Below are 72,089 nucleotides of genomic sequence, written 5' to 3'. Positions count from 1 at the left end.
CCTGTAGTGTGTCTAGCAGTGTTTGTCTTGGAAATTGTCCATATGTATGACTCCATGGGCCATGTCAGGTTGAACGGGCATGGCATTTGTATATGGGGCACCCACACTTTTGTCTGTTTCTTTACTCTGTGTGTCCCATGCAGGTCAGCGCCCATCAGAAAAGGGGACTTTGGCAAGCCATCACCAAGGAAGTGTGGATCCTGTGGGTCTAAAACCGGTGGAGCACCCACTGCAGGAAGCAGTGGGAGGACCTGAGGCGCTGGACCAGGAAGACTGGAGAGGCCCAGCAGGAGAGGCCTCCCAACTAGGAAGGAGTGCCCGTCGGACACTGACCCCCAATGTCCCGCATTCTAGTGGTGACTATCCAGATTTGGATGGGTGCTTGAAGGCAGCACAGCAGCCACAAGGGGGTGATTACCAACACTGTTGTGATACTGCTTTGATGAATGATTGTTGGTGCTGTGGTATGTCTGTATTCACAGTGTATCAGGTCCATGTTTTCTCTGGGTAATGTGGTCTATTCTGGGATAATGGCCAATAGTCTGGGGCACAGTCATGACTAATGTTGTAGGGGCTGCGTGTGGGTGTGTGACCTGGATGGGAGTGTGTGTGGGCCAGAGATGTACATATATTCAGTTTTTGACAAAGTTCTCCCTTTGTTTTGTCTCTCCACCCATGTGCTCTTGTGTCCTTTGAGTACATCAGCAACCTCTGTTGCAGTGACACCGCAGTGAGGGAGCAGTGGCACCGGTGAGTGGGGATGCAGCAGCCCACCGTTTTTAAGGAGGCAGAGTCGAGTGACGCCAAGGCGACCAATGGGTTAAAGGGGAGTACCACGGGGAGGCAACTACCACTGCAGGTAGTGACTCTGATACCTCCTCCGATTGGAGCTCCCTGGTGGTAGCAGACCCTACATGGGACACCATTTCTATGCCATCTTCCGCCACCGCCATGCCATCACCGCCCTTCCAGTTTTTCCCCACCCAGTTTCCCGTGCCCGCTCATCCAGGAGGGTAGACATATTCTTCATCCCAGGCACCTCATCCCCTGCCCCAGTCAGCCCTGAAGCCCTGCTGCCCTCATGGAGGAGGCTATTGACCTCCTGAGGACCATCTCTGTAGGGCCGACAACTATCGTGATTGCCATCCAGGGGCTAGCATCTCATATGTAGCAATGCAATGCATACCTGGAAGGCATTTACAGTGCCATGTCTGGCCTACAGAGATCTTTTCAGGCTCTGGCCTCCTCTTTGACGCCAGCCAGTGTCCCTGGTCTTTCCGTCCCCCTCCCACTACCTCTACCCCTTCCAGCACCCCACTTCCTTCACCATCCCAAGCACAAGTACAGACAGCCATGCACACAGATCAACACACAAGAAGCACACAGAGAAACACAAGCACTACACTTTCCACCGCAGACATGCACACACCCAACATACCAAAGCACACACAACAACATCCACTTCCTCCAGTGTGGCAACCTCCCCGCCACCCTTTCTGTCACCTCACCATGCACTCCCACACGCACTGCACCCTCAGTCACTGTTGCTGCCCCCATTCATGCAGTCACCAAAACATCTGACATTCAGACATGCATCCTAGACACCACATGTGCACTCACCACAACTACATTTACAGACACTTGCAGCACACTCACCAGACCTGCAGACACCCAGACAACATACATCTACACTGATAGCCTGTCTTCTCCCACTGTGTCCAACCCCCTCCTCCAAAAACACTCAAACATTCGCAGACATCCACACCATACACATCCACCACACATCGGCATACTTTACCTCATACAGGCACTCCCTCAAACTCCACTTCCAGACCTGCCTCCAAATCCCCTCCAACTGCCCCTAAGAAGCTTTTCATTTCCTGTATTGACCTGTTCGAACCCACGGGCCCACCCTGTCTCATCCCTACACGTGCCCATCTCCTTGCCCAGTACACCCCTTCCACGTCAAAGTCCATTGCAGTCCATCCTTCCCATTTCCATGCCCCTTCCCCAGGGAAGAAGAAGCCCCGTGTTGCCCCAGGTCCCTCTGCCACCCTCTCCTGTCCAAGCCCACTCTCCCTTCTTCTGAGGGCCAGCCCAAACCCCGTCTACCTCCAAAGCCTAAGCCCAAGCCCCCCTTCCAGACCAAAGCACCCACCCCGCCACCTACTGCCCCAGTTCTCTGAGGTGCCTATCTGCCCCATTGATGCCCCCTTCAAGTGGAGTACCCTTTGCACATGTGGGAGTCAAGTTTGGCTTATTTTGGCCCTTCAGGGTCTTTCAAATGGACTGGCCAATGGCCTTATTCAGACAATTCTTTTTTTCATCAGAATAAAAATTCAGTGCCTAGTAGTGCTGTTGGCACAAAATAGTGACGTTGTTCAGCGTTTAACTGTGGGGGTGTGGTGTGCACATGTGTGTGTGTACTTTGGTGCAGGTCTTTGTTGCCTTGTGTCTGGTAAGTACATCTTGTTTTGGTATGTATGGCTTGGGATGTTGGAGGGGTTCAGAGTGCATTGCAGGGGGTGTTGGTGTGTAACTGTGCCCTTTCTTCCCATGTGTATTGAGTTGCTGTACTTACTGTCGTCATCTTCATCATCGGTCACGGTCCTGGGGGTATATGGCAGGGAGCAGCACTGGCATTATTTCTAACTCTCACTCCATGTCTGTGTCGGTGTGTTGTGTGTGCCTCCGGTGAGTGTTTCCTTTTATATTGCTCGTTTCTGCCACACTTTACATGGCGGTGGTTCCCGTCCCGGAACTGATGGCGGTCTGGTGTTTCATTATTTGGTGGGCAGGTAGGACCTTTCTACCGGCCTGTGGGCGGCCTCCTCTACCCTCATCGGGACTACAAAGATGGCGGTGTGTGGATGGCCCGCTACTTGTTTCTCTTGTTCTTCATTATATGGTGGTCCGGACCAACAGCATGTTGGCAGTAGTTACCGCCACCACCGGTGGGGCGGTGTTTACCGCCATGTTCATAATGAGTACCATATTTAGGTAAAGTTGGTTTTCAAATTGCAGGTCTGAAAATGCCACTTTTAGAAAGTTGGCATTTCTTACTTCATCCATTCTGTGCCTTAGCCTGTCTCTGAATACATGTCTGGGTTTAGGTGACAGCTACACTTGTGCATTCTCCCTAGATGGCCACAACACAGGAAGGGCTGAGTGTGACAGGGGATACATCTGTATTTACCTGCATACCAATAGTCTTCCTGGGTTGGGAGTTTACACTTACATCTGAGTAGTTTATGTCCAACCTTCACAAAAGGGCTGATTTACCCCCTACTGATAGTCTGAATCCAGGGTTGGGTTGAAAGGGATCCTTGTGCACTTTAGAGAGATCCTTTGAAGTCACCCCTACATCAAAGGCTTTTTTGAGTGTAAGTATTGGACCTCTGACACCAAATACTCATAACACACAAGCACTGAGGATATTCTGCCAGAAAGAAGGACTGCTCTGATGCACGGAGGGACTGCCACTTTGCTGTGTTGGCCTGCTGTTTGCTGCTTCTTGCCTGTGAGTGAGAGTACTGGACTAATGGCCTGATTTAGATATTGGTGGATGAGTTACTCCGTCACAATGGTGATGGGTAGCCTGTCTGCACCTATCTAAAACCCTTAGGATATAATCGTATTTAGATATTGGTGGATTGGATATCCATCACCATTGTGAAGGAGTAACTGGTCCACCAATATCTAAATCAGGCCCTTAATTTTCTACATCCTGCAATCTACATTTTCTCCAAGAGCCTGACTAAGTGTGCCTCCTGTTTCGGAAATCTCAGGTAGATCACAGCCTTCACCTGCATCCTGCTACCAGCACCTGGACTCCTCTGCTGTGAGTCTTTCTCTGCCAAGTGGTGCAAATCCAGTCCTGGGCACTTGAAAATTTGTGTGGTGCTGCAACCCAAGAAACCAACGCATTGACACTGGTGTTCAATTAGAACTGATGCATCAAACCTGGTGCGTAGATCGGAACTGGCGCATCCTGCTGCAGAAATGACACCTCACTGCTGCCTGCACTGAAGCCTCAGACACAGCTCACTGACTGTACATGGCAACAACACCAATTTACAACGCAGCCCAAGTTGGCCGATGCAGCACCAATGCATTAGAACTGGTACACATCGCTTCATGAAATTGACACATCAACGGCATTGCCAGCTCAGGAAATGATGCATAACCGGCAATAGTGATGCATCTTCTCCTTTGGATCAGTGCTTCATCCCCGACTATGGTACTGTCAGAGGGTCTGTGTGACTCCTGTACCCCACCCACGTTCCATCGCAGTCGGGCTGAACTTTTGGATTTGCCCCGGTTCAATGCGACCAGACAGTCAGGTTGGATCTATTGTCTTCTAAGCACTGCATTTGGATTTAATCTTTAAAAATTCAAACCTTGACTAATGAATGTTGTATTTTTGTCATTTTGGTCTTGAGTGACTCAGATAAATACTGGCTTTTTTTTCAAATAGTGTGGCGTCCTTTTGTTGTGTTTTCACTGAGTTACTGTGTGTCTGCACAAATACTTTACACATTGCCTCTTTAGTTTAGCCTGACTGTTCTGTGCCAAGCTACCAGAGGGTGAGCAGAGGTAAACTTTCAGGTCCCGATTTATACTTTTTTAGGGCCGCATTTGCGTCATTTTTTTACGCAAAAGCAGTGCAAACTTACAAAATATAATTGTATTTTGTAAGTTTGTGCCACTTTTGCGTCACAAAATGATGCAAATGCGGTGCTAAAAAAGTATAAATATGGCCCTCAGTGTGTATCTTACTGGCCCTGGCAAGGATTGTGCTTCCTACTTGGACAAGGTGCAAACCTCTGACAACTAGAGACCCTATTTCGAACACCATAGTTAATTGAAAGACAGAGGGCAACAAGGTAGGTTTATTACTCACTACTCTCTCCTCCTCCAGGAGCAGGATAGGGGGCTTGCATTTGTGTGGTGGCAGTCAACCAACAGTACCTGGAATGCCTGCTTGTAGCAAGGCAACCCTGTGTTTTCCCTGTAACAGCTGCACCTTCCTAGAAGTGTGAAAGCCTAGCAACACCTAGGTGGTTGAGAATGTGACATTCTAGGGCCTCCATGTAATTGGCAAGAGTTGCTGCTTAATTGCCATGAACTGCACATATAAACTAGAGATTCTCTTGTTGAAGAGCAACACCATCATACCTGCATGGGCAGTGCTGAAATGAATCTTAAGCATGGATCTGCAAGTTGTCCATTTAGTTTAACTTCGAAGCAAACACACTAAAAACCCTGGCCCTCATTACAACCCTGGCGGTCGGTGTTAAAGCAGCGGTAATACCGCCAACAGGCCGGCGATAAAAAAAATGGGATTACGACCGTGGCGGAAACCACCAACATAGACAGCCATTTTAACACTCTGACCGCCACGGTGGTACAAACAAACAGCGCAGTGACACCGCCAACAGACAGGCAGAAGACAATCTACCGCCCATCCTATCACAACACGGTTATCCACCACCTTTTCCGGGGCGGAACCAACGCGAATAAAAACACGGCGGAAACAGTACACAGAAGGGAAAACACTGACCTCTCCACACCCCACGAGGAACCAGGATGCCATGGAGCCCGAACTGCAGATACTGCCGGTGATGGTCTTCCTGCTCCTCTATCAGGAGCTCCAACGATGGCGGCGACAACCATGGTGAGTACTGCACCTACAACACAGGGGAGGGAAAAGAGAGTGACACACACATGCAACACCCCCACCCCTACCCTCACCCACAACACCATACACAGAAATACATGCTGCAATATTAAATATACGCCCCCCTTCATCCCCCTTGAATAAAGCAAGGACAAAAGGAAATTATTTGAACGATTGTAATCAGTAAAAATCCATTAGTCAATACTCAAAATCCAGTATATACAATTATGTACACCAACTACACAAGTCCGGATAGTGCACCAATCATTGTCCGTGGACTACTGGGCCCAAAATGCATGGGCGAGGCCCACACTAGATAGCTGACTCCAAACGGAGAGAACACTGGAGGGGCATCACATAGAAAATATACAGGCACCTCGGGGGGACACCTCAGCCTGATGAACGCACGACGCCACTGCTCCACAAGGGGGCTCCATGCCCATTGATGTATCCTGGGGAGTGCAAAGCCACAGTCTCTCAAGTCTCTCAAGTGGGTGGTTTGCCCACTGATTTATCCTGGGGAGTGCAAAGCCACAGTCTCTCAAGTGGATAACAGTCTCCACTGGTTCTGGAGGCGGCATTGTGCCCAGAGTGCTTCATCCTGCCGAGGACTGAGGTAGTGGATGTGAATCTCCACTGGTTCTGGAGGGGGCATTGTGCCCAGAGTGCTTCATCCTACCAATGACTGAGGTAGTGGATGTGAATCTCCACTGGTTCTGGAGGGAGCTTTGTGCCCAGAGTGCTCCACGTGCATTGTGGCCACAACAATACACTTGCCTGGATGTGTGTGCCACGAGATTGCCGAGGTACAGGTAGGTTGATACGCCGTGGAGGCAGAGACATACCCCACACTGCTGCGGCTTCGCATTCCATATGCAGGTGACAACTGTGATGACAGTGATGCTTCATGGAAGCTGGCTAGGGTCCTGGAACTCACAACCAGCCTCGGACGACTGACCACTGGGGATGGCACCCATGTCTGCGGTGATGCCACTGCCTCAGGATGTCGCAGGGACGCTGGCGGTGCTTGCGCCGGTGTCAGTCGTGACGGTGCTTGCAGCGGGCTCTGTGCCAGCGGTGCTTGCGGCGGGCTCTGTGGCAGCGGTGCTTGCGGCGGGCTCTGTGGCAGCAGTGCTTGCCGTGGGCCCTGTGGCAGCAGTGCTGGCGGCGGGCTCTGTGGCGGAGGAGGTGGTTGCGGGTTCAGTGGCAGCGGTGCTGGGTGCTGGTTGCGAGCTCTGTGGCGACGGTGCTGTTTGTGGCTCTGTGACAGCGGTGCTGGTTGCGGGCTCTGTGAGAGCGGTGCTGGCGGCGTGCTCTATGGTAGCGGTGCTGGTGGCGGGGTCTGTGGCGGCGGTGCTGGCGGTGGGGTCTGTGGCGGTGCAGGTGGCGGTGCAGGTGGTGGGCTTCTCCGCCGTACAGGTTGGCGTCGACGTGGACAGAAGGTGTGACACTGGTCCCTCAGTCGGTGCCACCATGCCCCCTCCTGACCTGCCATTCAGTTTCTGGCCCTTCCCCACCTTTGATGGTGGCGCTGCTGTCTGGCCACTATCCCCTTTCGTTTTCCCTGGCCCCATTGGTGGCAGGTGTTTTCGGCTTCTCCCTCTGGGATGTGGGCACCTTTTTCACCTTAGCAGGTGGCAGAATGTCCTTGCCCTCGCTCCGTGGCACACTGGCAGCCATGATGGTTGGAGCACTCCATGACCCCGCAGTTGCTGGCACCACTGTGCCTGGGGTTGTGGTGGCTGAGGTGCTGGGCTGGGACCTGGAAAGCCTGTCCCTAGGGGAAGGACAGGGGGTGGGGGGTTGAGGGAAGAGGTCAATATTAGCGAGGAAATGTCTTTTAGACACACTGGGACGGGTAGATGGAGGGGGTTTGGGAGTGGAGGTAGAGGTAGTGGTTTCAGGAGGTGTACGTCTGCTGAATTTGGGTGAAGGTTCATGGGCTGGAGGCTGTTGTGAGGTGGATGGCTGTTGGGTGGGTGTGTGCCTGCGTTTGGGTAGTTTGGGAGGAGGGCTCACTGACACACTGGGAGAGGACACTGGGGATGTGTGAATGGTAGAGGGGTGGTGAGTGCACATCAGTGGTGTGTGGTGATGGGCGTGCTGGTGATGGAGGTAGTGGCGAGACTGGGAGGGAGGAGGGACACGTGGAGGAAGGGGACACAGTGGAGGCAGTGAATGTTGGTTTGTGTGCATGGGTATGATGCTTGTGTGAGTGCCTGTGGGATGTGTGGGGCTTATGTTTGCCTGAGCCACTCTTGTGTGTTGATGTGTGTGCATGCTGGTCTGATGGTGTGCTTGGGATAGGCTGAGGTACAGGGGATTGGGTCTGGGTGAAGAAAGTTAGAGGGGGGAGGCTGGACACAAGGACAATGGCTGCCATCAGTGCTGAGGCCAGATCCTGAAATGCTCTTTGTTGGGCTGCCTGGCCAGAATGAATGCCCTCCAGGTATGCATTTGTTTGTTGCAAACGCCTCTCAACACCCTGGATGGCATTCAGAATGGTAGACTGCCCAACAGTGAGGGATCTTTGGAGGTCAATAGCCTTCTCACTGAGGGCAGCAGGGCTGACCGGGGCAGGGCCTGAGGTGCCTGGGGCAAAGGAGATGCCCACCCTCCTGTGTGAGCGGGCACGGGACACACGCTGAGGGGCTGCTGGGAGGGCGGTGCTGGTAGGGGGGTGGTGGCTGTACCTGTTGATGCGGGGGGCACAGAGGGGCCGGCCATCGCAAGGGAGCTCCCATCGGAGGAGGAGTCGCTGTCACTGGTGTCTGCTCCTGTACCTGTTGATGCGGGGGGCACAGAGGGGTCGGCCACCGCAAGGGAGCTCCCATCAGAGGAGGAGTCGCTGTCACTGGTATCTGCTCCTGTACCCGCCGTAGAGCTCCCCTCGCCCTCTGTCACACTGGTGGCCTCAGACTCCGAAGTTTTGCCCTCCAGGGCCAAGTGGGATGCAGCTCCCTCCTGCTCTGGTGCCACTGCTCCTCCGCCAGATGATGCTATTGCACACAAGAACAGGGAGACCACAAAAAGGGGGGAAGACAGAAGAAAGACATGTTCAGTGCATGCAACACCACTACCGTTGGCGGACACAACAGACACAGCAGCCCTCTGCACTACGCCATGCACTTATTTTTCCTAGATTTCATACATGCCCATGGGGTACAAGGCCTAAGCCCGATTGCTGCACACCTGGAAGTCACAGGAGCCTGACTATGTGTAGATGGCACTAACCAATAGTGGGGCTGGGGTGCCACACAGCCTGCCTCCCAAGGGACCTTGCCTACAAAGCTCGCCCTGGCCTAGGGGAACCCAATGCCCACCTCCCCCTCCCAGAAACCTTGTAATGCTTGCAAAGTCATCTGAATGAGAGTGTACTCACCCCGTTGTGGCTGCTGTGATGCCCTCAAGTGCCCATCCAACTCTGGATACGCCATTGCCAGGATCTGAAACATCAGGGGGTCATGGTGCCTGCCACGTTGGGAGGCCATCCCCAGCTGGCCTCCCAGTGTTGTCTGCCCTGCTGAAACACATGCGCAGCTACATCGTGTTCCCTCAGGTGGAGGATTTGCCCACAGTGAAAGGTGACTTCTATGCCCTGAGACATATCCGCAACATCATAGGTGCCATTGATGGGACACATGTGGCCTTGTACCGACCCGCAGGAGTGAACAGGTGTACAGAAACTGGAAGAGCTACCATTCGATGAATGTGCAAATGGTGTGTTTGGCCGACCAGTACATCTCCCATGTGAATGCCAAATTTCCTGGCTCAGTGCATGACGCTTACATTCTGAGGAATAGCAGCATCCCTTATGTGATGGGGAAACTCCAGAGGCACCGTGTGTGGCTAATAGGTGAGGACAAGGACCCTATACAGTGTGAATAGTTGTCTGGGTATTGGTTTGTCCCTATGGGTTAGTGTGTGTCTAACAGTTGTCCCCTGACATTTGCAGGTGACTCTGGGCACCCCAACCTGTCATGGCTACTGACCCCAGTGAGAAATCCCAGGACAAGGGAAGAGGAAGGATACAATGAGGCACATGGGCGAACTAGGAGGGTGATTGAACGGACTTTGAGCCTCGTGAAGGCCATGTTCCGGTGCCTCCATATGACAGGTGGTTCTCTCTACCACTCACCAAAGAAGGAGTGCCAGATCATCGTGGCCTGCTGTATGCTGCACAACCTGGCTTTGCGACGACAGGTGTATTTTCTGCAGGAGGATGGTCCAGCTGGAGATCTTGTGGCAGCTGTGGAACGAGTGGAAAGTGAAGAAGAGGAGGCAGAAGAAGAGGATATCGACAACATAAAGTACGTTATCCAGCAATACTTCCAGTGAGACACAGGTAAGAAGATGTCACTGCCTCCCACATCTCATACTATTGTTTGAGCTATCATAAGTCTGTCATTTTCACTCAGTATATGGACCCTGACTTGTCAATTTGCCTTTCCATTTAACAAATGTGGGTCCCACTTTGTGACCTCTGCTATATTTCTTCCAGCCCTACAACTATGTTTCATCGGTATGTGAACAATTAAATTGACATTGCTATATTCCATAGTTATTGCAATTACACATTTGTGAAAGCACAGACTGACTCCAGATTGTTTTGTGATTGAAGTGTGTTTATTTCTGTGCAAATAAGTTGAGGGGGTTGTAAAATGGGCAGGGGTGATGGTGGAGGAATGTCCATGGCAGAGTCCAGTCTATTTGTTTCACAGGTGCATTGTTCAAAGGGGCATAGGAAGTGGAGTAAGGGCAGTTGAAGGATGGACAGGGTGACAAAGTGGGACAGAAGGGTGACATTCTGGGGGGTCTCATTTCCTGGCGGGGGTCTTGGCAATGTTCTCTGTCTTGTTCCTGCATCTCAGGGACCGTTTGTAGGGTGCTGGTGTCGTGTTCCTGTGGCGGTGCCTCCTATCCACTCGCGCCGGTGGAGATGGAGGGCTGTTCATCATCCAGGCTAGTGTCAGGGGCCCCTTGTTGTGCCACAGTGTCCCTCCTGGTGTTGACAAGGTCTTTCAGCACACCTACAATGGTGACCAGGGTGGTGTTAATGGACTTCAGTTCCTCCCTGATCCCCAGATAGTGTTTCTCCTCCAGCTGCTGGGTCTCCTGAAACTTGGCCTGTACCGTTGCTATCGTCTCCTGGGAATGATGGTACGCTCCCATGATGTGGGAGAAGGCCTCGTGCAGAGTGGGTTGCTTGAGCCTGTCCTCCCCCTGTCACGCAGCAGTCCTCACAGTTCCCCTGTTTTCCTGTTCCTCTGTCCCCCGAACCATGTGCCCACTGCCACTGCCCCGTGGGCTTGCCTGGGTTCCCTGTAGTGGTGGACACACTGCTGATTGACGTGTCCTGGGGACAGAGGGATGGGCCCAGCTGGGTGGGTGCTGTGCTGGTGTTTCCTGAGGGGGAGGCTCTGTGGTGGCTTGTGCCAGTGTCAGGGGAGCCGACTGTCCCGAGGTCCCAGATGGGCCGGGCTGGTCATCTTGATCCAGTTGTGCAGAGCTGCTGTCATCACTGTGGGTCTCTTGTGTGGGGGTACTGGATATGTCTGGTACCTCCTGTCCGGTGACGTTGGGTAGCGGTCCTACAGGGGTGTAAAGGCATGTTTATTGCATCTGTGTGTGCCATCGTGTGCAATGGGTGTGTGACCCTGTACTCAAGTGCTTGAATTCTTGTCTAGGTCCTTGTGTGATAGTTGGTTTGGGGTCTGTGTGGGTATCTGTAGTGGACATGCTATGGTGATGGGTGTCCATGCTTTGGTGTTGCATGCATGGCTTGGTGTTGGGATGGGTGGGTTGTGATAGTGGGACATATGTGAGGTGTTGGAGTGATGGGGGTGAGGGTGAGGGTGGGAGTATGTGATGGCATGCAGGTAGGGTGGGGGATATAATAGTTGAGTTGACTTACCAGAGTCCATTCCTCCTGCTACTCCTGCAAGGCCCTCAGGATGCAGTATTGCTAAGAGTATTGGGGGTCCACCGCCAGTCGTCTGTACAGCAATCTGGTGTCTGGAGACCTCTGAACACACCTTCCCCCCTAGGTCGTTCCACCTCTTCCGGATGTCATCCCTAGTTCTTGGATGCTGTCCCACTGCGTTGACCCTGTCGACTATTCTGCGCCATAGCTCCATCTTCCTAGCAATGGAGGTGTGCTGCACCTGTGATCCGAATAGCTGCGAATAGCTGTGGCTCTACCCGGACGATTTCCTCCACCATGACCCTGAGCTCCTCCTCAGAGAACCTGAGGTGTCGTTGAGGTGCCATGATGTGGTGTGGGTGATGTGTGAGGTGGTGAGTGTTGTGATGTGCGAGGGGATGTGTTGTGTGTTGTTTGAGGTGGGTGGATGTTGTGTAAGTGATGGTGTTGTGTGTCTGTGGATGCTGGTGTTGTTTATGGTGGTGTCTCTCTCTGGCCTTCTTCGAAAAAATTGGTAGTAAGGGCTTGAGGATGATGTGGGTTTGTGTTTTATATTGGATTGGGTGTGTGGGAGTCATGTGTGTATGTGTATCAGGTGTTTGTATTTCGAATTGTCCAATGTGGTTGTGTTTTGTAAATGTTTGTGTATTTTGAGCGCGGCAGTGTGTACCGCCAATGGAATACCACGGTTGAAAGACCGCCGTGTGCATTCGTGTGTCGTGATAGTCTGGGCGTATTCCTGTTGGTCTGACGGTGTCGGTTTTGTTATCACCAGTTTATCACTGACCTTTGGTGTGGAGGACTTGTGTGGTTGTCTGGATTATGGCGGATTCCAAGCTGTGGGTCGTAATAGCTGTAGCAGTGTGTTGGCGGTCTTCTGCACGTCGGTAAGCAGGATTTACTGCCAGGGTTGTAATGAGGGCCCCTTTCTAGCATGTTGGCCTCCCTTGCTGATGTTGAAGCCACAAACTGCAAAAAGTCTGGAGGAAGATGATCAATGCTTATCAGAGCTTTCACCCTCTTATAAGAGACCTATTAGATTTTTTAGCTTGTCCCCCATCTCCTGGAAGGTCCCCATGGGACCTGGAGGACCACCAGTGGCCAGTAGGGAGAGGGAAAAGTCTGTTGCCAGTGCCACCACTGGCATGAATCCCTGATAATTTTTCCTGAAACATAATATATAAATGACACACCTCCACTAGGCAGGACAAGGCTGGGAGGAGGAACTCCCCTGGCTCATGGTACCACCATCAAAACCTAAGCCCATGGCTCTCAGTAGTGCACTGACCTCAGTCATAGAAAGCAGTGAGTCTGAAATAAAATTTTCCAAGCAGTCACCTGAATCTCCACAGGAAAGTCAACAACAGGAACCAGACCATGGATCACGTGATTTTCCAGAAGTAGAAGCAGAGGCGTTGAGCCAGTTGCAGAGGAGAAAATTGTGCCTGCTCTTCCACTGGACACATCAGCATCAGAAGCTCAGGCAAGGAAAAGTGAAAGCACTTCCTCATCTTCTTCAATCTGGATATGAACTGGAACTCTAAAGAGACCAGCCATGAGAGATGAGGGAAAGAAAGGTTCTAGAAAGCTTTAGAAGTCAGGAAGGTGATGATAAGCCTATGATTGTTAGTGTGGAGTTTAGCACAGAATGGAACAGATCACCTGTATTCAACTTGCCCTTAGTTGTTCAGTTCCACCAACACTGCATACTTGCATCTTTTGAAGACCCCAAATACCTGCAGCAATCACAATCCCTACAGCAATCACAGTTCACCCAGAGAAAAGCCACCGCAATCACCTAGGTCCAACTCTTTAAATTCATGAGAAAGCTCTTCTCCCCAATTTGGAGCTTCCTTGCACTATGGCCAAATGAAAAGAATATAGTAGAAGGCTCAATTTGCAAATCAAAAGTTTGTGGTGATATGCCAGTTGACAATAGTTTACCAGATACCAAATGACTCATCTGAAAAGTCAACATTCAGTTGTGTGTCAGAGCACTTCAAAACATAGCTGCCAATGGTGAGAGAGAAGAAGAAACAGGGCCAGACTAGGAACCCAAAGCATCCCTGGCAAACTTTGTCAGACAAACCCCCATACTCTAGCGAGCATTCATCATTGAACGAGCCTGACTACTGCAAGGGAGGATTCGGGGGATCTTTCTCGAAACAATGTGGAAATAATGGCAAAACTGCTACATGCTACATCACTTTTTTCATATATTTAAATGTATTAACTTTTAAAGCACAATAAATGATGGCACCAGGTCATTCAGTCATACCCACAGCCATTCACACAGAAAAATAAGATGTACCGTATGGGAGGCACACACTTTAGAACAATTTGGTAATTTTATTCCATTTCCGAGTGCCTTGCCTGCTCATGACCACAAACAATAGTGATAGCTCCCAAGCCAACCAGTATTCTAGTGAATCAGTAATCAACCATTGATTTGGCTATAAAATGTTCACATCTTCCCCTTATAAATTACGTAATGTAGGTCAGACATTTTCAATATGGACGTGTTCGTGTTTGCTTTATGGAGATTGGTAGGCTTAACATGAACAGTTGTGACCACCTGAGTTATAAGAAATAGTTTTATTGAGGCATGACTTTATCTGAACCCCAACTTTTTTTGACAACTGAAGTGCAATAGTGTGACGGCCGAATCCTGTTCGCCCGTACTCGGACTTCACTTGTGCTGACACTGCCACTGGTGGGCCCAGGCAGCCCAGTTTACCGTCCCGTGATTGGCTGGACGTTTGCAAGCGGCGGGACGTCAGGAAGTTAAAATCGCCGCTACCGGAGTTCTCAGGGTCCGGGGTTTGTAAGGAAGGAGTTGGAGGCGATCAAGGACCAGTGGAATCATATCAAGGCAAGGAGACGGACGACAACCATACAGACATCGGGAGCAGAGGACGGAGCCAAAGAACTACACGGAGTCAGTTGGAGCACTCGTATCTTGGCGGTGACGGCTGGGGACGAACATCGGACATCCTGAAACCCAGAGACTGGGAGGACGAGCTGCTGCAGCCCGCCACGCTTCCGGAGAAGCGTGGCAATACAGGTGCGTGGGATCACGAGCCTGAACCTGAGTAACAGGGGAGAGAGAGAGTCGAACGAGGGCACAAACGAGCACTATAAGGGGGGGGGAGAAAAGGAGTAGAAGGAAGGGGGTGGGGAAAGGCCGGAAACTTCACTTACCACTAACCGTAGAATAATAGGAGTCAAAATCACCGAGGCCATCACGCACAGGGTCACGAGCTTTATAGAGAACAAAACCATATTAAGAAAGAATGTTAAATATAAAAGAAACACTGGAATGACTAGTAACAGGAATAGAAAATAAGGATAAAAGGATAAGGAACTTAATGCTTACCATATGACAGGAATACCTAGTCCACTTACCACTTCTGTTCTCTTCTTTCTGCATGTACCTCCCGGGGAAGCCTACGGAAGTGGAATAGAGAAGAGGAGAGTGAAAACCTGACTACAGACCAACCCTCACCACCTCCTACCCAGCAATTAATGATAAGAAAACACGTACCTGCGCTTGCTTCATCCATATTGTTATAATAAAACCTCTTTGTGTTTACACTTGGAAGTCTGTCGGAGTGATTCCTTCCCTACCATCCGGTCACAAGTGGTGTCAGAAGTGGGATTTGAAGGAAACCGCCACCATGGAGGAGAAAACGACAATAGCTGATGTTATCGCCCAATTGGCTGAAGGGCAACGACATCTCCAAATGATATGGGAGCAACAAATGAAAGAGGCCAAAGAAGAAAGAGAGGCATTGCAGACCGCACTTAAAAGCCAGGCAACAATTATGGCCAATAATCAGCTGGTACATTAAACTGCATTAGGCAAGCTCACTGAAACCATTGCCCATACTAAAGTACATCCTACGGTGCCCAGTAGTGTGTTACAAAAGTATCAGGAGCAGGATGATCCGGACTCTTTTTTCACAAACTTTGAAAGAGTGGCCAGCACCGCTAACTGGCCTGAGGACAAATGGGGTCAATATATCGCCCCCCTGCTCACTGGACACTTACAAACCACATACAAAGCCATTAATCCAAGTGGAACCTTGCCATATAAAGACATTAAAAAGACAATTCTGGAACGAGTGGGCTTAGATACTGAAAGTTATCGTACTAAGTTTAAACAGACGAAATGGCAGCATCAGGAGAACCCCCGCACCTTATATTACTGAGTTCAACATGCTGCTGGGAGGTGGTTACAACCCACGGAAAACACAAAAGAGGAAATGTTCAATGTCATAGTATTAGAACAGTATTTAGATGCTTTACCACCCACTACCAGGAACTGGGTAAGACAACATCCAGGGCTAACAAACGAAACTGCGGTAGACCTTGCCTGCGCTTATCATAGAGGTTCAGACTTCCGTGCTACCACTAGTCGGGTTTCCCTCCCCCCCATGCGCCCAACTACATCGAGAAATACTCTCCAGCGACCTGTAATGACACATGGTACCGATAGATTATCCGCCACAGGCCCAGGGATACCCGGAACTGCGGGCCCTGGACCCCAATGTTACAGTTGTTCAGAGTGGGGACATATTGCCCGTAATTGTCCGCATAAGAAGGAAACCGAAGAACCCATGGAAATAGGATTGACTAAGGGAAGGGTGTTCTGGTCAGGAGGAGACAAACCCAAATATATCCTTCCCATTGTCGTCAATAATGAGAAAAGAACAGCCCTCATTGACTCCGGTTGTAGTCACAGCGTGATAAGAGGAAATCTAGTAATGCCAGGACAAGTAGAAAAAGGGCAACAAGTCCTAATCACATGTGTACATGGAGATCAGCGGTACTATCCATTAGCTACGATACAATTGCAATGGAGAGAGTGGTCAGAGGACCTCAGAGTTGGGGTACTCTCCAAACTAGAGGAAGACATAATCATTGGTACGGACTATGTGGATTTTTCCTCCTTATTAGAGCGAGCAGGGCAAGAACATATGCTGACGTCCTGGTGGACGGAAGCACCCGAAGGAGACATGCCGGAAGGACCAGGAAAGATTCGAGCTACCCTCAGTAAAAAACAAAAACGAGAGCAAAGACACTCATATTGGCAAACCCTCCCGTCCGATGAAGATTGTACGCCATCTGGGAGAATTTGTTCGATTACAGGAGATTTCTGGCAGAATCAGAATGAGGATCCCTCCTTGAAACACGCATGGCAACAGGCGCAGTCTGGGGAAATACAAGGGGTAGGTCCCAGGTTCATCGTTCATAACCAATTACTGTATCGCAATCCCATACCCACCCGAGGAAATTACCTTCAGTTAGTGGTACCCAAAAGTCATCGACAACAAGTATTACAACTAGCACATGGGGATAATGGGGAAGGACACTTGGGAAGGGAAAAAACTGAAGGTGCTGTACTTAGACGGTTTTATTGGCCCGGGGTTTATGGTGAAATACGTAGACATTGTGCGGAATGTCCCAAATGCCAGTTATACAACCCTTCTTCTCAAATCCCTGCTCCACTCCAACCCCTTCCGATTATTGATATCCCTTTTTCCCGAGTTAGGATGGATCTAATTGTCCATCTCACACCCTCCACTCGGGGTAGGCAATACGTACTTGTGTTGGTAGACTATGCTACACGGTATCCGGAGGCCATAGCTCTTCCCAGTACACACACTAAAACCATTGCCCAAGCAATGATTGAATTTTTTTTCGAGGGTGGGTTTCCCGAAAGAAATATTGACAGACCAAGGGACCCCATTTATGTCCCGACTGATGGTGGAAGTATGCCTCTTATTAGGGGTCAAACAAATTCGTACCTCAGTCTACCATCCGCAAACCGATGGACTGGTGGAAAGATACAATAAAACCATTAAATCCCTCCTCCGAAAAAGTATATCAGACACGGGCAAAGATTGGGAGAAAAAGTTACCGTTAGTCTTGTATGCCATCCGTACACATGTACAGGCGTCCGTAGGTCATAGCCCATTCGAATTACTGTTCGGCCGCCAACCTCGTACATTGTTGGATATGTTAGCCGAACAATGGGATGATACGGAGGAAGAAGTGAAAGATTTGTTAACCTATACCAGGGAGTTAAGAGAGAATTTACATACAGTATGGGAAGAAGCCCATACTGCTTTCAGAGAGGCCCAGGAGAAACAGAAAAGACTATATGATACCCGAAGTACAGTACGAACCTTGACAGTAGGAGACAAAGCACTGGTGTTACTTCCTAGCACAGATAATAAATTGTTGGCCCGATGGCAAGGGCCGTTTGAAGTGACAACTCAGATTAACCCCACCACATACAAATTGGCCATACCCCAAGGAAGTGGCAGGGAACAGATTTATCTCATTAACTTGCTTAAAAAATGGTTAGAACCTACAGAGGACCATAACATTCGGTACATCAATACTGATATTAATGAAGACATTCCATATCCCACCCTAACCAAACCTGAATTCCCTAACCTGTCCTTACCCTGGATCAATCCTGACCTTACTGGGTCGTATCACAACCAACTAACTCATCTAGTACAACACAATCATGATGTCTTCTCCAAATATCCAGGAAGAACCCCCCTAATCCAGCATCCCATCCGCCTTAAAACAAATACGGTTCACCGCCAGAGACCATACCGCATCCCTGAAGCCAAACAGATGATTATCGAAAAAGAAGTCCAAGCCATGTTAGCAGCAGGAATTATAGAACCGTCAACCAGTCCGTGGTGTTCGCCTGTAGTACTGGTACCTGAGCCAGATGGCAGTACCAGATTTTGCGTAGACTATAGGGGGGTCAATAATGTAACCTATTTTGATGCATATCCTATGCCAAGAATTGATTAACTCATTGAGAGACTGGGTCAGGCCAAATACTTATCTACCTTAGATCTTACAAAGGGGTACTGGCAGATACCCATAAGGAAAGAAGATAAAGAGAAAACCGCGTTTGCTTCCCCTTCGGCATTGTACCACTTTACAGTCCTCCCTTTCGGGCTCCATGGAGCTGCTGCCACCTTCCAAAGACTCATGGATAAAATCTTACGACCTTTTAGACAATATGCCGCAGCCTATCTGGATGACATTGTTATCTATAGCAATTCCTGGGAAGAACACATGGCCCATCTCAATATCATTTTACAGGCTTTACGAAATGCACAGTTAACTGCCAATCCTGAGAAATGCCGACTAGGTCAAACAAGCATCAGATACCTGGGTTACGTTGTAGGGGGTAGTAAGATCTTTCCCCAAATCGAAAAGGTAGAAGCTATCTCCAATATGACGTTCCCTAAGAAAAAGAAAGATGTTAGGGCTTTTTTGGCATTGGTGGGTTACTATAGACATTTCATTCCTCACTTCTCCACAGTAGCAGAACCCCTTACAGAATTATTAAAGAAATCATATCCCAACACCCTGGGGACCCCTTCAGTGACTGCGTTGCAAAGCTTTAACCGTCTTAAAGCTGCTCTTACTTCTGAACCGGTATTATGTTGTCCTGATTTCAAAAAACCCTTTGTGCTACTCACTGATGCCTCCGACGTGGGCCTCGGGCTGTATTGTCACAACCCCAAGAGGATGGGACAACCCACCCCATTCTCTACATCAGCCGGAAATTACTGCCCCGTGAAACACATTATCCGATTATTGAGAAAGAATGCCTGGCGATAAAGTGGGCTGTGGAATCTCTCCGGTATTATCTATCTGGCAGAACCTTTACCCTCATTACTGATCACGCTCCTCTTAGATGGCTCGCCCATAATAAGGACACTAATTCCCGCGTTCTCCAATGGTTTCTTTCCCTACAGCCCTTCTCATTTCAGATTCAGCATCTGCCCGGAAAACAAATGGTGACAGCGGATTTTCTCTCCAGCTATCCGATCTCTGTGCGGCTCGACAGGCCGCTCTCTAGGGGGAGTGTATGTGACGGGCCGAACCCTGTTCGCCCGTACTCGGACTTCACTTGTGCTGACACTGCCTCTGGTGGACCCAGGCAGCCCAGTTTACCGTCCCGTGATTGGCTGGACGTTTGCAAGCGGCGGAACGTCAGGAAGTTAAAATCGCCGCTACCGGAGTTCTCAGGGTCCGGGGTTTGTAAGGAAGGAGTTGGAGGCGATCAAGGACCAGTGGAATCATATCAAGGCAAGGAGACGGACGACAACCATACAGACATCGGGAGCAGAGGACGGAGCCAAAGAACTACACGGAGGCAGTTGGAGCACTCGTATCTTGGCGGTGACGGGTGGGGACGAACATCGGACATCCTGAAACCCAGAGACCGGGAGGACGAGCTGCTGCAGCCCGCCACGCTTCCGGAGAAGCGTGGCAATACAGGTGCGTGGGATCACGAGCCTGAACCTGAGTAACAGGGGAGAGAGAGAGTCGAACGAGGGCACAAACGAGCACTATAAGAGGGGGGGGAAGAAAAGGAGTAGAAGGAAGGGGGTGGGGAAAGGCCAGAAACTTCACTTACCACTAACCGTAGAATAATAGGACTCTAAATCACCGAGGCCATCACGCACAGGGTCACAAGCTTTCTAGAGAACAAAACCATAGAAAGAAAGAATGTTAAATATAAAAGAAACACTGGAATGACTACAGGAATAGAAAATAAGGATAAAAGGGTAAGGAACTAAGGGCCAGATGTAGTAAAGAAGCATTTTGCGAGTTGCAAATAGCGAGTCTTAGCGACTCGCTATTTGCAACTCGCAAAATGTTATGCAGAACGGTGTCTCAGACACCGTCTGCGAGTCGGTATGGGGTCGCAATGACCCACCTCATTAATATTAATGAGGTGGGTCGCAAATTGCGGCCCCATACCGACTATGGGCACTCGCAAACATGGAGGCCTGCTGTAGTCAGCAGACCTCCGTGTTCGTGACTGCTTTAAATAAAGCAGTTTTTTTTTTTTAAAGTGTAGCCCGTTTTCCTTAAAGGAAAACGAGCTGCACTTAAAAAAAAAAACGAAACCTTTAGTTTCGGTATTTTTTCACCACTCCCTGCCCTGAAAAAATGTTTTTGGGTCCAGTCACAAACTGGAAGGGGTCCCATGGGGACCCCTTCCAATTTGCGAGTGGGTTACCATCCACTTGAAGTGGATGGTAACTGCAACACCATTTGCGACCGCATATGCGGTGGCAAATGGTATTGCATACCACTAGGAATCGCAAATAGGAAGGGAACACCCCTTCCTATTTGCGATTCTGAAATGCATTTTGCGAGTCGGTCCGACTCGCAGAATGCATTTCTGCATAGGAAAATGCGATTTGCAACTCGCAAAAGGCAGTTTTTGCCGTTTGCGAGTTGCAAATCCTTTCCTACATCTGGCCCTTAATGCTTACCATATGACAGGAATACCTAGTCCACTTACCACTCCTATTCTCTTCTTTCTGCATGTACCTCCCGGGGAAGCCTACGGAAGTGGAATAGAGAAGAGGAGAGTGAAAACCTGACTACAGACCAACCCTCACCACCTCCTACCGAGCAATTAATGATCAGAAAACACGTACCTGCGCTTGCTTCATCCATATTGTTACAATAAAACCTCTTTGTTTTTACACTTGGAAGTCTGTCGGAGTGATTCCTTCCCTACCATCCGGTCACAAATAGTTTACCTCAAAACTAACTAAAGAAGAGTCTTTGTTGGAGAGGTAGGGTCCTAGATCATCATATGCAACATTTCATTTGAAAGAAATACTGTGTCCTAAATAGTGTGTAAAAATGATTGTCCCGTTGAAGCTTATACAAGAAAATCTCACCCAATGGGATGATATTCTACTAAATTACATTGAGGTCACAATATGTATATTGTGTGATGTATTTGCTAATAATATTGTGACATACGACCAGGCCATCATGCTAAATTTTCACAATAAGGAAACTGTTGGATAAATAAATACACTCTGGCCCTCATTACAACCCTGGCGGATGGTGTTAAAGCGGCAGTAAGACTGCCAACAGGCCGGCGGTAACATTTTTGCAATCACGACCGTGGCGGAAACCGACAACAAAGACAACCACTGTAACACTCCGTCCGCCACGGCGTTACAGACAAACAGTTTGGCGGTCACCGCCAACAGACAGGCAGAAGCCAATGTACCGCCCACAGTATCACAACCTACCACTCTGCCACCTTTTCCGGGGCGGATTCCCCGCGGATAAAAGCACGGCGGAAACAGCCATTTCAAAGGGAAAACGCTCACTTCTACACACCCCACAAGGAAAGACGACACCATGGAACCGGAACTCCAAATACTTCCTGCAATAGTCTTCCTGCTCCTATACGACCATCATCAACGCCGGCGGAAAAGACAACGGTGAGTACTGCACCTACGACATAGGGGAGGGGAGGCAAAAGTCAGGGACACACACAAGCAACAACCCTACCCCCACCCCGACCCTCACCCACTACAACACACACACCAATGCATATCCAAACATTACAGTAACAACCCCCAAACCCCCCAGAAGAATGCAAACCCAAAAGGAAATGAGTTCAACCATTGTAATAAATCAAAATACAGTAACCAAATATATACAGATATAATTACACATTCAACAAAATATACATCACGATTAGTAGTGCAGGTAATGCACCATTCATTGTCCGTGGACCACTGGGCCCAAAATGCATGGGCGAGGCCCACATCAGATACCTGATCAAAATGGAGAGAACACTGCCGGGGCATCAGATAAAACTACAACAGGCACCTCAGGGGGAAGGGGAGGGGGGCACCTCAGCTGGATGAGTGCACCATGCCAGATCCACAAGGGGGATCCATGCCCATTGATGTATCCTGGGGAGTGCAAAGCCACAGTCTCTCAAGTCTCTACAGTGGGTGGGTTGCCCACTGTATCATCCTGGGGAGTGCAAAGCCACAGTCTCTCAAGTCTCTACAGTGGGTGGTTTGCCACTGTACCATCCTGGGGAGTGCAAAGCCACAGTCTCTCAAGTCTCTACAGTGGGTGGTTTGCCCACTGTACCATCCTGGGGAGTGCAAAGCCACAGTCTCTCAAGTCACTACAGTGGGAGGGTTGCCCACTGTTCAATCCTGTGGAGTGCAAAGCCACAGTCTCTCAAGTCTCTACAGTGGGTGGTTTGCCCACTGTACCATCCTGGCGAGTGCAAAGCTACAGTCTCTCAATTCTCTACAGTGGTTGGTTTGCCCACTGTACCATCCTGGGGAGTGCAAAGCCACAGTCTCTCAAGTCTCTACAGTGGGTAGTTTGCCCACTGTACCATCCTGGGGAGTGCAAAGCCACAGTCTCTCAAGTCTCTACACTGGGAGGGTTGCCCACTGTTCAATCCTGGGAGTGAAAAGCTGACTGGGGCAGGGCCTGAGGTGCCTGGGGCGAAGGAGATGCCCACCCTCCTTGGTGAGCGGGCACGGGTCACACGCTGAGGGGCTGCTGGGAGGGCGGTGCTGGTAGGAGGGTGGTGGCTGTACCTGTTGATGCGGGGGGCACAGAGGGGCCGGCCACCGCAAGGGAGCTCCCATCAGAGGAGGAGTCGCTGTCACTGGTGTCTGCTCCTGTACCCGCCGTGGAGCTCCCCTCGCCCTCCGTCACACTGGTGGCCTCAGACTCCGTTGTTTCGCCCTCCAGGGCGAAGTGGGATGCAGCTCCCTCCAGCTCTGGTGCCACTGCTCCTCTGCCAGACGATGCTATTGCACACAAGAACAGGGAGACCACAAAAAGGGGGGAAGACAGAAGAAAGACATGTTCAGTGCAGGCAACACCACTACCGTTGGCGGACACAACAGACACAGCAGCCCTCTGCACTACGCCATGCACTTATATTTCCTAGATTTCATACATGTCCATGGGGTACAAGGCCTAAGCCCGATTGCTGCACACCTGGAAGTCACAGGAGCCTGACTATGTGTAGATGGCACTAACCACTAGTGGGGCTGGGGTGCCACACAGCCTGCCTCCCAAGGGACCTTGCCTACAAAGCTCACCCTGGCCTAGGGGAACCCAATGCCCACCTCCCCCTCCCAGAAACCTTGTAATGCTTGCAAAGTCAGCTGAATGAGAGTGTACTCACCCCGTTGTGGCTGCTGTGATGCCCTCAAGCGCCCATCCAACACCGGATACGCCACCGCCAGGATCTGAAACATCAGGGGGTCATGGTGCCTGCCACGTTGGGAGGCCAGCCCCAGCTGGGCCTCCGCCAAATTCTTGCTCCAGCAGCTTAGGTCCTCCCATCTTTTCCGGCAGTGGGTGCTCCGTCTGTGGTGGACCCCCAGGGTCCAGACGTCCTTGGCGATGGCATGCCAAATATCCTTCTTCTGGTGGGCGCTGACCTAGAGGAATAGTACCTGGTGAAAAGAAAAATCTTTACCCGTTCGGACCGTCATCCTCATTGGCCCACTTCCGACCCTTGCCCTGACGCACATCACTCACCGTCTGCACATGCAGGCCTCAGTCCCCCCCCCATTTATCTTCCATCCACACCACTCAAAACAGGCATTGCCCATGTAGCATTCTCACAGTATACTCACCTGTTTGTCTGGAGGACCGTACAGTTGTGTGTACTGGGGGAGGACCCCATCCACTAGTTTCTCCAACTCCTCCAAAGTGAAGGCAGGGGCCCTTTCCCCAGACACATGAGCCATCGTTGATTCCAGACTGAGGTCACAGCAGCACTTGCAGTGTAGTTCCTCTCCTGTTGAAGGTCAGGTATCAAGTGAGTGAACAGAGACAAAATGGCGGTCACGTCCGCGGCGGTGCGTACTGTCACTGCCGGCGTACATCGTCATTGGCTCATCGGACCCATTGGGTCCAATGTTAACCAATGCAGGATTGCGCCGCGGTCTTCGACCCCCTACCGCAACGGTGTACAACACCAGAGCATTTACCTCATATCCCCTTGTCCCACCTTACAGGTCAAGCATCCGCCATTTCAGCGGGCCCCCTGGCATTATTTTTAACTGTGTCACACCAATGTAGGCCTTGCATACACACAGTAACAGGCACATTGCGGATTAATAAATGTGTGCAAGTGACATTTTGTGATACCTCAGTGTAGGCTGACTCTCTGCTCGCTGTTCTCATCCATAGGGCATGTCCGCTGGGGCAGGTGATGAGATGGCGGCATCCTCCGGCGTACAGACCGCTGGTGGACCTGTCGACAATGGAAGAGAGACACGTAATAGTCACCTACAGACTCGATCGTGCAACAATCCATGAACTGTGAGCCCAGTTGGAGCCAGACCTGATGTCCGCTATCCGCCATCCCACAGGGATCCCCCCCAGTGCAGGTCCTGTCAGTACTCCATTTCCTGGCAAGTGGTTCCTTTCAAACAACAGTGGCCATTGCATCAGGGATGTCCCAGCCAATGTTCTCTAACGTGTTGTCCAGAGTGTTGTCCCCCCCCACCCCGACCCTCACCCACTACAACACACACACCAATGCATATCCAAACATTACAGTAACAACCCCCAACCCCCCCCCAGAAGAATGCAAACACAAAAGGAAATGAGTTCAACCATTGTAATAAATCAAAATACAGTAACCAAATATATACAGATATAATTACACATTCAACAAAATATACATCACGATTAGTAGTGCAGGTAATGCACCATTCAGTGTCCGTGGACCACTGGGCCCAAAATGCATGGGCGAGGCCCACATCAGATACCTGATCAAAACGGAGAGAACACTGCAGGGGCATCAGATAAAAATACAACAGGCACCTCAGGGGGAAGGGGAGAGGGGCACCTCAGCTGGATGAGTGCACCATGCCAGATCCACGAGGGTCTCCATGCCCATTGATGTATCCTGGGGAGTTCAAAGCCACAGTCTCTCAAGTCTCTACAGTAGGTGGGTTGCCCACTGTACCATCCTGGGGAGTGCAAAGCCGCAGTCTCTCAAGTCTACACTGGGTGGTTTGCCCACTGTACCATCCTGGGGAGTGCAAAGCCACAGTCTCTCAAGTCTCTGCAGTGGGTGGTTTGCCTACTGTACCATCCTGGGGAGTGCAAAGCCACAGTCTCTCAAGTCACTACAGTGGGAGGGTTGCCCACTGTTCAATCCTGGGGAGTGCAAAGCCACAGTCTCTCAAGTCTCTAAAGTGGGTGGTTTGCCCACTGTACCATCCTGGGGAGTGCAAAAGCCACAGTCTCTCAAGTCTCTACAGTGGTTGGTTTGCCCACTGTACCATCCTGGGGAGTGCAAAGCCACAGTCTCTCAAGTCTCTACAGTGGGTAGTTTGCCCACTGTACCATCCTGGGGAGTGCAAAGCTACAGTATCTCAAGTCTCTACAGTGGGAGGGTTGCCCACTGTTCAATCCTGGGGAGTGCAAAGCCACAGTCTCTCAAGTCTCTACAGTGGGTGGTTTGCCCAGTGTACCATCCTGGGGAGTGCAAAGCCACAGTCTCTCAAGTCTCTACAGTGTGTGGTTTTCCCACTGTACCATCCTGGGAAGTGCAACGCCACAGTCTCTCAAGTGGATAACAGTCTCCACTGGTTCTGGAGGGTTACTGGTGCCCAGAGTGCTTCATCCTGTTAAGGACAGACTGAGTGGATGCATGTCTCCACTGGTTCTGGAGGGGGACTGGTGCCCAGAGTGATTCATCCTGTTAAGGACAGAGTGGATGCATGTCTCCACTAGTTCTGGAGGGGGACTGGTGCCCAGAGTGCATCACTCTCCCCGTGACGGTCCCAGTTGCATCACTGCCCCTGTCGCTCATGGGCTAGCGGTGCTTGAGTTGCAGTGCTTGCCCTGCTCAGCGGTGCTTGCCCTGTTCAGCGGTGCTTGCCATGGCGGTCTTTGCCCTGTTCAGCGGTGCTTGAGTTTGCAGTTTCTGACCTGTTCAGCGGTCTTTGCCCTGTTCAGCGGTCTTTGCCCTGTTCAGCGGTGCTTGCCCTGTTCAGCGGTGCTTGCCATGGCGGTCTTTGCCCTGTTCAGCGGTGCTTGAGTTTGCAGTTTCTGACCTGTTCAGTGGTCTTTGCCCTGTTCAGCAGTGCTTGCCATGGCGGTCCTTCATTGCCCAGCTGGGCTGGGGCTGCCGGTCCTTCATTGTGCAGCTGGGCTGGGGCTGCCGGGGCCCTCCTGGGCAGCTGGGCTGTGGCTGGCAGTGGGGTCCTGGCCAGTGACGATGGGGCTGCCCTCCTGGGCACTGACTCTGGCGGTGTCCTCCTTGCCAGTGATGATGGGGCTGCCCTCCTGGGCACTGACTCTGGCGGTGGCCTCCTGGCCAGTGACGATGGGGCTGGCGGTGGCCTCCTGGGCAGTGGGGATGATGGCGGTCTTCTCCGCCGTGCTGCTCCACCCAGACTTTGGCGATTTCTTCTGCCCCTTCCCCACCTTGGGAGGAGTCACAGCTTAGTGGACACTCCCCCCAGGACCCTAGTGAGCAGCTTTGCTGGCTGGAGCCGGGCACTGTCCAACTTCTGGTGCTTCACAGGGGGGGGGGACTGGCTGTGCTGTGGCTCCGAGTCACACTGGCTGCCCTTGTGCCCGGTGCACTCCACATACCTCTAACAACAGACACCACTGGTCCCGGAGATTTTTTGGCTGAGGTGCTAGTACGGGACCTATGAATTGGAGGGGGGGGTGGGAAAGAGGTCAGGCTTGGTCAGGAAAAGTTTCTTAGGAGCACTGGGATGGGTAGCTGGAGTGGGTCTGGGAGTGGAGGAAGAGGAGGTGGTTGTAGGAGGTGTAACTTTTGTGGCTTTGGGTGCAGGTGCATTCACTGGAGGCTGTCGTGAGGTGGATGTATGTTGGGTGGGTGTGTACCTGCGTTTGTGTACTTTGGGAGGGGGCGTCACAGACACACTGGGAGAGGACACAGGGGACGTGTAAATGGTAGTGGGGGTTGTGAGTGGAGGTGAGTGGGGTGTGGTGGTGGGTGTGATGGTGCGGGACTTAGTGGCTGTAGTGGTAGTGCATGCAGGTGAGAGTGTAGACGAGACTGGGAGGGAGGAGGGAGACCAAGAGGAGGGGGACACAGTGGAGGCAGTGGATGTTGCTGTGTCTGTATGTGTGTGATGCTTGCGTGAGTGCCTGTGGGATGTGTGGTGCTTATGTTTGCCTGAGCTTCCCTTGTGTGTTGACGTATGTGCATGCTGGACTGATGGTGTGCTTGGGATAGGCTGGGGTACAGGGGATTGGGTCTGGATGGAAGAAGTTGGAGGGGGAAGCTAGAGACAGGGACAATGGCTGCCATCAGTGTTGAGGCCAGAGTTTGCAGGGTTCGATGATGGGCAGCCTGACCAGAATGAATGCCGTCCAGGAATGCATTTGTGTGTTGCAACTCCCTTTCTACATCCTGGATGGCATTCAAAATGGTAGACTGCCCAACAGTGAGTGACCTGAGGAGGTCAATGGCCTCTTCACTGAGGGCAGCAGAGGTGACAGGGGCAGGGGCTGAGGTGCCTGGGGGAAAGGTGATGCCCACCCTCCTGGGTGAGCGGGCACGAGGCGAAGGCTGAGGAGCTGCCGGGAGGGCGGTGCTGCTAGGGGGGGGTGGCGGCTGTACCTGTAGAAGTGGGGGGCACAGATTTTGCCACCACCACAAGGGAGCTTCCATCGGAGGACGAGTCTGTGTCGCTGGTTACAGATCTTGTGACCGCCGTGAAGCTCCCCTCGCCCTCCGTCCCACTGGTGTATTCAGAGTCCGTGGTGTGGCCCTCCATGGCCATGTGGGATGCAGCTCCCTCGTTCTCCGGTGCCACTGTACCTCTGCCTGATGATGATGATGCACACAAGAACAGGGAGACCAAAAAAAAGGGGGGGGACAGAAGAAAGACAGGTTGAGTGCATGGCTTACTGCTACTGTTGGCGGACAATACAGACACAGCAGCCCCCTGCACTACGCCGCGCTGTTGGGCTCTACAGATGCAGTACCTGGGATATGGCCTACATGGCTATGGTGGACATCTGCACACATAGATGACACAGGGGCATGTATACCTGTACTTGGCACTCTACAGAGGTGGGGTGGAGTGCCACATGGCCTGCATTATGGAGGGGCCTAGCGTACGGAACTCACCCTGGCCTAGGGGAACCCACAGCCCTCCTCCCCTACCCAGACACCTTCACTGCGTGCAAAGTCCGCAGAATGATGTTGTACTCACCCCCTTGTGTCTGCTGTGATGCCCTCAAGCGCCCATCCAACTCAGGGTAGGCCACCGCCAGGATCCGGAACATCAGGGGGGTCATGGTGCGACGGGCACCCCTCCCATGTTGGGAGGCCATCCCCAGCTGAGCATCCGCCGTCTTCTTGCTCCAGCGGCGAATGTCCTCCCATCTTTTACGGCAGTGGGTGCTCCGTCTGTGGTGGACCCCCAGGGTCCGGATATCCTTGCCGATGGCACGCCAAATATCCTTCTTCTGGTGTTGTTTGCCCTTCTGAAACACATGCGGAGCTACATCGTTTTCCTGCAGGTGGAGGATTGGGCTACAGTTAAAGGTGACTTCTATGCCCTTGGACATATCCCTAACATCATAGGTGCCATTGATAGGACACATGTGGCCTTGTACCGATCCGCAGGAGTGAACAGGTGTACAGAAACTGGAAGAGCTACCATTCGATGAATGTGCAAATGGTGTGTTTGGCCGACCAGTACATCTCCCATGTGAATGCCAAATTTCCTGGCTCAGTGCATGACGCTTACATTCTGAGGAATAGCAGCATCCCTTATGTGATGGGGAAACTCCAGAGGCACCATGTGTGGCTAATAGGTGAGGACAAGGACCCTATACAGTGTGAATAGTTGTCTGGGTATGGGCTTGTCCCTATGGGTTAGTGTGTGTCTAACAGTTGTCCCCTGACATTTGCAGGTGACTCTGGGCACCCCAACCTGTCATGGCTACTGACCCCAGTGAGAAATCCCAGGACAAGGGCAGAGGAAGGATACAATGAGGCACATGGGCGAACTAGGAGGGTGATTGAACGGACTTTGAGCCTCGTGAAGGCCAGGTTCAGGTGCCTCCATATGACAGGTGGTTCCCTATTCTACTCACCAAAGAAGGTGTGCCAGATCATCGTGCCCTGCTGCATGCTGCACAACCTGGCTTTGCGACGACAGGTGTATTTTCTGCAGGAGGATGGTCCAGCTGGAGATCTTGTGGCAGCTGTGGAGCGAGTGGAAAGTGAAGAAGAGGAGGCAGAAGAAGAGGATATCGACAACATAAACTACGTTATCCAGCAATACTTCCAGTGAGACACAGGTAAGAAGATGTCACTGCCTCCCACATCTCATACTATTGTTTGAGCTATCATAAGTCTGTCATTTTCACTCAGTATATGGACCCTGACTTGTCAATTTGCCTTTCCATTTAACAGATGTGGGTCCCACTTTGTGACCTCTGCTATATTTCCTCCAGCCCTACAACTATGTTCCATCGGTATGTGAACAATTAAATTGACATTGCTATATTCCATAGTTATTGCAATTACACATTTGTGAAAGCACAGACTGACTCCAGATTGTTTTGTGATTGAAGTGTGTTTATTTCTGTGCATATAAGTTGAGGGGGTTGTAAAATGGGCAGGGGTGATGGTGGAGGAATGTCCATGGCAGAGTCCAGTCTATTTGTTTCACAGGCCCATTGTCCAAAGTGGCATAGGAAGTGGAGCAAGGGCAGTTGAAGGATGGACAGGGTGACAAAGTGGGACTGAAGGGTGACATTCAGGGGGGTCTCATTTCCTGGCGGGGGTCTTGGCAATGTTCTCTGTCTTGTTCCTGCATCTCAGGGACCGTTTGTGGGGTGGCTCTCCATCTGCAGGGGGTGGGGTGCTGGTGTCGTGTTCCTGTGGCGGTGCCTCCTGTCCACTCGCGCCGGCGGAGATGGAGGGCTGTTCATCATAAAGGCTAGTGTCAGGGGCCCCTTGTTGTGCCACAGTGTCCCTCCTGGTGTTGACAAGGTCTTTCAGCACCCCTACAATGGTGACCAGGGTGGTGTTAATGGACTTCAGTTCCTCCCTGATCCCCAGATAGTGTTTCTCCTCCAGCTGCTGGGTCTCCTGAAACTTGGCCAGTACCGTTGCTATCGTCTCCTGGGAATTATGGTACGCTCCCATGATGTGGGAGAGGGCCTCGTGGAGAGTGGGTTCCCTGAGCCTGTCCTCCCCCTGTCACACAGCAGTCCTCACAGTTCCCCTATTTTCCTGTTCCTCTGTCCCCCGAACCATGTGCCCACTTCCACTGCCCCCAGGTCCCTGATTTTCTTGGGGTGGTGGGATTGCCTGGGTTCCCTGTAGTGGTGGACACACTGCTGATTGACGTGTCCTGGTGACAGAGAGATGGGCCCAGCTGGGTGGGTGCTGTGCTGGTGTTTCCTGAGGGGGAGGCTCTGTGGTGGCTTGTGCCAGTGTCAGGGGAGCCGACTGTCCCGAGGTCCCAGATGGGCCGGGCTGGTCATCTTGATCCAGTTGTGCAGAGCTGCTGTCATCACTGTGGGTCTCTTCTGTGGGGAGACTGGATATGTGTGGTACCTCCTGTCCGTGACGTTGGGTAGGGGTCCTGCAGGGGTGTAAAGGCATGTTTATTGCATCTGTGTGTGCCATCGTGTGCAATGGGTGTGTGACCCTGTACTCAAGTGCTTGCATTCTTGTCTAGGTCCTTGTGTGATAGTTGGTTTGGGGTCTGTGTGGGTATCTGTAGTGGACATGCTATGGTGATGGGTGTCCATGCTTTGGTGTTGCATGCATGGCTTAGTGTTGGGATGGGTGGGTTGTGATAGTGGGACATATGTGAGGTGTTGGAGTGATGGGGGTGAGGGTGGGAGTATGTGATGGCATGCAGGTAGGGTGGGGGATATAATAGTTGAGTTGACTTACCAGAGTCCATTCCTCCTGCTACTCCTGCGAGGCCCTCAGGATGCAGTATTGCTAAGAGTATTGGTGGTCCACCGCCAGTCCTCTGTACCGCAATCTGGTGTCTGGAGACCACGGAACGTACCTTCCCCCGTAGGTCGTTCCACCTCTTCCTGATGTCGTCCCAATTTCTTGGGTGCTGTCCCACTGCGTTGACCCTGTCGACTATTCTACGCCATAGCTCCATCTTCCTAGCTATGGAGGTGTGCTGCACCTGTGATCCAAAAAGCGGTGGCTCTACCCATATGATTTCCTCCACCATGACCCTGAGCTCCTCCTCCGAGAACCTGGGGTGTCTTTGCCGTGCCATGGGGTGGTGTAGGTGATGTGTGGGGTGGTGTATGTGGTGATGAGTGTGGTGATATGTAGTGGTGTGTGGTGTTTTGTGCGTGGAAGTAGTGTGGGTGATGGTGTTGTGTGCCTCTGTATGGTGTGGTTGTCTATGCTGTGCTGTCTCTCAGTCCTTCGTCTAAATTTTTGGTCGTAGGGGTTTGTGGGTGATGTGGGTGTGTGTTTTATATAGTATTGATTGTGTGGGAGTGGTGTGTGTATGTGTATCAGGTGTGTGTATTTGGAATTGTCCAATGTGGCGGTGTTTTGGAGATGTGTGTGTATTTTGAGCCCGGCGGTGTGTACCGCCAATTGAATACCGCTTTTGAAAGACCGCCGCGTGGATTCGTGGGTCGTGATAGCATGGGAGTGTTTCTGTTGGCGTGACGGTGGAGGTTTTGTTTTCGCCAGTTTATCACTGACCTTTGGTGTGACGGACTTGTGTGGGTGTCTGTATTTTGGCGGACTCGAAATGTGGGTCATAATAGCTGTGGTGGAATTCCGCGGCCGCGCCGGTGTGTTGGCGGTCTTCTGCACGGCGGTAAGCGGCTTTTACCGCCAATGTTGTAATGACCCCCTATTTCATTTTAGCAGTAAAACAATACATTTTGACAAATATTCAATAATATTGTGAGTCGATAGCTTCCCGAAATGTGAAATTTTTCAGTCTGAACTGGTATAATAAAGCAAACTGAATCAACTATCATGGCCGGTATTACACCTGAAAATTTTAATTTTCCTTATGTACTTGGCAAATAGTGCTTTGGAGTACATTCTGTAGCCACAGTCAAGGAACCTTAAAAGCAGTTGTCAAATATGGGATCATGTGAGCACAAGCAGGCTAATATTGTGATGTGGACAAACATGAATGCCGCTGCTAGAAATGTGAGTCTCGGTGCCAAGAAAGCAAAAGGAGGAGGGTGCTGCCAGTCGAGAACTCAGGCTGAATGTAGCGTCAGGAGTGTATCTGTGTCAGTCAGCACAGTGTGCTTTCTCTCATGCCGGTTTTCCAGGTAAGGCTTTGGTCTAACAGGGCGAATTCTCTAGAATTGATTAACACTCCCCAAATCTAGTGAAAGGGCATGGTGTTTTATGCTCTGCATCTAGGCTGAGCAGATTATTTATTGACACCCAATTATGCTCACCTGAAGGGCCAGACTTGCTCACCATGGGCTGAGCTGTTTGCGTGGGGTCTACCATCTGGACTTCACTGGCCTGCTGTGACTAAGTGAGCAGTGTTGTTTCATTTCTAGAGTGAGTGATGTAATGGAAATGAAAGACAAACTATGGCACTTAGTTGATTCCCACTCACAGTCAGATTCAGCATGCATAGGGTGCCATGGCCGCCCTGCAGCTGGGCAGCTAGCGAAAGTGTTAGCTCCTGAGTTCCACCCTTTTTTTGCATTTATAGCAATCGCCTGTCCAAAATGAAAGGTTCGAAGATGGGCCTATTTTTCCACAGTTGTACCAGCAAAGCTGAAGACAGACCTATTTTTCCACAGTTGTTGTACCAGCAATGCACTGTCAGATGCTGCAGTTAGTTGGCAATGATATGAAGAAGAGCACTGTTCAGTCAATCCACCTCACAACGGTCATATGGACCAGTTGTCAAGCAACTGATTCCTTGTGCATCACTGCACATTGGGTCCCCTTCAAAGGAGTGAAGCAAAATCTAACTGCTGGGCACACCAGCATGCAACAGTTCAAATGTTCACCATGGAGAACTTGCATGCAGCAGCCAACATCTTGGATGAAATTAATACCAAAGTCTATGAATGGTTTCCACCCAGTTGTCCCAGCAAAGGATTTGTTCCCACTGACAACAGAGGTGACAATGTCAAAGCCATGGCAGATGGAGGATACTTCAAAGTCCTGTATTTAGTGCATTATATAAACCTAATTGTACAGGACTTCCTCCAAAAAGATTTAGGCAGCAACATACTAGTTATTTGTTTAAAGCACGGAAATAATTGAGGACCATTCATTGTAATCGTAAAGTACTTGAAAAAGCCTAATTAAATCAAAAAGCTGGTGCACCGCATAGAAAGCAAATATTTGGATATAGTAAGCACACAGTCCAAAAGTCCAGTGTTGAAGATGAGGCAAAGTTTCCTTTTATTATAGATCACTTCCGATACTTGATATCCATATAGCAATCTTATTGCATCATAATGTACGAGAGATCGACAGCCAATGCGTTTGCCCATCAATATAGGGCTTCTTCAGGGCTGTAACGTTCACATAAAATACAAATATATCGGTATATAGAATAAGATGAAAAATGCCATAGAAGAACTTCATAGCATAAGTGCGAAGTTGCCGAATATATACTGCATAATTACATGACCAGAGCTTGTTGCAAAACATACAAGCATAAATGAAAGACCATAATTAGGAAGACAAATTTAGTTATCAACAGTTAGTTAACACATTCTAGTACATGAAGGCGATCCTATGCCCTGTAAGTCATTATACAAGCAGTTGTAAGCTAGTCCAAAAGGTCATAAAGTGGCATTAAATCTAATACAATGAATGCTAATGTTTCAATAAGATCCTGAACTCATATTACAATAAATAGTGCAGTTTGTGATCAGTATTATGGCCCAGGTCCACCGCTCGTAAGCGGCAGATCCAGGCTGCCTCCCTTTGGCTAAATATCAACTCCCTGTTGCCCCCTCTTGGGTGCAGGGGAATATGGTCAATTCCCTGAAACTAGATCTGAGTGTTGAGAAGATGAGCCAATATTATATGAATAGTCAACGGATACCTATCATCATTATTTCTAATGGCACGTAAATGTTCCTGTATCCTCGATTTCAAAGAGCGTTTGGTACTGCCCACATAAATAATATTGCATGCACATCCCAGGACGTAAATAACAAATTTAGTATTGCAATTGATGAAATGATTGATAGTGAATGTCCTAGTATTATTATAACAAAATGTAGTGGATTTGTCAAGGCCGAACACACAGATTTTACAATTATGACAAGTGAAGAAGCCCATCGGTTTAGGGGGGAGCCATGTGGCAGAGATAGGTGTGAATACGTAACTCGGACATAAGCGATCCCTTACGGTCCTCCCTCTCCGGTAGGTAACCATGGGTTTTTTCAAAAAATATTCTTTAAGACCTGGAATTACAGTCAGTAAGGACCAGTGTCGTTTTAGAACTTTGAAAATATCCTGGCTGTGATCAGTATATCGAGCGACAAAAGAAACCGGTTTCATAGTATTCTTTTTCTCTTCTCCATGGAATTTCGAAATCTGGGTATCTTTTCTGGGGAAGTTCATGATACGTTTTTCTGCTCGTGAGAGAATATTGTGATTGTAACCCCTCTTAATAAATCTCTGTTTTGTCAGTTGTATCTGTGTGAGAAATTTATCATTACTGCTACAGTTCCGTCTCACACGTACCATTTCCCTGAAGGGAATATTGTGAGTTACCGAAGGTGGGTGGGCACTGGTGGCGTGTAGAAGGCTTTTACAAGCAGTAGACTTCCAGTATAGCACACTCTGTATAGAATTGCACTCTAAAAAAATCTAATGTCCAAGAAATCAATAATGTCATTGCTGTAGTGTAAACTGAGTTTTACATTGAAAGGGTTGTCGTTGAGAAAGGCATGGTACATAATGAGCTGTTCAGTAGTTCCATTCCAAATCATAATAATATCATTGATATAACGTCCCCAAAAGACAATATACTCAGTCCAAAGGGAGGCGTGTTTACCCCAAGCATGCATTTTCCCATACCAGCCCATAAATAAACAGGCATATGACGGGGCGAATTTTGAACCCATCGCCGTCCCTTGTATTTGTTGGAAACACTCGTTGTTGTGTAGAAAGTAATTCTTGGACAAAATAATGTCAATCATTTCTATGAGCATCTGGTTATGCGTGAAAAGGTCAGCAGATCGAGTGTTTAAAAAAGAAGTCACTGCTTGTATGCCAAAAGGTTTTTGAATACAGGTGTATAAACTATTCACGTCCATAGTAACAAAAATAAGGTCATCAGACCATGTGAAGTCTTCAAATTTTCTCCTCTTCATTATTTCCCTTTTTTTCTTAGTGGTTTCCCTTGCTGGTGTGTTTTTACTCACTTACTTCCTATTTGGTCTCGATACTATCTGGATATAATTATGGTCTTTCATTTATGCTTGCGTTTTGCAACAAGCTCTGGTCATGTAATTATGCAGTATATATTCGTCAACTTCACACTTATACTATGAAGTTCTTCTTTGGTATTTTTCATCCTATTCTATATACCTATATATTTGTATTTTATGTTAACGTTACAGCCCTGAAGAAGCCCTATATTGATGGGCGAAACGCGTTGGCTGTCGATCTTCTGTACATTATGATGCAATAAGACTGCTATATGGATATCAAGTATCCGAAGTGATCTATAATAAAAGGAAACTTTGCCTCATCTTCATCACTGGCCTTTTGGACTGTGTGCTTACTATATCCAAATATTTGCTTTCTATGCGGTACACCACCTTTTTGATTTAATGAGGATTGGGGCTCTCCAGCTTCATAGGCTCTCTATGCAGCAGGGGCCTGGGTGGATTTGAATGCTTTTTGATACCAACAATTATTATTTGTCTACTTATCATCATTACGAAGAGGATATTTATAGGGATCTTGTGCTTTATCTTTGAGCTTGCTGCATGTTGTGTTGTTGTCTGTACTTGTAAAAGCCCTTATAAGGGGTGCCAAACACATTGGAGCTCCGCCTGCTACAGGCTGTAACTCCTATTTGAGCAGTACAAGTCTGCCAACGATTGTGCAATTCAAAGAAAGGGGATGCAACTGCCAAAACCAAGACAATGGAGGTGGATCAATGAGAGATAGTGGAGTGCCTGATACAATTGGTACTCCTTTTTGAGATTATGGCACTGGAATTCAGCAAGGAGTAGAGTGCAAGGTGCCAAGCGATCTCATTGTTGCATGTGCTGCAGAAACAATGTCAAGCTATGGAACAAATACTTGACCATGTCAAAGAAGAGGCAGCTTCTTTGGTGTTTAATCTTTTACTCGAGTACTAATCAAAAGTTGTAACAAGAGATTGTGTCCTACCAAGAGTACACCTGTGCCACAATACTGAATCTCAGATAGGAAGAAAACATAGGCATCTTTCATTCTTTTAACAGGTGATGATGTCTCACTTTACATCATTTGGATCATCAGTAATGTGGGTTCACTAGAGAAAGAACTAAAAGTGCCATATCTGGGAAGGAGAACTGAAATGCAGTCTTCAAGCTCCAGAGAAGAGCAGTGCTACTGGCCTGCAGTCTCTGCAGCAGCAAAAACACCATCACCAGCTAATAAACCCACAACAACTAAAGCTTCAAGTTCACTACCACCCTCTGCAATGGGTTGGTTTCATATGCCTGGACGTAAGTCAAATGCACAGGCACAAGCAATGCAGACACAGCAAGTGGGAGCACCAATTAAAATTCAGAAGATGATTCAGGACTTTCTGGCTGATCTAACAGAGATGTATCTGGATCAAGACACATTCACCTGTTGGCATGGGAAGAAGGAGCAGTGGTCAGATTTCAGCAGGCTGGAAATAAGGGGCCGATTTAGAACTCAGTGTACGCGTTACGCTGTCACAATGGTGATGGATATCCCACACACCGAAATCTAAATTTCATAGCATAAAATGGAATTTAGGCAGATATGATATCCGTCACTGTTGTTACAGAGTAACCCGTCCGCTGATTTCTAAATCAGGACCAAAGTATCTAACATATCCAATAGAGAATGTGTCTTAGGAGCATGTGTTCAGTGCAGCTGATGCAGTTGTTACAGTTGGAAGAGCAAGTCTCTCTCCTTAAAACATGAAGAGATTGACAATGATTAAAATGAATAAACACATCATAGGCATCCTGACAAGACTATTTTGTTTAACTCTTGAAGCCACAGTCTTCAACAGATCCTTCACATACACTCTCAACAGGTGGTGTCCTCTTCTCATTTTTACACTCAACCACCCTCCTGACATTCCATACTTTACCATCCTGGGTGACCACACTATTCCATATGACCTTGATCACTCTTGCATCTTTGCCAAACTTGGCTTTGCCTTTGCAAAAAACTCCTGGTTTGCGTAGGAAGGGAGGTTGGGAGCACACTGCCTCACATCCCAGCACAGTTCGCCCCTTTGCATACTGGTAAATACAGTTCACAGTTAGCGCTTACTTGAAAATTATCTGTAGTTTTTCACCAAAGTTGGTGCCGACATTGCTGTATATCTCTAGATACGTGTTTCTGGGTTTAGCCATTCATAGGTAAAGAGTTGAGAACAAAAGCAATTCATGTGGGGTTGCCGGAAATGCTGCCAAAATCCTCTCAGGTCAAGTACCACTCACAGGAACACAGGTGCATCTCCAAAGCTTGTCAGCTTACTCGCTCAAGGGAGCTTTTTTATACAGGAAGGGGGATTGGGAGCACACTGCCTCACATCCCAGCACAGTTCGCCCCTGGTTTACGCATTCTGACAAAATCTCCTGCCTGAAAATCAGGTAACCTAGACTTCCATTAAGAATCATAAGCACATCTAAGTTTTCTTTGTTTCTCTTCCGCCCTTGAAGCTACTTCTTCCTTCCTGTTGCCCTCATCCTCCTTTAACTGTTTTCTTTTGAACCATCAAAGACACAGCTTGCATACAAGATCTCCTCCTTTAAGTAGTTTGAACAGGCTAACCTCTGTGGTAGAATGAGGAGTGATGCAATATAACCACAACTTCTCCCTCAGTTTGTCTTTCCACTCTCCACCAAAGTAATGTGCCCACAAAATACTCTCTTTGAACACACAGTTGAACCGTTCCACCTGTCCATTATACCAAGGTTCATATAACGCTGTATTAATAGAACGAATGTTGCAATACTTCAGAAAACTTTCAATTTCCTGTTATTAACTGTGCACCATTGGTTGTGATGAGAACCTCGGGATTCCCCTCCCTAGCAAAGAGTTCCTTAAAAAAATCAATAACAGACACTGTGGTAATCTGAGACACAAATGTGACCTCAGGCCATTTAGAGTGATAATCATGGCATATCTACATTCATGGGGGTAGAAAGTTGACAGGACCAGAGATATCAAATCCTACTTTCTGCCATGGAAATTTCAGCCACTGAAATGGACATAAGGGGGAAGGCACAACATTGAGCATTTTCTAACTGTTAGCACACACTTCACACTCATGTACAACTCTGTCCACCAGTCTTTTTAAACCTGGTCACCCAAAGAATGCTCTTTTTAACCTCTTAATGGATGACATTTCCCAAATGTCTTTCATGGGCTATCAACAAAATATGATCAAGTAACCCTAAAGGTGGAATGCACTTTCCATCCTTGAATAACTTATCTCCTTCCACCTCCAGTTACAACTCAGCCGGAACCTTCCACTTACTTGGCCGCCCTTCTTTCACATATTCCAACACTCTTTTTAGCAACTGAGCCTCTCCTACTGCAACCGTCCACATCGCCTCATCTACACCCTAAAAAATCCATGGATAAAACATCCGCAATACTGGCCACTACTTCTTAATCTTCTGTCTCCTCAGTTTGCTCCCTACTGTTGCATGGAAGCCTCGACAAGCAATCTGCAGTAACAATTTTATTTCCAGGCACGTGTTCCACTTCAAAATTGTACTCTTGAAGTCTGGACATCAAACTTGCATCTGTGCAGTGGCACTACTTCCCCCATCAGGAGACAAAACTGCAACCAACGGCTTATGATCTGTGCAGAGGTTAAAGCAAGAGCCCCAAATGTAATTGCAGAAATGTTCCACATCCTACACTCATGCCAGTGACTCATTTTCTATCACTGCATTCCTTCTCTCAACACCATTAAGGGTACGCAATGCAAAAGCTACATTCCACCCCCCCCACACACTTCTGTGATAACACACTTCCCACGCAATATAGACTGGCATCAACAGTAATTATGCACTCCCTGTTCACACAGAAAGGTTTTAGTGATGGTGCTTTCACAATTTCAGATTTCACTAAGTCAAACTCATGTTGTTGTCGCTCTACCCACTTGAATTCCATGTTTTCTGAGTTAGTTCTCTCAGAGTCTTCACTTTGGTTGCAAAGTCCTTGATAAAATTGCTGCAGTACTTGCAGAAACCTGCAAATGAGAGCAACTTCTCTCTTCTCTTTGTTGTCAGTTGAAGGAATATTGACAATGGCATCCACCAATGGTTTCTTATGTACCACTCCTTCCTTTGACAAAGTATCCCCCAAATATTCGGCTGATTTTTTTAAGCAATTAATATATATATATATATATATATATGTATATATATATATATATATATATATATATTTACACAAAACACTCAAACGTCACCTCCGTGCGAAAATAAAATGCCTCGTAGACGACGAACCGCGTCTCAAATCCACACAGCAAATTTTATTTTGATAACAGCAGCATAGCAGCAGCAATATTAACCCAACGAGTTTCAGAGCCCTCGCTCCTTGATCACTGGTTCGGTGATACATTCCACCTTAATGACTTTTGTAAAATGAACTTCAATGTGCTCATAAACATCAATGACTGACTAACAAACATTAACATACTTTCAAAAAACGTGTCGGCCATTTTATAGCATTTAGTATACTATTGTAAGCTAATCTCTACTAGTGAAATCGTATACAATTTCTCTTATAATTAATTTATTTTATGCATATCATATCATATCAATCATGAAACCATTTTTGGGAACATAGTTACACAATAACTCTATTATCATCATAGTTATAGAGCGCTGTGCTCTTACAATAATAAAAAAAGAAAATGTGATTTCCCTAAACTACCTGTGTTATATCTCTTACCGAAATTGCATAAATATCTAGCAAATCGACCAGGGAGACCTATTGTCTCTTCTAGAGGGAGTATGTTAAAAAATACCTCAAAATATGTTGATTCCTCCTTAGAACATTTCTACATTCATTGCCGTCGTATAGTAAGGATACAGGAGATTTTCTAAGAAGGATAAATTACATTGTATGGGAAGAAAAGTATATACTATTATGTTTGTACGTAGACCAATAAACGTATATACCTGTATACCTCATGATTTGGGTATAAAAGCAAGCAAACATTTTTTAAGAGCTAGGTCAATATCATTTTTAGATCATACTGAGATGATCCTACAAATGATGTATGTCCTACAAAATATGTTTGACAAATCATTTTTTCATTTTTGATAAGGAGGTCTATAGGCAGACCCAAGGGAGGACGATGGGCACCTGCTTTGCTCCCAGCTATGCAGGTATTTACCTGGGCTGGTGGGAGGAGTAGATAGTGTATAACATCTGTAAATTTGATGAACACGTTGTCCTTTGGGTACGCTATATAGACAACATCTTTTGTAGTTAGAGAGGTAATGTTAATGAGCTTTTGATTTTGTTAGGAAATTAAATGACAATTTACTGAATTTGAAATTCACAGCCCATATGTATACATCAACCATTGAGTTCTTGGATTTAAGGTTGATAGTTCAAGGTACCTAGTTGGTAAGCTGGCCTTTTTGTAAGGAAACAGCAGGTAACAGTTTGCCCTGTGCAAAAAGTTGTCATCCAAAGAATCTGATAGAAAGCATTCCATATGGAGAATTACTTAGAGCCAAGAGGAACTGTGGTGCAGAAACTGATTTTTGTTACAAGTAATGGAGATAATGAGAAATAGATTTTTTGAGAGGTTACTCCCCAAAGGTTATTGAGAGTGCATGTAATAAGGCTATGATGATTGACCGAGAGAAATTGCTAATATCAAATAAGAAAAAAAATGACGAGATTCAACCTGTGAGGTTTATTTCGACTTTTCAGATTGAGGCTTGGGAGGCAAAACGTAGCCTAAACAAGTATTGGATGATACTTAGAACTGAAGAACATTTTGTCAAACATATTGGGGAAAAACCGCAGATCACATTCAGAAGGTGCACCTCGTTCAAAGACAAACTTTGTGAAAGCCTGGTAATATCTATAGGAACTGTTAGACAGACAACTATAAATATTTTTTTTACATGTCGTTCATGCAAAGCTTGCAAGTATAGTATTAACTGAAATTCGACTATTCAAAGAAATTAGACCACATAAAATTAGAAAACATTTGACCTGTAACTCAGAGTACAGTATCTATGCTTTGGGATGTCCATGTGAAAAGTACAACATTGGTAATACAATTCACAAAGGTAAAAAACGAGTACTTGAACATATGAGGGCACTAGTGAATGATGATAAACAAGATCCAATTGCTAGACACTTTGATTTATATCATCATAAAAACACTAACCTATTAAAGTATTCCTAATCGCTTGAAAGGAGGAAAGAGGGAGCAGGAATTAAGGAGATTGGAATCTAAACTCATTATTAAATACCGAACTCTTCATCGAGGAGGACTGAATTTAGATGAGGATTTTTCAGTGCTTTTAGGTTAGTTATGAATTGCAATCAGTTTTTCAAGCATACATATGTATTCATACAATGTTTCGTATTACAATGTTTCTTAAATATAAGAATTATAGGAAATGTGTTTTTTTGTTTTAAGTTTTGTTTTTCACATATTGTTTTATATATGTTTTAGGGAGAAGATATAGCTGAGACAAAGAAGCAATCGAATGCAAGAGAGCTATCATATCTAATCCCTATGTTGGCCTGGAAAGCAGACAACATTTGTATACAAGAAAATGGTTTAGATACAAGGATTTTCAAGTGGAATTCATGAATAATTGGGTGACATTTGCCTTATTGAAATTTAATTAACTATGAAAACAGCATTTTCTAATCAAAGTAATTTTAATAAAGAAGTTGTAAAAAACTATTCACACTTCTACAAAATATTGTTAAAAGAAATACAGTTAGGAAGTTCATGGCCACTGAGCTGGATTATAATGAATATAGTAAAACAGGGAATCGTATTGTGAAGGTATAAAAAACAGTTGAATTGTTTCGATTTATTTAAAAGGAGAAGGATTGAATGTCTTCTTTTTTTATTGTTGTAAGAGCACAGTGCTCTATAACAATGATGATAATAGAGTTATTGTTTAACTATGTTCCCAAAAATAGTGTCATGATTGATATGATATGAATAAAATAAATTAATTATTAGAGAAATTGTATATGATTTTACTAGTAGAGGTTAGCTTACAATAGTATCCTAAATAAGTGTTACAAAATCGCCGACACGTTTTTCAAAGGTATGTTGATGGTTGTTAGTCCGTCATTGATGTTTATGTGCACATTGAAATTCATTTTATAAAAGTCACTAAGGTTGAATGTATTGGGTCCATCCGAACCCATGATCAAGGAGCAAGGGCTCCGAAACGTGTTGGGTTAATATTGCTGCTGGTATGCTGCTGTTATCAAAATAAAATATGCTGTGTGGATTTTAGCGTGTTTTGTCGTCTACGAGGCATTTTATTTTCACACTGAGGTGATGTTTGAGTGTTGGATTTATTAGGGTTCGATACACTACTGCGAGCTTGCTGCGTTCAAGTGGCTGGGACTCAACGACAATCTGTGGGTATTTTATATATATATATATATATATATATACACACATATACAGTACATACATATATATATATATTATATATATATATATACATATATATATTTAAACACACACATATATATATTTATATATATATTGATACACATATATATATTCGTACACACATATATATGTTCATACACACACACACACATATATCTATCTACCTATCTATCTATCCGTCTATACATATATATATATATATATATATATATATATATATATGTATATATATATATATGTATGTATAGATGGATAGATAGATTTATAGATATATGACACCACCATAAGGAAAAGCTAGATTACAGCCACTTAACAGCGGCGAGTCCACGGCAGGGTGGCGAACACTTAAAAATTCCAATGCGCATTGCCTGAAACACCCGAGGAACCTCAGTATGAAAGAAACAACGTACTGTAACTCTTGTTATCGCACCAGTGTGTTTATTCACTTGCAGCAAGAGAAAAAGCAGAGAAAATCCTGATGGGTTTCGGAATCTGCGCTCCTTTTTTACAGGTTACAGATCTGGCATTCTCTCAATGTTTTAATGGCAACTCACTCCCTCATTGTCATTATAAACATAACCGACGGACTAACAAAGAACCATTATGTTGTGTGTTAACATTTCGGCCATCTTAGAATATAATCAATAACTATTATTGCTCACTAAACATTGTATACAAAACATTATATTATAACTATCGTTTTTATATTTCATAGCGGTTGTTATTCATTAAAAAAAGAAAAATCTAAATCAATTATTCACTAATTACCTTGAATTTAACTGTGCAATTTTATACTAAAAAAAATGAAAAGCATACATAACTCAATATTCCTACTAAGAGATACTGCCGTTATGAGATCCCCTAATATACTAAAACGTACATAAAATGCATTTTTTCCAAAGTATAGCATTCCTAATTAAATAAATAATGTATACTAAAAATTAATCTCAAAATGAATTTCATACTGCACTGACCCGTTCTTAGATACAATAACTCTTTTGCCTTTGTCGATGTTATTCCATTGCTGCGATGTCCTCCTAATAAATAGAAAGAAAATATCACATAATCAAAGATTTTTTTAAACTTACAATTTTTAAATAGATGTACACTATGAACTCTATCAAATATATAGCAAAAATAGCAACACTGATAAATTTGAAAAAACAATAATTCTCATCAAACAGTAAGAAAGTGATAGAGTGATAAGAGCTGAAAAAACTTCAAAGAAATTTCAATGTTTTATCCTAAATGAACTGATAATTCTTCAGCGAGATTTAAACCCCCGGATGTGTTGTTGCATATTTGATAATACATTTTGACTCCATTCTCCTATGTTGCTGTTCTCTATTTCGACCTCTGATACAAGTCTGATGAAAAATAGCAAAATGTCTGGCTATGGGATATGTTCTATCTTCCTGAACAATAGCCCTCATATGTTCGAGCACTCGTTTTTTGGCCTTATGAATTGTGCTGCCGATATAACATTTGTTACATGGACAACTCGAAGCATAAACACAAAATTCTGTGTTACAAGTCAAATGTTTTTTGATTATAAATGGACAAGTTTGATGTGATAGCTGAATTTGTTGGCAGTTTTTACTACTTCTACACGCTTTACACATTCCACATACATAAAAGCCCTGTATTGATGACTGTCTATTATTAGTAGACTGAATTAAACTCTTGCAGAGTTTATCTTTTAGGGAGGCGCCTCTCCTAAATTTAATTTGAGGCTTTTGCCCGATAACATCTGCCAAATGTTCCTCCATTCTTAAAATATCCCAATATTTGTTCAAGCTTCGTTTAACCTCCCCACTTGATTGTGAAACGTTGTGATAAATCTTATTGGATGGCGTTCCTCAGCCAGTCTATTGATACCACTTTCCTACATGTATTATCGATCAGACTGCTTGGATACCCTCTCTCAAGGAATCTATTCCTCATGGTTTCTACTTCCAGAAGAAAATCATTATCATCACTACAATTTCTTTTTGCTCTCAATAATTCCCCATAGGGAATACTCTATATATGATTCCTCGGATGACAGCTTTTTGCATGGAGCAAACTATTCCCCGCTGTTTTCTTGCGATATAATGTACTTACTAATCTGTACTGCAGGTATTTCGCAGGCTGCCACGGACCAACGCATTGCAGCTCCAACAAAGAATCTTCTATTATGGATGTGCGTAGCCATCCCATCACATATTTAAAGGCAACATGTGTGCTATTTCACAAGCAATAATGACAATATACTCATCATACATATTATAGTTTTTCTTCCTATGATTTCTCTCCCATGTTTGTTAATGTATTGTAAACATAAATACAATGCTTAAAATGAAAATCCCTTCTTGAGGATAACAATTAAATTCATCATGAGAACGTAGTGAGACTAGAAAATAAAGACAGATTGAAAATGGCTTCAAACAAAATATGCTATTTCCTATAGCCCTGCATATCATGCTTGTTTCATCAAATGCCAATTAGACCCTAGTGGGCTTATACTTCATAATTATGCAATAAAATCAGTAGTTGTAAGAAGGATATATAACATGCCTGTCACTCAATCATGGTGAATTTAATGCTGTTTACAAAAAAGAAATTAAGTGCTTATATTATTGCCATCAACATCCTTACTCTGTCGTACATCATTGCAGCTCAAAAGAGCTGTCATCTCATATTCATGCTTCATGAGCGTTGTCTAGCTATTCCACATATAAAGATTACCTTCTACATGTATTATGTCAAACTATCGCCATAGGATATTCCAAATGTTTTCCTCCGTCTCGTCTGCATCTCATCAGCTTCAAGTGGGCTATGCCTCTTTAGCCTATGTTGGTTTGGTGAAATCTCCTCATTGATTTTGTGGGAACATACTTAAGTATTATGTCAATGATGCTATCGAATAAATGATTCTTAACAAAGAAAGATCTTTGATTTAAGGGTTTTATGTGCAGTGAAAAATATTGACAATATAAAGTAAAAGGGTGAGGAAATAGATAAAGAATGAAAATAGGACAATTAGAAATGAAAGGTTGGAGAATTCAAATACTAATAAAGCATTCAGAGGGTAAACGTTGGGAGGAAACAGGACAGACATAAGTATTTCTTTTACGTACTTATATGCCTAAGCGCACAGCTAATGTGGTGAGTTCCTTTTTAGCGCCTAGACTTGCCACCAATATTTTTGCCTTCAGGCCTACACCCTGTGTCCTTTTACCTATATACACATTTTGTTTCTTCATTTTATTTTATTTTAGTCTGGCTTGCTTTTCAGCAGCTTTGTTTTTATATTCTAATCAGCTGCCTTTCGGTGAAAGCATTGTGTCAGTTCCTTTTCATGACATTGCATTCTGTGCCATGCTTAAGACTGTACACAATAGTTTACCGGGTATTGCTGATCCAAGAGTTGTGGAGTCAACCTTCTAACCATAGACATATTATCATGTCAGGCCTGTTCTCAGAACACAACACGTTTTGTTCTATAAACACCAAACATGCCGAAGAAGGGCAGAGGGGACATTTCAGCCATCCATATTATGTTGTGCTCCACTTTGTCACCAGCTTTGCTGATCCTGGCCTTGCCTTTCCAGCTGACTGGGAGAATTGCCAGCAGAACAACAGGCAAACCCTTTCCTTTGCCTCAGGTATGGGGTGGGTGCTCCTTCCATAAGACTAGGTTAAGCAGAAGGGCTAACGCTAACACTATTATACTCTCATGTCAGACGCTAGAGTGTATGTAGGAATTTTTAGACTCATGAGTATGTCAGGATGCTGGAGCTGTTTCTATGTTTTACTCTAATGGTCACAATCATCACTGTATTATGTTTCATCTTCCTAATAATTGCAGTTAATGCCTTTTATCATAGAATGCAGTTTCCTCAATATATGCATTGAAACTTACCCTGTATTTCTTTGTCTGCCTTTGCATTTGTGAGACTTGTGCAGCTGAGAGAAAGGGCCAAGATCTGTTCCACCATAACAGTGTCATGTTTTTAGGCTGCCACATATCACCTTTACTTTCTAAGTTTGGGTGAAGTGCTGCTATGTAGCCAACGAGGTCAGGCAGACAGCTTCCAGTCGGTGGGGGACTGACTCAGTCACCCACATGAGATGGTACTGACACCCTAAACTCAGCAATCTTACCCCATGGGAAGGATCCTAAGATATGGCACCACCAACGTTAGTCAGGCACTAATTTAACGGATCTCCTGAGCATCTCCAGAGTATCTCTGTCTCTCGTGGTATAAGGGAAATATCCTCCTCAGCTAAATAGGTACTACCTATCTTAGTCTGTAGGTTATTCAAGCCTAAACATTAAAAGGATTCCCCAAATTAGTGTATACATCTCAGAACTAACAATTCTGTAAAATGGCAGAACCTAAATGGGTAGTAAGTCCAGCAAATATGAGACAACTTCTCATGCAACATTTATTAGGTCATGGACTCACTGTAGAAAGTGGGGATGTTATGTTCATGGTAGAGGCACACAAAGTGTAAAGATCAGAAATGTTCTATTCCTGGGTCACTTTTCCATCAGCAGATAGAAACACACACTTTTTTGACAATTACACAAGAGCAAATGCGGCTGCACATACAGAGCTTATGCATATTTAGAAATACCACCCTCTTTCGAAGAACACCAAAATCGGTTTGAAGTCACCCTCCCGCACATTATACATAACGTCAGATTTGGTCTCTTCTGTAACAAAGGAACTACATGGCCAGAACAAGCCAAATATACACCACATCCCAATGTAGCAAATATGCTGGTAGCATATATATATATTGCTTGGATAATAATTCATTAAATACATATAGATGCTTAACACACTTTGTAATACAGACTTTAAATACTGCCCCACTGAGAGCTGCTCCATATTTGGTTGCAAGCAGGATAAACCCCATGACTGTGTATTCTGTAATGAGTAAGTTATCAACCAAACATGAGGAATGTCCATTTTGGTTGTCACGTAAAATAAATGCACTAGAAGCAGTGCTTATCCATAAGGGATGCCAAGAATTCTCACAATGTGCTTGTCCTTTGGGTGGGTCCCTCAGTAGGTAACTGTGCCACTTGGGGTACAGTATTGGTTGCAATTTAAGCTACTGCACATGGTACACCAACACTTGAGAATCTTCCAGAAGTGTTAAAACAAATCCAAGAGGAATACAGGGCTGCCCCTGCTCTGGATTTGGGGATGCAATTAATGGGCAATTTCGCCACAGTAATCTCAATTATGTTAAGTAATTGTAAAGGGGAAGCAGTGGCATTGGCAGCATACCAGTGGCTCGGAGACGTTCCTCAACATGAACATGAACAGGAACGCAAGCTGCTTCAGATTATCACAGAGACCTATACTAGTATAGGTCTAGATAGTTTTGGAGCCAGACCAGGTAAAACACAATTACAAGGTAAATCCAATAAGGATAATACCAAACAAGCACAAGAGGGTTCTAAAAATGCTAGGAGAAACAGAAAATAACAAAGAAAAACAAAAGCAAATGGGAGAATCTCTGCACCCAGAGACCTCAGAGAAATGTTACAACCTTAGAAATAAGAAAACTTTAAAAACTTCTGACAGATACCAATATACGAACAGTCACCTATCTCATTCCTTTCAGGACTCACCCAACAAACGAAGTGAGAGAGGAGGGTGGTCATCGTGGAAACAAGTATGTGAAACCAGGAAAGGAGTAACAATGCTCATCTGAAGTTTTGGTTAAAAAGGAAGAGAAACATCCAGAACAAAAATCTCAATTCAAAAAGGAAAAGGTTGCAGCAATTTCAGCTAAACATGCCACATATATTGAGAGCATTACTAAAGAACAGGATGTGGGCAGTGACTCTGCTAGGTAGTGCAGCAGAGGTCACAATAGTTCGTCAGAATCTTCTAGAACTTCGGGATGTGACAGCAACAAATTACTTTCTCGAAGTCAAAACTGCAGACAGGCACTCCTCCCCACCCAATAGGGTTTACAAATTAAGAATTTAAATTGAGGGAGACCAATGCGCAAACAATTAAGTTGATCTTCTCGGCAAGAGTAACACTAAGTTATGGCATACTATTGGCAGAAAAAGAATGGCCATCTGAATTTGTCTGTACTCTCCCACAAGGGGAAGATGTAATTTTTTAATCAATGTTCCAGACCCAGTAAAAGAAGCTAATGCCACAGATTGGGCATTGGTATAAGCCCCAGTGCTGAACAGCAACCATGTGTGGTGGGATCAGGATTTCCCCTACAATGCTATACCAGTAAGATCCACTCCACAAATACAACCTCAAAATCCCATTAAAGATGAGGCTAAAGTACCAGTGAGGGAAATTGTCTTGCAACAAGAGTACTAGGGAGTAATTGAACCCTGTTCATCACCTATTAGTAACTCTTTGTTTCTGTAGCTAAGTTGGATCATTCATACATGTGGGAAAACTGGGCTGATTGCAGAAGCCCCCTAATGTTTTGCCCCCATTTTTTTCTTATGCTGGTGTTCTGACTCTGATGGTGCTAAACAGTCCCAGGGCCTGTGCTCCCATAAAATTGATATGCAAATTAAGCTAATTATAATTGTCTTTACCTGTCTACCTGTTAGTTGTCTACCTGTTAGTCCCTCATATATGGTAGGGCATGTAGGTTTAGGGACCCCAGCATAGGTAGTGCACCCATAGGTGCACTGCCGTGGTGACAAGGGTCAATTTAAAGGCAGTCATGCCTTGCTGGCTGCGTTTAAGTTAAAGTTAACTGCAAATTCAACTTTGTAATTATAAGCACTTGCAAAGTCTTAAGTGACCTTATTTTTACATATGAGTCACCCCTAAGATGTGCCATAGGTGTGCCTAGGGTTGGGTGCAGTGCAACTATAAACAGGGACTTTGTAAAAGATGCTTTGTAAGCCCTGGCAAAGGAACAAATTGCTAAATTTGTTTTTCCCCATTGTAGTGAATGGGTTCCATAGTCCAATATGTGGAGACTTTAATTGAAAATAATAAAGTCACGAAAGGGGCTAAATATTTCAAGTTTGGTAACAAACTTTTTGTTAGAATAAATTGATTACCTTGCCATTGTTGAATTTAATATAATTAACTCAGGGAAAGAGTTTTATAAAGTAACCAGTTTCAGCTCTGTAGTGCCATTCTGTGATTGGCCAGCCTCTGGCAGCCTGGCCAAGCTTCCATGATGCGGTGTGAAGCGGCCTCGGCTGAACACAAAGAAAGTGCCTAGGGGAGGAAAACTGCCTCCGCAGATGGTGAAACAGGATGAGGGGAGAGGAGCCAAACTATACTTCAAAGGACATTTGGACCTGCAAGTGGATCAACCCCATTTCCTGCAAAACCAGGAGAGCCCAGTGCCCCCTCATTAGATTAGGAGAGGGCTGGAAAGGGGTGTGTTAAGGAACCTTAGCCACACTAGTGGGTGGGCTCAGCCAGACCTAACCTCCGAGATTTAATTTTTGCCATCTTGGATTTTAAGAGAATGCTGCTCCATGGGATTGATTTTTCCCACACTTCCCAGGAAGTGGTCACTCAAGAGGGTGGTGGCCCTGATTTCCACCCCAGGAGTATGGATACAATTGGCAGAGCTGATCCCTACAAGTAACAAGACAAGAAGAAGAAGGACTGCCCTGCTGGACCCCTGGTCTGCACCTGGACACTGCACTCTGAAGGACTGCACCAGCTGCATGCTTCGGCTTCACCACTAAAAGGACTTTGCCTGTCTTCAACTGCTAGAAAATAGCTGACCAGAGTCCCCTGCATCAAGCCTTGAAGAAACTGACCAGCTGACCAGTGAGCGGTGGTCATTTTTGGATTTGACCAGGCGCAATCTGGGAGTTGGAGTTCTAACCCTCAAGGAGCAACTCAGAGCTTCTGGAGCCTTGAGGTAAGTTATGGATTCCTAAAGGGCGCCAAAGACCTTCTGGAAGAAAATCCAGAAGTTTGGAGAAGTTTGTGCACTTTTGGAAAAAAGCTCCACAATTGAACCGACTCAACGTTGTGAGTCAAACCAGCTTATGTTGACCGCAACCTGGCAGGACTTGCTTGTTCATACCGTTGAAAAGCTCTGGAGCCTCAGACTTCTAGGATTTCACCGGGGGCTCCTGGAAAAGCAATCTGACGACGTCAACACGCAACCGGCTTGCTGTGAAGGATTGTCCGACGTCAGAGAGAAAAAGCTCCCAAAAAGTTTCTAAGTCCGAACGTAAAAAGTTGACCGAGGCCTCCCGCGCAGCATATCCGAGGAGGGTTCCAGGGAGGTCGGCTTCAATTTCAAGTTGTTTCTGTCATGAAAAATCATCTAAATCCGAAGGTAGAATTCTTCATAGAGGTCTCCTGCCACGGGTATCCGAAGAGGGCTCCAGGGAGGTCAAATTCGACTTGCGACTTCATCCCGCTGAAGAAATTCTTCTAGAAAAAGACTAAGGGGCTCATTTTCAGTTTGGCTGATGGTTTACACCGTCTGCTGAACTTCTGATTGGGAGGTTGCTGCCATATGGGCTAACTCCCCCCCACCCCCATTAAGAGTTTCCTGTTAGGTCAGCGGGCGGAAACCTGAGTTTCCGCCCACTGGCCTAGCGAGAGACAGCCTACAGCATTGTCTCTGCCTCGGACTCAAGCCGGCAGCAATGCTGTAGAGCGCAGGGTGCACAGCAACCTTGCAATGTTCTCTGCCTGCAAATCAGACAGTGAACATTGCGATGGTGCTGGCCACGGGGGCCACTGCACTACCCATGCCACGTTCATGGGTAGCGCTGGAGCCCCCCTGGGGGCCCCTGCACCTGTTTTCCACCAGCATTTTCATGGCAGAGAAGGGGTTGTAATCCCTAGGGTAGCTCTGCTTGAAGCGCTGCCCTGGTGGATTAGGACTGCTGCCACCTCCAGACCACTGAGATCTCCGATCCTGGTGGAGCTGGCGATTCCCTGGTGACCCGACCGCCAGGGTTGTGATGAGGTGCTCAGACCGCCACAATTGTGGTGGTCTGACCGCCATCCGCAAGTCTGGCAGTCTAGTGACCGCCAGACTCGTATTGAAGCCATAAGCTAAAAATATGACCAAGGCCTCCCGCTCACTGTAGCTGACCAGAGCTCCAAATTTTGACTTTGCCCCGGTCGACTGCGACCGGATGTCCAGATTGGTGCTTTTAGTTTCTATGCACTAAAAACATTTAGGGGCCTATTTTAAGAAAACTGGCACTGCACACCATACAGCGCCACTTTTCTTGCACCTCCCCCAACCCCACCATATTTAAACAGCAGTAGTTAGGGTACTAGTGTCAGAATGTTTTACGCTAGTCCAGTGCTTTGCAGGATTAGCGTAAAAAATGTTGACGCTAATCCTGCAGTGCACCCAGAGGCCCATTGTAAACAATGGAAGACTCCTTTTAACACCTGCTGTGAGCAGGCATTAAAAGTTCCAGGGAAAATAATGCAAAGAAATCTGTTAGATATCTTTGCGTCATTTTTTTCGGCCTCCTTAACGGGGGACGCTCCCTTCTCATACATTATGCCTGGCGCAGGCATAATGCTCCTCAAAAGGTTACAAAGTGGCACAATGCATGCATTGTGCCACTTTGTAGATATGGCACAGCATTTTGTCCTTCTAACGCCACATTAGCGTCAAACAAATGATGCTAATATGGCTGTAGAATGGTGCTAGGGGCTCTTAAATATGCCCCTTAATCTTTAAAAATTCATACCTCCGGTTCCCTTTACTGGATTTTTGTTGTTTTCATTTCATTTTAAAGATAAACATATAATCTATTTTTATCAATTGGTGTGGGATTTGTATTGTGTTTGCATTTTACTTATTAACTGTTTTGTGATTTTTAAATGATTTACACACTAAGGCCCTCCTTACGGATTTGGTGGTCTCAGAAGGCTTCTTCAGACCAACGGGCAGCTCCCCACTGGACACATTATGAGACTGCATGCCACCAGGCTTCCTGTCGCATTCGCACCGCCACCAAAAACCTGGCGGAAACGGACTCTATAGAAGGAAACACTCACCTTCAAGAACACATACCTGCTCAGTGCAACCATGGAACCAGAACTGGAAGTCCTCCCACTGCTCCTGCTCGCACAGTCACTCCGGAACCAGCGATAACGACAAAGACAACAACCGTAAGTACACATACCTAGTACACACTGGAGGGAAAGGCATTAGTACACACGCACACACAACACACACATCTGGGATGGGATGTGACGTACACACACACACATGTAACCACACACCCATACATACGCCCACACCTGCACACACACAGCACCAGCACTGTCTAACACAATCATACACAACACCACCGAATCACACAACGACATCAAAAGCACAACTACACAAACGCTTCACCAAGCATTCTGACTGCACACCTCCACATGACAGCACATCCATACATCAATATGTAGCAACACCACACAACCAATCAACACTATCACACTGCCAGACGACAAACCATTTATCACAGCATGACCACACCACACACAATGCATATGACATGGCCAACACCACACACACACACACATGCACACACAACAACCACACAATGGCTCACAACACCACCATTACACATGTCAACACAAACTATACACAGTTTGGCTACACACATGCATGTACCAAACACGAACCTATCCAACACACAAAACACAGCAATGACAGCGGGACTAATGGCAGGGCGACACACACACACACATGCAACCCCGGCACAACCAATACATGCACACATCTCACACACACAAACCAAAGCCCACAAACACTAAACAGTCATGGAGAAAGAAAGGCAGGACAAACCATCAAATGCAACACCTGGTTGGCCCAGATGTATTAAAATATTCTGCAAATAAAATCTATACACAAATAGATGGCCATTGTCCAGTCCAAAGTCTAAGGTGACCAAGGCACAAATGGCACCTCACTGTGCCCCTACTTGACTCCTGACTGCAAAATGACCTCTACAGTGTAAGGGCATCAAGGGGGCAGGCAGACACCTCAGGGATGTGGGGGCTTTTGGGCTTGGTCTTAGGAGGGGGTTCCTTGGGCCTGGGCTTGGGAGGGGTAGACTTCTTGGCAGGTGGAGGGGCATGGGCGCTAGTAAGAGGCAGAGGAGGACTTGGAGGTAGAAGGGCTGGACATGGGCAGGGACACAGAACACTTGGGGGTCTCACTGGGCGAGTGAGAGGTAGGGAACAGGGGAAACTAAAAAAGGAAATGCTTTTTAGACACATGGGCGGTCATGGCAAAAGGGCTTGGGAGTGGAGGGAGAGGGAGAGGTTGTCAGATGCGTAGCTGTGGATGTCTTGGGTGCAGGTGCATGCGTGAGGGTGCAGGGTGTCTGTTGGGTGGGTGAATGTGGGGTTTAGGTTTTTTTAGAGGAGGAGGGAGGAGGTGCTGTAGATGTCATGGTGGATGGGTGACTGCTGGGGTAGTGTCTGCAGGTATGGTATATATGCTGCATGTGTGGGTGTCAGCGGTTGTGATGAGTCTGGATGTGGTGGCTGGGGTGGATGTCTGCGGGTCTGCTATTGTACTGACTGTGGGCAAGATGGGACTGGTGGCAGGATCCATGCATGATGGTGTGGTGGTTGCATATGGGTCTGTTGTAGTGAGAGAGGGGGTGGCGGAGGCTTCTTTGCAGGGAGTGGATGTTGGTGTATCTGCAGGTGGGTGTTGCCTGTGTGCGTGCTGGTGGTGGGTCTTGTGTCTGTCTGAGCTAACCTTGTCTGTTGAAGTGGATGCATGCCTGTGTGTACAAGTGCTTTGGATGGGTATGGGGAGAGGGGTCTGGGATTAGGAAAAGATAGTTGGAGGGGGGATGGGAGACAAAGGCACCCTGGCTGCCATCAGAGAGGTGGCCAGAGCCCAAAAGGATCTCTGTAGGCCAGCCATGGCACCGTGAATGCCCTCCAGGAATGCATTTCTCTGTTGGACTTGAGCTGCCAGTCGCAGGATGGCATTCATGATGGTCAAGTGACCCACAGAGATGGACCTCAGGAGATCAACAGCCTCCTCAATGAGGGCAGCAGGGCTGACTGGGGCTGACAGGGGCTGGGGCAGAGGTGCCTGCGGCAAACGAGACATCCACCCTCCTGGGTGAGCAGGTACAGGCAACTGGGTGGGGGGGCGACAGGGAGGAGGTGCTCGTAAGGGGGGTGGTGGACAGAGACGGAGCTGGAGTGGTCCCAGATGGGTCCGCCACCACCCGGGAGTGTCCACTGGAGGAGGATTCTGAGGATGAGGTTGTTTGATCTGGTCTCCCCCATGGCACTCCTCTCGCCCTCTGTCCCACAGGATCCCTTGGTGTCGCTAGTGCCACCTTCCTGGGTCCTGTGGACTGCTGCTTCCTCACTCACCTATGGCCCTCCTCCTTCGCCAGACAATGCTGATGCACACAATGAGAGAGCAGGAGGGAGGGAGAGAGGGCGAGAGCGAGAGTGGAAAAATGGTTAACATATACCTCCCATTAACACAGCTACACATGTACAACTGTCACAATACATATCAGGGCTAGGCCATCACATTTGCCAAGACACATTACCTACATAACGCCATGACATGTCAGTACTAACCACACCTGACTGCCAGCCCTCACACCTACAGCAATACCTAAGTAGGACTGCACTACTAGACTCATCCCCAAGATGCCAACCAAAACCCTTTAGCTGACATAGCATGCCCTGGATGCAGTAACAATAATATTGCTGAATACACATCTTACCTCGCCATACCCCTGTCACCCACTGGATGTGCAGCTGACTAGACACAACAGATCAGGCTTCTACAGTCACAACACCTGATTAGTCCATGTCCTCTGTAACATGTCCATTACAGTGTGGACAACTCCACTCACAGACCACACTCCACCTACCTGTCATTTTAAATGGTTGCCCACTCAGTATACTAATGACATCATGGAAGAGAAGTCAGATATAGCCAATACTAGTCAGACACCCAAAGAGTTCAAATCTGATGTGTACTATGTAAATCTGTGATATAGCCATGTGAGTAGTTAGACCCTATCAGAGAGCCAGAGCAAGTGACAGACAACACATATCACTACCCAACATACTGCTAAGTGCCTCTCCAGTGGGCCATGTACCACATGTAAAACATCCAAACACATCTACTTAGTGCACTGTCACAACATATGTACCTCAGGAATACACATACCATATCATGGACCACTTCCAAGGCCACCACACATGCAGGTATACCAGTTGGACTATGCACCATTATCACTCCACCCTCACACACACCATACCACAAATGGCAAAACCTGTCTCTGAGCCCAGACAACACACATCTCAGGGAGTATGTATTAACATGCATTAGGCACACATGGACAAATACCACTGCCAGTATACCAAATACGCATTCCACTACCTCATAAGCAGCCTGAGGAGTCTGAATACCACAGTTTTTTCGCACCAACACACCATGTGACATGCAAGACCAAGAACACTCCTAATCCACCACTACCTAATTGCCAAGGCAAGCTGTATTAGTCACAGGCCATCAGTTGTGCCCCCATCTATAATGACAACATGATGTAGGCAGTCAGTCAGCAATGCAGCATTTGACTTGCTACGAATTTGTCCTTCATACCATGTGCACACCATGGTGAGAAATAAGTGATCTCCCAGGGCACGTACCACCTCCAGTACCAGCCCATAGGTTGTAAGGCCACATCCCCACAAGTACAGTTCCTAGGAATGCATTATCTCTGCCATCAGACCTCATCAATTGGACATGTTATTGTGTCCCAGGTTGCCTACCTACACATACCCTACAGTCAGCAGAACATTGGGCAATATTGGGCAAGTCTGCTATCAGGCCAATACTCATGTCCCATGAAGGCCAGTTCTGTTGTGGAACTGTGAAGGCAGTCCCACAATTTGTCAATGCCATTGCCATTACCAGTACATGATTAATATAGTCCCACTGATATCAGGAGTATGACACAGTCACATATACAGGATGGGCTACACAGATGGGAGTGGACTGACATCTCAGAGCCACTGATGCATTTGTCTGGAACTGCTCATACACAATGCTTAGGGTGATACAAACACTCACATCCATTGTAAGGCCAGGTTGGAGTTACACATGTGTCTATGACATTGTGCATCTTGACATTACAGACATGAAGAGGAATTGTTGATGCACATGTAGCATTAACTTCAATATCACCTTGCCTACAGTGAGGCTCCCAATGCCATGTAAGTCCAGACAAGTCCCAGGATGCAGTCAGTACTCACTCCATTGTGGCAGCTGTGCTGCCCTCAAATGCTCATCCACCTCAGGGTAGGCCACCGTCAAACTGCGGTGCATTAGAGGGGTCAGGATCCGACGGGCACCCCTCCCTCATTAGGAGGACATCCCAGCTGGGCCTCTGTGGACTTCTGGGCCCAGCATCTCAGGTCCTCCCACCACTTTCAACAATGGGTGCTCCGCTGGGCATAGACCCCCAGGCTCTGCACTTGCTTGGCAATGACACACCAGATCCCCTGCTTCTGATGGGCGTTGACTTCAATGGGTGACACAGACAGAAGGCATGTCTACAGTGTTAGTTGTGTGTGATAATGATATGTTCTGCTAACATGTGTGAAGTGCATATCACATTTACATTCTCTCCCCTCTATCCTAGATATCCTGTCATGAGGATTTTGAGACATTCACCAGTGTACCGTCTGCTAGTGGACCTTGCAGCCCTGGAGGAGAGGCATGTCATTCAGACCTATCATCTGAATCGTCAGACCATCATGGGTCTCTGTACTCAGTTGGAGCCAGAAATTTTGCCTGCCATAAGCAATCCCTTTGCCATCCCTCCCACAGTTCCAGCTTTGTCAGATCTACCCCTTCTTGCCACATGCTCCTTTCAGATTATAGTGGGCTTGGCAGCGGGGATGCCACAGCCCTTGCTCAGTCTTGTGTTGAAGGATGTACTGTCTGCTTTATTGAAACACATGGACAGCTACATGAGGTTCCCACAGTGAGGGATTTGGCCTATGTGAAGGCAGACTTCTATGATGTGGGACACATCCCTCGTGTGATGAGGGCCATGGATGGTACCCATATAGCATTGGTCTCTCCCAGTGCAAATGAACAGGTGAATAGGAACAGGAATGAGAAGGCAGATGAGGAAGGTGCAGCTGACTCTAGGACTGAGCTCATCAGTCAGTAACATACAGGTATGCTGCGTGTTGTATGTCGAGACGGGCCATTCACCTGAAAAGCAGGATGTCTGCAGGGACGATGGTATGCCCCGACCTCCTGGAACACCTCTCAGCACTTCCTGGTGGACACAGAAACCCCGGCAGGTGTCCAAAAAGGAAAGGAGGAGTGGAAGAGAAAGAGACAAAACACTGCCTCGTCTTGCCGGTCCAGCCAGGCACCCTGTATCTTTGGGGCAGGTCGTTGTGAAAGAGGATAGTAGAGTTAGTGCACTCAACTTCCTTGAAACTGAATCTCTCTTTCTGATATGGGCACGGGAGCGGTAGAAGAACACCGGGAGGATCCAGCACTTTTCTTGGATAATAATAACTGTTGGCACAATTACTAACACTGCATTACCAAAGACCCAAACTGAGTACTATAACAATAAGAACTGCAACACTAGGGCTGGTTTCACAGAGATTCACTTTTACACACTACAATTAGAATTGTGGTTGCACTTATCATGCACAAGAAAGACAAACAAAGGCATTAATTATGTAACATATAACCTTCCTGCATGCATATGGTTAAACTAAAAAGAACAAAAAAAATCCAAGAAATACATATGTCCACTCTGAGTTCAAAAGGTTAGGGTGGCACAGTTTGGTTTGGTTTCACTCTGTGTGTGAAAACCCCCTCAAAAAGCAAATTCCTCAAACCTGAAAAACAGGCATGAATGACACAATTGAAATCCAAGAGTTATGCTATTATAGAAAGAAAAGTCACGTAAATGCTCTTTTAAAATTGCACTGTCACTTTTTGTAATACTTGAGCTCAAGCAGATTTCCTGAAGCACATTTAGGCAAGTACTACAATAATAATGTAGAATGTTCAGAAATGCATTTGTCTCTTCAAGATAAGCACTCTGCCAAAATACGAGGTCTGAAATACACCAGCTGTTCTAGGAAAGCGTGGCGCTCAAAGAAAAGACTCCCTGGAGAATACTAGTCACTTAGCTGCAGTCTTTTCCGGTGTGCTGGAGGAATGCCTGGTGTCAGCTGCTACAGGAACTAAGAAAAGAATTGCCTCAAAAGTCCTGAATACGAGGATAACAGCAGGGGCTGGACTGCCAAGTCAGATGCTGAGATCAGGAAGCAGAACAAAGCCAAGCAGGGAGGCATGCTTCACTCTGCTATTTATATCCAATCAGGAAAGCAGTTGGGATGAGTCACCACGCCAAATTCGAAGCACATGTCTACACCTGCCCACATTAGCAAACAAGCATTGGTAAAACAAGCATTGATAAAACCAATTGTGTAACACAGCACATTATGTTTACTTTCAAACATGAAGGTTTAACCAAGAAAAGAGATATGATTTAACCCTAATCCCTGGGGATGCTGACAGATAATGCAGGAGGCACCTTGGGGATTCTTGACACTGCGTGTGTATCTCCATTTGTACTATTTCAACATAGTTTGCTGTCAATAGTCCTCCTGATTTGGAATATCAGTGGAGATGTAATTTGATCATATCCCTATATGTGTGTTGTGGGAGGTGACTGAATGCATGTAAGGTGCCGACTGAAAATATATAATCTCTACCATGTGTACTCTCTGCAGGTTGCAAGATTCATATCTCCTATGGACAGGCCTGTATTGTCCTATGTGTCCTGCATTCTCCCGTCCTCATGTCATTCTAGCGAGTGATTGTGTACTGTTAATCTTTGGCTCTCCTACCTATTGATTGAGCCATTCATGTTAATTAACCTTTGGTTACTGTTCACAGAGTAGAATTTAGTGCATTGGGGTTGTTTCTATGCACCGAGGACTTGGGAGATGGCTTCCTGGTCATTTGACTCTCGTAGCTGCCCCTTCCTCTGACCCACAGGTCCTCTCCCACACCACCTACCCCCATGTGCCTGTGCCACTGGTACAGTGTGCCACTCCCAGTGTCAGCAGGACCTTCATTGTTTTGGGTGTGAGGGGGTGACTCAGGTCACTGTGCTGTGGGGCACACAATTGATTGAACAGTCCTTTGGGCACATGCTTGGGGATGAAGAGTTGGCTGATGTGGTGGTGGCGCAGGGTGGGAGGGGCTTGATGGGACAAGGTGAGGCAGGCAGTGGTAGACTGTCCAGGGGTGCCAGATAGGCTAGGTAGGTCATCACTGTCCAGACATTCAGCAGTGTTGTCCATACTGGGGCCTTCATCCTGAAGAGGGCTGCCTGTCTCTGGTATCCTCTCCATGGGGGCAGTGGCAGGGGTACCTGTGGATGTAGTAAGAGAGGGTTACATTGTGGAGGTGTGATTGGTTGTCTGTTTGTCTGATGCACACAGTGGGTTGACTTGATTCCCAGCAATGGCAATGACAAGTGTAGCAGTGCTAACACAGTTTGTGGATAGTGGATTGTGACATGTGTGCCATGCTCCATAGGGGTTGTTGTGTATCATGCTTGGTAGATTTAGCTCAGTGGATGGGTTCTGGTCCTGTGTGATGGTTCAAATGACAGGTGTGGCCTGTTAGATGGTGATAATTATGGCTTGCTAGATGTGAGTGGAAATGGCTGTACATTGCAGCATGGTGTCCAGGTGGGAGGAGGGTATGTGTGTGTATGCAAGGTAGCTCATCCTGTCTGTGCATGTTGTGCACAGAGTGTACCTTCTTATCTACAAGCCCATGTTCGGTCTATTTCAGGGTTGTTGTTCTGGATAAGTGGTCCTTAGGTTTGGTGACAGTGATGTGTCTGTGTTTGGTGTTGTTTGAAATTGTGTTGTGCCATTGCATTGCTCTCATTGCCATGTAGTGGTCCTCAGTCGAAGCACCCAGTTGTTGTAGCTAGTGCAATAGTCATACGTGCAAGAGATATGCTGTGAAGTGGGCATTGCAGGTGGTGATGTAGATGGGTGAGTGAATTGTGGGAGTCATAGTGATAGAAATTGGCTGTGCTATCCATGTACTTGGCAGGGAGTGTGTGGGCACTAGGGCAGGGTGGTCATGTGGCATGCAGGAGAGGGGTATTGGGTGATTAGGTAGAAGGTGTAGTGGGAGATGGGGTGAATTGTAAAGTGTTTGGGTAGTGAGGAAGCATGCAGGACAAGTTGAATTAGTGCCAGGTGGCGGGTAGTTACTCCCCAGAGTCCAGTCCTCAGGGTATTCCAGTCAGGCCCTCTGGTTGCAGGATGTCGAATACCTTCTCCTCCCATGATGTGAGCTCTGAAGGAGGAGGTGGGAGCCCACCACAAGTCTTATGCATGGCTATCTGGTATTGTGAAGCCATGGAACCCACCTTCCCCCGCAGGTCGCTCCACCTCTTCCTGATGTCCTCCCTTGTGCGTGGATGGTTGTCCACTGAGTTGACTCTATTGACTATTCTCTGCCATAACTGCATTTTCCTGGTTATGGAGGTTTGCTGTACCTGTGTTCCTAAGAGTTGTGGCTCTACCCTGAAGATTTCATCGATCATGACCCTCTGATTCATTGTCAGTGAAGTGTGGGTGCTTTTGATGTGACATGGTGATTGTGTTGTGGGTAGGGATGGGTGTTGTGTGTGTAGGGTGCAGTGTGGGGTGCTTGCTGGGGTGTTTGGTTGCGAGTGTGGGTACGTTGTGGTGTTTGTGTGTAGTTGTGATGTGTGTATAGTGTTGTTCATTCAGTTGTGTGGTGTGTGATGAGGGAGAAGTGTAAATGTGCCAATGGTGTGAGTGCTAAGAATTGAGATTGTTGCTTCTCGGTGTATGTGGTGATCATTTTTGTTGCAAAGGATAGTGGGTTGTGTGGGTGCATTATATAGTGCAGTGAGTAGGTGTGACTGGTCTGTGTATGTGTGTCAGGTGTGGGGCATTTGAACTGTCCAATGTGGTGGTGTGTTCTGACAGGAGTGAGTTCTGAGTACGGCAGTTTGGACCGACAATGGTTTTCCACCATTGAAGAACTGCTGTGGTGATTTGGTCATAATCTGGTGGGTGGAAGGTTGTCAGGATGGCAGTGCTGGTGGTGTGGCTGCCTCATTCCCCCCCCCCTCCTGAGTCCTGGTGGTGTTGGATTTGTGGCTGGTTTTTGGCAGTCTTCATAGTGTGACTCTTAATACAGCAGACATATTACCGCCAACATGTTGTTTTTTTGGTGGCCACCACCGCGGCGGTCTTGCAAAAAGACTGCCAAAGTCGTAATGAAGCCCTAAATGCTTTACACATCTGGCTACTAAATTAAGCCTAACTGCTAATTACCAAGCTGTCAAGAGTTGAGCTGGGATTCATTTATTGAGACCTATCTGGACCTAGTGGGGGTTAGTGGCCTATTGCTGAGTGTAGGCACTTACCTGCATTTACTAGTAATCCACTTTCCAACAATATAGAAGTCTTAAATTACAGACATTTGAAGTTATACACACACATTTGCCATACACAATTCACTTTGTACAGCACTTATCAACAGCATAGTGTGCACAAAATACAAAAAACAGTTTTGGATATTTCCAATTATTTTTTCTGACAAAATCTAACACCTGAAAGCAGGGTTTTAGGCACCATTTTAGTTATTAGCTCTCAAAAAAGATTTTATCGACTCCCTCATGTGTAAAAGACCAGTCCAGGATTGTTCTCAGCTCAAGTGACATCGATATTGCATGATATTGATCCGGAGGCATTGTCTTATGTCAATGACATCTATCTAACAGACGACGATCGCAACACACATTTAGCAAGGGTGGATCACAACATTTTGGAATTTGTTGTACAGGTGCTACAAATTCAATTTCAAGGAAACAAAAACTGCCTTTCTTAGTGCCCTATTCTTAGGATACAATCTATCAAGGCAGGGAAAGAGCCTGGCACCACAATTCATAGAGAAATGTTCATAATTATAACCACCAAATACCATCAAGAAACTACAATCACTTTATGATTTAATCTGCCCAGATTTCCCAAGCAAACATTGTGCACCCCAACACATATGTATTCTCAAAGCACTGCAGATAGACATGCTTGAAGCAAAACACTTGTAAAAATGTGACCACAAAACAAACTTGGTAACGGGGGCCATTCCTGGTGCCACTGAGTTCACCCACATCACATTCAATTAAGGGAACACTTTACCCATAGCATACAACATTAGTTGTACTCCAATGCTGAAAAGCATTTTGCACCAACAGAAAAAATACTGACTGCTGTCCAAATGGTTGTCATAAAGGAGAGACCACTAGCCTGAGGGAAATGCATTATTGTTGTTACCTTTTTCCAGCTCTTGAGGCTGTAACCAAAGCAAGCATCCCAAATGCGAAAGCATTACACCCGCGTTGGATTCATTAGGCCACCTCCCTTACTGCTGCTGATGTTGATTACATTTTTGATCCCAAACTGCAGACTCAAGAGTTTCTCCAGTATCAACTTGAATTCCCCATGTTCACCAACATTTTGCCTCTTAAGCAATATCAAATCATTATTTACACAATGATGGTTCACCTGAAGCATCTGTGGGTACCAAACACCAATACCCTGCCGCTTGGACAGTCGTTTGCAGGGTAATGAGGGATGGTCAATTCCAGCCTCAACAGACCTACACGACGACCCTAAATGACTGCAAAGCACAACTTGCAGAGCTAATAGATCCTAAACTTTCTACCTTGATTGTGTGCAATTTGTGTTACTTTGGCCAGTCCTTTAATGAATATTTACACTACTGGTGCCTAAATGGGTTCAGAGATGACAAAGGAAACACTGTAAAACACAAATCAAATTCTTGTGGGAGAAGGTAGCTGATCTCGGGCTCATGTAGTCCATACATTCGATTATCAGTGTGTTGGGATACAAGTTGTAGGAATCACTTCAGCTGACGAAGCAGACAGATCTGCAGCAGCTATGGCTTCTGTCACTGCAATTACTCATTCTCATATGACGCTGGATGATGGAACATTGGCTGTCGTTAAAGCTTCGGCTAATGGCAAGCCGTTGCCAAAAGCATATCCAGCAAAATATTCCTACCACTAAAGTGCCCCAAACAAATACTTTGCAACAATATCAGGTGTGGGTCATTGCATGATCCCCAAACAGAACTAGAGATTAGATCTCATCAAAGCAGCACATGAAGTGGTTGCTTCTGCCCATGTTGGTGTGGTGGCTACTATCTCACGTCTGCAAAAATGCTATTGCTTGCCTAGTCTATCTAATCAGACCATGCAGTATGTCCTTACTTGTGACATTTGGAAGCAAATTAAACAATCTACCATCACACGCCCACTGCAGACACCCCTCTTAGTTTCCAACAAACAATTACAATGTGTGTACCTGGACCATTGAAGTCCCTTACAACCAGATGGTGCATACAAATATATTCTAGTCACTGTTAACTCATGCTCCAGAATTCTATGGGTGTGGCCACAATGATTGGCTGACGGTCGAACTGTTACTAAAGATTTCCAAGTCTTCATCTGGGCAAATGCAGTTGCAGCATTCCATTTGGACCAGGGCTCCGCTTTTGCCTCCAGTGTATTCAGGGACACAATGACAATGATTAGAGTTGAATTGCATTTCTTATCTCCTTATCCCAAGGGAAATTCTATTGTGTAGTGAAATAACCGAGACTTAAAGCAACCCTTAACAGACTGAGTATTAAGTTCAGGTCTTAGTTGGCTCCATCATCTGTCCATAGAGCAGTAAATAATCTGCCCAGAAGGTCTTTGGGAAGATGCATCCCCTATGAAGTCATGCTTGGGATATCCATGTATTTCCCAGATTTTGATGGCCCTAATGTGGTGGGGGCAGAAACACCTTTTGACATAAATGAATGTCTTGCAGGAATTACAGCAGTTCCTGGATGAAAATTCATCTGCACCACTTTGGGAATGAGGGATTTGCCACCAACCACAGGTTGGATTCCTAAAGTTGGGGATCTAGTTTGTGTAAAGATATCTGTGAAGAAGGCATTTGGTCCATCCTACAGACCTCCGGGTTCCAATCCTGGGAATACTTGGTACCAGAATTGTAATTCTACCACCGCTGCCTTGTTCTAAATGTCAAATTACACCATATATACGATCCTGCAGAGTAGACAGTGAGTAGTTCCTGTACCCCTCTCACTATTCAGGAGTTACCTCTTCAAGCACTCAGTAATGCTGAAATCATTTCCCTGAGCATGGAGAGGATGAAGATTGAACTTTTGTTGATTCATCTCACCACTTTGACAAGAAATGTCTAGAAGTCAGATTTGCGCTCTTCGAATGCAACACAAATGAATGAAATTGTTTTATTATAAACCACCAATGGGTACATCTACCAGTTCTCTTTCACCTGCACCAGCTCCTGTTTTTGCACAGACTGCTTCTGGTTACTTTGCCGACATTGACGACTTTTCTTCAAATTCTTCAGCATCATCTACAGTACCGGTATAAAAAGCATGTAAGCTCTCCATATGGCTTAATCATAGCTGTTTGGTCTGTCCATGGTATTTTCTCAGGATACTCCAGACACTGCTTGTCTTTCTTCTTAGGATTGATTTTGCCATTGTTTTCTTTCTACTGATACATGGTTCATATCTTACTGAACTCTCTGGTATTGAACTGGTGGATGAGGTTTTAAAACCTTATCTATTCTCACATAAGGCCCGAAGAGACTTGTCCCCTGCAAATATTTCAGCTCTACCAGTTTCTGATGGGATTGTTTGAGTTGAAGTACCATTTGATATTTTCGGTCCTCCAGAAATTATTCAAATTCCTTATGCTTTTAAAGTATCAATGAATTATATTATTACATGGGGCTGTTTCTGATGACTGAGAAGTACAAACAGTTGATTCAATGCTTTCTAAACTTCAATATATGACCATTACGGATGTAATTTTCTACATGGAGCTGGTACCGCAAGAATAGCTTACAATTAAACACAGTGGGAACACTGCTCAACTCCACCAGTGGGGAGCTCCAAAACAGATGTAAAAAAGTGTTCTTAGTTTACTCGGCATGATGTTAAAGATGCTCAGTCCTTATATTTTAAATTACCACCTTCAAAAGAAGGACAATTTTACTAACAGATACCAAATTGATTTATTCACATTCCTTTGTTTCCCAGTTGTCTATAGAAGACTGTGAGTACTGAATGAAGTTGATTGACTTAAAGTGTATATGGGAACAAAAGATTGGCAAATACAGGGTTTGGAGGTGTTATTTCGAGCATGCCTTATTCTGTTACAAATTATATTTCTCAGTGACCTTATACAACAAACAACTTGCGTAGGATTGACAAAAATAAAGGAATTGAGGCCCATATTTATACTTTTTGACGCAAAACTGTGCAAATTCAGTCAGCTTGCGTCTTTCCAGAGAGCCAGCTGGGTGCCAAATTTATGGAATCCCGCAAGCCAGTGCTCAGGTTTGGTTAGCGTAAAAAAAACAAATGACATTGGCCGGTTGGGGGAAGGAGGTTTTGCCTCAAAAAATTTGCTAGGCTGATCAGAGGCAAAAATAAATCATTAAGCAGCCTAGCATCATTTCCTGATGCAAAACCATCCATACCACATGACTCATGTCTCATAAAAGACCGGAGTCATGCCCACCACCCCAGTGGCCAGCACAGGGGAAAGGTGTCCCCTGGTCATGGCCATTGCTCCCTGTGCCATGTAGAGGGGTCCATTTCAGGGCCCCCAAATGGCACTTAATTTTGTATTGAAAATTCTTACCTATACTTACCCTACTTACCTAGGATGTGGTCCCCCATCATCTGGTGTCCCTCTTGTGTGGGTGGGAGTGTTCCTGGGGCTTGGGATGGGCACCTCTTGGCTCTTTCCATGGTGTTTGACCATGGAAATGGGTCCACAGGTTCCCTAACGCCTGCTCTGACCAAAGTGTTAGTGCCATTATTTGAGCCCTCCTCCCACCCGTGCACCTTTTTTGCACGGAAGGATAAATAAGGCGCTAGGGGCTTAGAGTCATTTTTGGACTGGCCTAGCATCAAAATATAAATATGGAGTTAAGTTTGCCCTTAATTTGCATAAAAAAATGACGCAAATTCAGCGCAAACAGAGTATAAATATGCCCCTGAATGCACCCAGTATTCCTTCACCAGCTAATTAAAAAATTGGCAAAAGATTTTAAAAGTCACTGAAGAACAACTCAATGGGGAGTTTCAGAATGGATCCTTTAATTCATAACTTTCAGGTCCCACTGGATGGTTATTGTGGCCGGTGGACACAAATGGTTGTCATGCATGTTTTAGAGCGAGCAGACTGGACCCTTCTTACGTCATCACAAAATACTCTGGTATTGTGACAACATAGAGCATGGGCAGCGACGTCAACAATGGTTAAAATGTTCCACATTAACAGCGCTAAAAGAACATCTCAGTCTTCATTCAGAAGATGTAGGTTTACAAGACTTCTTAGCAGGTCCCAGAGAACCACGCTTAAAATGTTTCTTATATGCAATATAAAATGAAATATGGAAACTTCTGCAAATGGAAGCAGCTGTCTGTTTAAGGCAAATAAGGAGAATTTAGAGAAAACATTGGCCGTTGTCGATAATGGTGTGAACACTTTGTCCAACTGCATTTATACTTTAAATAGCATTGTGTCTTCTGTAACTGACATTATTCAAAATGACATGCCACTTTACCATCATGGACAGAGTCAACTTAGGTCCATTATGCAGTTGAATTGGTCATTACAAGTTCTTAAAAATGTCTGCATGCCTTGGAAGCATGTTAAAGCTAAGGAGTTATTTGCCACATTTAATTTGACACTGAAACAACAGATAATGGCTAAGAAAGAAGCAAGGTATATCATACTTAACATCGTAAAGTTAGAAAGTTTGCCTTTTACTGTGGCGGAAATACCATTGTCAGTTTGGGTAATACATGGAGTGAATAATCTGCCCATTTCAACCATCCAATTCACTTTTTGTTTAAAACAATTTGCTGTAGGCAGATTGAAACATCTAGGAGACAGTTACATTAGCCCTTAGCAAATGCAAAACTTCTTTAAGCCATTCTATGGTTCGTAAACAGTTTTCCTTGCAAGGAGCATTCAAGGCTTTCTTTGCTTATTGGCTTGCTATCTGAAGGGTGTCCCCATCCCTTTGATTTGTCCAGTGTTTCAGCTCCTTTCGAATGGGACTTACTGAGTGCTAAGCAATGGAGGTTTCTGTGGGATGAGACCAGGTGGTCCCTATGTAAATATGGTCTCTAAAAATGTGACTTGTTGCAGGAACGTACTTCCCCTTGCCCCGATGCACGAGATAAAAGTAGCGGATGTGTGGCCTCACATTGCTGCATATAATGTCAATTTTGACAAGCTGAGCAGATTGAAAGCCCTTTTGTTTCAGAAACATGTGGCTCTCACATCAACCCATGAAACCTATGACCTCCAAGTGGCAAGGTCATCCGCAGAGGTACAACTTCTTTTTAATGCCAACTTTCCAAAACATTTCAGTGAATTAAGAAGTTGCATCTTTAATGTGTCTAACACCACTGGGATGGAAACATTTTTTAAGGCTTTTGGAAGTGGTTTTGTCAACACTTTCCAGACCGTCATTGGATTTATACCTTCAGACATCCATTCACTCTTTTCAAGTGTTTTTAAAGGTTTTCAGATTACATTGACATTAATTGGCGGTATCTTGCTGTTGCTATTTTTGATTCACAATGGCTGCCCATGTCAACAATGAGAAATGATGTCAGCTCCCACCAGCGTGAGGTGATTGCATGATGCAGTACTTTGGAGTATCACTCTTGGAAGAGCTAGACAGGAACTGGTCACTGACATTTCGACCCGTTCTTAATTGTGTGCAGCCTGTCTTTCACTGCTTGTGGTGTCCTTTCGAGGCTAGAGGTGTGACTTACCTTACAACATGTACCATCTATGGTTGTAAATCGGATGATGTTCTAGATGAGTGTTCATTGCTGGAACTGTCCAATGAGAATACAGTTGTTGCAGAATGCTTTCTATGAGCCACCCTTTATCCATTTGCTGGCTCCTCACTCTACATCATCTGCACTGCACAAAACGCTCCTTCCTCGGCCAGACGAGTGGCTGAGGCAGCAGAACATGTGTGCTTCTTCCACCTTTTACTTCAAGAGCTGGTTGATTTATTGCATGCCAATATGGGGTCTATCCTGGTTTCCCTTTCCATCGACAAACTTGGAGACCTCCTGCAAGACCATGGTTATTGTTAATTCAGCATTTGACTTTTTCTAAAGTTCTTAAACTGTCGTGTTTTCAATTTGGCCTCATAATTCAGCATGGTCTGCTGAACAACCTGGACAGTTTTAACAATTTCATGCATATTTTGGCTTGTTTTCAAGTAGTTGGCTTTATTGTACTTCATTTTAGTTCTTAAACCTTGCACTCCTTTACCGTCAATGGGAACGGTGTGGTGGATTTTATTTTAGTGCCTAGATTGGGCCCCCATATTTTAGCCTTTAGGCCCATAGTCTGCACCCTTTAACCTATGTATACATTTTAGTAGTTTATGTTTTGAATTATTTTTTAGCGCAGCTTGCTTTTCAGCCTGTTTGTTTTTATATTCTAATCAGCTGCGTTTCTGTGAAAGCATTGTTGTCAGGTCCTTTGCATGACATTTTATTCTGTGCCCTGCTCAAGACTGTACCCGATAGTTTACTGGGTATTGCTGATCCAAGAATTGTGGAGTCAACCTTTAACCATAAACATATTATCACGTCAGGCCTGTTCTCAGAACACGTTTTGTTAAATAAACACCACACAGGAGGAAGAAGGGCAGAGGGACATTTCAGCCAGCCATCTTACATTGTGTGTCATTTTCTCGACAGCTTTGCTGATCCTGACCTTGCCTTTCCATCTGACTGGAAGAATTACCAGTAGAACAACAGGCAAACCCTTCCCTTTGTCTCAGTTATGGGGTCGGGGCTCCTTTCACTAGACTTGGTCAGGCAAAGGGGCTAACAGTGCTATGCTCTCATGTTAAGTGCTACAGAATTCTTAGACTTATGATTATGTCAGGATGCTGGGACTGTTTATATCTTTTACTCTAATGGTCACAAACACTACTGTATTAGGTTTCATCTTCCTAATAATTGCAGCTCATGCATTTTATCACAGAATGCAGTTTATTCAATACATTCTTTGAAACTTACCATGCATTTCTCTGTTTGCCTTCCCATGTGTGAAACTTGTGCCACTGAGAGAAAGGGTTAAGACATGCTCCCCCACAACGTACATGAGGAGTCAGTGTCATGTTTTCAGGCTGCCGCAATTAATATTTACTTTCTAGGTTTGGGTGAAGTGATGTTAGCTAGCTGACAAGGTCAGACCAACAGCCTCCAGTCGGTGTAGGACTGACTCATTCAATCAATCATGTGGTGCTGCCACCCTAAACGGAGCACTCATACACCCATGGTGAGAGTTCTATGACTCTAAGGACCAGATTACGACATTGGCAGACTGAGGACCCCCAGTGCCATGGTATCTATTACAATGTTGGTGGGCAGACCGGCTAACCTACCTTTGTCCCCACCAGGATCTTAGATCCCGATGGGCTGACAGCGGTGCAAGTTGCAATCGGACAGGGTGGTGCTGAACTAAACACCAGTTACAACCTTGTTCTCCATCAGCCTTTCCATGGTTTTACCACCATGAAAAGGCTGATGGAGAACAAGCACAAGGGGCCACAAAGGGGCCCCTGCACTGCCCATGAGCAGTGCAGGGGTCCCCCTACCCAGCACCCTCAAAATGCGCACAATTTGCACAGCACACAGTGTGCATTTCGAGGGTCCAGGTGCCCCCTGCGTGCAGCAGCATTGCAACTGGCTCTATTATGAGCTGGGGACAATACTGCCACCACTATAGGTCATAATGGCTCTGACTGTCCTAGGGGTGGTTGCCAAGGTGAGCGTGTGAGTTATAGTTATCTTAGGGCACAAGCTAAAGATACTTGAGATAACTCTACTATAACAAGTGAATTTATACAGTTTTGTATGTTTAAAATGTGAGCCTAACTATAACATCCTTGATCCTTGTAACTTTTGGATTTTTAAGTGAATATACAGGGAGTGCAGAATTATTAGGCAAGTTGTATTTTTGAGGATTAATTTTATTATTGAACAACAACCATGTTCTCAATGAACCCAAAAAACTCATTATTTTCAAAACTGAATATTTTTGGAAGTAGTTTTTAGTTTGTTTTTAGTTTTAGCTATGTTAGGGGGATATCTGTGTGTGCAGGTGACTATCACTGTGCATAATTATTAGGCAACTTAACAAAAAAAAATATATACCCATTTCAATTATTTATCATTACCAGTGAAACCAATATAACATCTCAACATTCACAAATATACATTTCTGACATTCAAAAACAAAACAAAAACAAATCAGTGACCAATATAGCCACCTTTCTTTGCAAGGACACTCAAAAGCCTGCCATCCATGGATTCTGTCAGTGTTTTGATCTGTTCACCATCAACATTGCATGCAGCAGCAACCACAGCCTCCCAGACACTGTTCAGAGAGGTGTACTGTTTTCCCTCCTTGTAAATCTCACATTTGATGATGGACCACAGGTTCTCAATGGGGTTCAGATCAGGTGAACAAGGAGGCCATGTCATTAGATTTCCTTCTTTTATACCCTTTCTTGCCAGCCACGCTGTGGAGTACTTG

Source organism: Pleurodeles waltl, chromosome 2_2 (genome assembly GCF_031143425.1).
Source record: "Pleurodeles waltl isolate 20211129_DDA chromosome 2_2, aPleWal1.hap1.20221129, whole genome shotgun sequence".
NCBI classification, from domain to species: domain Eukaryota; kingdom Metazoa; phylum Chordata; class Amphibia; order Caudata; family Salamandridae; genus Pleurodeles; species Pleurodeles waltl.
This window is presented reverse-complemented; position numbering follows the sequence as displayed.